This window comes from Anser cygnoides, chromosome 4 (assembly GCF_040182565.1).
Source record: "Anser cygnoides isolate HZ-2024a breed goose chromosome 4, Taihu_goose_T2T_genome, whole genome shotgun sequence".
In the NCBI taxonomy this organism is placed as follows: Eukaryota; Metazoa; Chordata; class Aves; order Anseriformes; family Anatidae; genus Anser; species Anser cygnoides.
In genome coordinates this window covers 68,280,997-68,350,948 of record NC_089876.1, presented here as the reverse complement: position 1 = coordinate 68,350,948, position 69,952 = coordinate 68,280,997, and the positions used below count along the sequence as shown (strand labels likewise).

At 44.1% G+C, this 69,952-nt stretch overlaps 4 protein-coding genes across 6 annotated transcripts in view; 2 read left to right on the top strand and 2 right to left on the bottom strand.

Annotated features, from left to right (window-relative positions):
* REST (RE1 silencing transcription factor) overlaps positions 1–6,592 on the top strand; it is a 15,387-nt gene extending 8,795 nt beyond the window's left edge. For both annotated transcript variants that reach the window (XM_066996334.1, XM_066996335.1), the window contains exon 4: positions 1,232–6,592. In XM_066996334.1, the coding sequence (XP_066852435.1) occupies positions 1,232–2,934 (1,703 nt within the window). In that variant the 3' untranslated portion in view covers positions 2,935–6,592. The remainder of the gene's footprint in view (positions 1–1,231) is intronic.
* Positions 6,593–10,789: 4,197 nt separating this feature from the next.
* Positions 10,790–19,208, bottom strand: NOA1 (nitric oxide associated 1). Its single transcript, XM_048067789.2, has 7 exons — positions 18,242–19,208; positions 17,197–17,361; positions 16,142–16,338; positions 13,982–14,113; positions 12,473–12,589; positions 12,135–12,252; positions 10,790–11,560 (listed from the first exon to the last, which is right to left on the bottom strand). Exons 1-7 carry the CDS (start codon positions 19,179–19,181, stop codon positions 11,355–11,357), a joined length of 1,875 nt encoding a protein of 624 aa, XP_047923746.2. The 5' UTR covers positions 19,182–19,208; the 3' UTR covers positions 10,790–11,354.
* A 35-nt stretch (positions 19,209–19,243) lies between these two features.
* Positions 19,244–38,149, top strand: POLR2B (RNA polymerase II subunit B). Its single transcript, XM_013196924.3, has 25 exons — positions 19,244–19,400; positions 19,585–19,657; positions 21,234–21,384; positions 23,997–24,109; positions 24,371–24,590; positions 25,486–25,644; positions 26,693–26,857; positions 27,395–27,591; positions 28,358–28,477; positions 28,848–29,034; positions 29,165–29,308; positions 29,573–29,712; positions 29,823–29,934; positions 30,282–30,436; positions 30,689–30,887; positions 30,984–31,152; positions 31,629–31,725; positions 32,949–33,043; positions 33,276–33,526; positions 33,613–33,702; positions 33,982–34,089; positions 34,561–34,674; positions 34,764–34,924; positions 35,239–35,434; positions 36,283–38,149. The coding sequence occupies exons 1-25, from the start codon at positions 19,382–19,384 to the stop codon at positions 36,370–36,372; spliced, it is 3,525 nt and encodes a 1,174-aa protein (XP_013052378.1). The 5' UTR covers positions 19,244–19,381; the 3' UTR covers positions 36,373–38,149.
* Positions 35,132–56,094, bottom strand: IGFBP7 (insulin like growth factor binding protein 7). 2 transcript variants are annotated; one of them, XM_048067790.2, is made up of 5 exons: positions 55,576–56,094; positions 40,846–40,955; positions 39,651–39,767; positions 38,405–38,531; positions 35,132–36,508 (listed from the first exon to the last, which is right to left on the bottom strand). In XM_048067790.2, the coding sequence occupies exons 1-5, from the start codon at positions 56,054–56,056 to the stop codon at positions 36,468–36,470; spliced, it is 876 nt and encodes a 291-aa protein (XP_047923747.2). In that variant the 5' UTR covers positions 56,057–56,094; the 3' UTR covers positions 35,132–36,467. The 2 variants fall into 2 exon arrangements, with proteins under 2 accessions (XP_047923747.2, XP_047923748.2); XM_048067791.2 differs by lacking the exon at positions 35,132–36,508 and adding an exon at positions 36,534–36,721 and having other exon boundaries at positions 55,576–56,091.
* Positions 56,095–69,952: the final 13,858 nt, after the last annotated feature.

The following is a 69,952-nucleotide window of genomic DNA, read 5'->3' as shown; positions in this document are numbered from 1 at the left end:
GCGGAATCAAACTAATCCTTCATTAAATAACAAAGAGATGCTGCAGGCAGAAATGAAATGTTCTAGACTCCTCAGCAAGTGTCACCAACCCTTCTTGCCAGGGAGGCAGCACAACCTGTTACAGTCTGTGTGGCTAACACACAAACGGACACCGCAGTCACAGCGACTTCACGTTAATTGCAGGCTGCTCTGGCCTCCTGAGTCATGGGGCTTCGGAGGAGCAACATGAGTAGGGGCAGTGTTGGGGCAGCGGGTTGGAGGGGTGGTAGAAGTACTGTTGTACCATGGGCATATGGGCCTGGAGCGGCTTTTCAGTGTACCTTCGAAGTGGCATGCATTAGTTCTGCAGGTCAGTTTTGAGATGCTAGTTTAGAGCTTGAGAGCATCCCGAGTTCCTCAGCTGAATTTGCATACGTACAAATATTCTCAAAGTATTTTTGTATTGATTTATTGTGCTGAAAGTGTTTTTCCTACGTGCTTTGATGTGTAAATGAAAAGCCAGTTCAGCTGCAAGAGCATGCACTAAACCTAGCATTTCAAAAACACTTATGCAAGAGTAATTTCAGAAATGTAAATGCAGATTTCAGTAGTAACACGATGGCTTTAGAATGCCTAGGATTGCCTTGCCAAGAATACATCACGTTTGAAACATAAACTCCAGCAAACTGAACTATCAGAGGCAAAGATCATCTAAGCAGGGTGTTTCTTTCACAGGTGTTAGTTTTTGCTAGCTTATTTTCCCTTACTTCTTTTTCAATGCAAGCATGAAGTATGCTAAATCTGTGTAAAGTTGGACTTTTTGAAACGTTTGTGTGAAACTGCTATTCATCAAATGTTACATTTCCGTTTTTCTACAATGCATTCAATGGACCAGTTGGGTATGGATTCCATTTGCTAATATTACTGTAGAGAGATCTCTGCCGGTATGTATGCATAGCCAGAACCCGTGACGTTGTTACCGCTTGTTTGGTTGTGGATCCCCTTCCTCCCAATCCTTGCCCCTCCTCTCTTTTTTTTTTTATTTTTTTGTATATCGTTTTTGGTGTCTTGTGGATGTGTTTGTGCCTTGTGGATTTCCTATGTTGATAGTATTTAATTTTAAAGGCGCATGGATAATTTTTCTTTCCTTTTTGAGTTTCGTATCTCTGTGCCTGTATTAGCACAATGCCATTTCCTTTCCACCCCCATGCTTAATAATCATCATCGTTCCCTTCCGCCCTTCCTTCCTTAGGTGAGAAGCCATTCAAATGTGATCAGTGCAGCTACGTGGCCTCAAACCAGCATGAAGTAACTCGACATGCACGGCAGGTTCACAATGGGCCGAAGCCTCTGACTTGCCCACACTGTGACTACAAAACAGCCGACCGCAGCAATTTCAAAAAGCATGTTGAGCTCCACGTCAACCCGCGCCAGTTTCTCTGTCCTGTTTGTGACTACGCGGCATCTAAAAAATGCAACCTGCAGTATCACATCAAATCCAGGCATCCCGATTGTTCAGACATCACCATGGATGTCTCCAAGGTGAAGCTACGGACTAAAAAGAGCGAAGCTGACTTTTCTGAGAGCGTTAATGACAAGGCGGAGAAGGAGCAAACAAAAGGGGAGTCAGCCGCAAAGAAAACGGAGAAAACTGTGAAAGTGGAGAAAAAAGAGAATTTAGCAAAGGAAAAGAAGCCAACAACCAGTGTTTCTGCAGGCCAGGTGACAACCAGAAGTCGGAAATCAGCTTCAGAAAACAAGGAGGTAGATATTAAAACTGAGAAAAATACTGAGAAACCATGTAAAACAAAGAAGATCAAAAGAAAGGCAGAGGCAGAAGTAAATTCCTCAAAGCAAGAGCCTGCAAATGACACCTCAGCAGTAACAAAAAAGAAAAAGAAAGTGGAAACTAAGCCCAAAGACTACCAGGAAGCTCAAAAAAATGATGCACCAGAGGAGGAGCCTAAAAAGCAAAATTCTTGCCTTAAGAAAAACAAAAAAAAGAAAGCTCTGAAAAACAAGCACAGTAGGAAAAGCGGTAGGCCTGATCAGGAGAAGATCGAGGAAGAGGAGATGCCAGACGAATGTCCTCTTAGAGAAGAAGATGGGTGTGTGAAGCCTGACAGTCTGAGCAGCGACCGGGTGAAGGAGCAAGACCCTGCTGGCACAGCATCATCATCAGATGATGCTGGTGGTCATGCTCGCGAGGGGGAGAGCGTCAGTGCTAAAGGAGGTTGCACACAAGACCCAGGACAGCTTTGTCTGCCGGAGCAGGATGCAAACGCAGAAGGTGAGGTGAAGGACCAAGACATGCCTGCTGCAGCCGAGGAGAGCAAAGACGCCGTTTGTGAAAAAGAGGAGAGGAAGGTGGATACAGAGGAAAACACTTGCTCTGAAGAATCTCCTCAGGAAGCGTCTTCTGAACACACGTTGGATGAGCCCATGGATGCATTACCAGATCTGGAGCCTGAGAAGGAGCCAGAGGGAGCCTCTGTGGCAGAAACTGTGAGTACCGCAGACCCGATGGACCTGACTAAGACACACCTGCCGGTGACAGAGCCAACGGGAGATGCCGTGCCAGCACCTGCACCCCCAGAAGGGTGCGTGCAGAGCCCTAAAGCAGCGCTGGCCTTACCATCTCCGGATAGCGCAGCGGGGAATGAATCTCAGGAAATGGATGAGGATGAGGGTATCCACAGCCACGAAGGCAGCGACATCAGTGACAACATATCAGAAGGAAGCGATGATTCGGGGTTAAATGGCGCTCACTCTGTGCAAGAGGAAGCGAGTCCAAAGGCATCGCAGGGAGCTGCAGACAGCACAGTGGTCAGGGAGAACTATGTGTGTATTTTTTGTGACCGCTCGTTTAGAAAGGAGGGCGAATACAGCAAGCACCTCAATCGCCACTTGGTCAATGTATATTATCTTGAGAAGGCAACAAAAGGGCAGGAGTAGAAATAAATAGCTGTGGTTTCGGGGTATGTGTATCTTTTGTAAGATCTTATATAGCTCATGTACAGATACTGTAGATTTATTTTTTTTTAAGCATGGTTTGCTTTAGAGTCTGCGTTGGGATTTATTTTTCAGTTGAAAATATTTTTGACAACTTTTTATGTAATGAACTCATTAACTGTTGGATCTCTTCGTTAGAGAAGGCAGGTAGGGTGTATGAGGCTGTGTCCTGTAAAGTCTGTCTGCTTCTAGTCTGTTAGCTTATGCAGTTATTTTATAAATAGAATTTTAGGAACAATGACTGTAGCAACTCATACACAAGTTGGATGTTTATAGAGCCACTGACAGTTGCTTTTTGTTCTAGCAGCCAACTCATCTCTTTCCCCTCTCCTCTGCCTTTGTTTTAGTTCTTCGTAATGTGTCTGGACGTTCGAAGTGGTAAAAACTACTCAGTGTTTTTTCTACCAGGGCGATAGCTTCTATTACATAAAAGAGCACTTTGTAAAAACAAATCAAAGTTGGCTAGCGATGAACATGACTGTTGAAGATAATTATAATTGTGAGTGTACATTTCAGATCCCCTAAGTGTGAACAGTGAGCCAAAATTTGGGGTTAGTCCTTCCAACTTTTGATTGGAGAACCTGTCTTGATTAATGTCTTATTAACTATGATACATACTTGGCTCCGCTGTGGGGAAGTAAATTTGTTATTTTTAATTTTCTGCTTTTTTTTTTTGTGCTTTAAAGGCTTAAAATATTGCACATTGTTTTTGTTTTTACCTATGCAGTTTAATCCTTTAGAAATAGCGCTTGTGCAGTACATGTACACTTTATATATGCATGTTTGGTTTTGTTTGTGTAGCCATTTTTATTTCAAAACATTCAGATTCGTTGCTTACCATGGGCCAGTTTTTTTTTTGTGATGCTCTTTACTGCATATTTTTCTTGTTTTCATGGGGTATTGCTAATTGTGCATGAAATTATGAACTGTTTGGCTATATATTTTTGACTAGCTTTAAAATTGTATAGCTGTTGAGCAAAAGGATACCAATGCAGTTTCAAAACACTATTTTACATTTCTTTTTTCATAGAAATGTCACTTCTGATATTTTTAATACATATACAGAAGAATAAATTCTAATTTATAATTTGGGATCACCAGACAGGGCAATACGTGCTCTCAGTGGAAATATCTGCAAGTTCTGCAAAGTCCAGTTGATCTTTTTTTCCTGTTTTAATTTCCACAATGGACAGCAGTCAAACTTCATGAACTTAAAAAAAAAAAAAAAAAAAAAAAAGGCAGCACTGATGTAAGTGTGGTTCATCAAAATCTAATGTCTCACCAAAAACAATCAAACAAACAAAAAAACACAAATAAAGATAACTGGTAAGCAACAAACCTGGTATTAAAAACTGTAGGAATTCCTGCTCCTTATTCATTCAAGTTGCGTTTAATAAAACCATCCTGCTTCCATGCAGAAACACGTAAGATTGTGATCTTAGGTGTGTATGCAAGAACTACCACTGCAGGAGTTTTTAATTCTAAGCAGATTTCTCTTCTGGCGCACACAAACATGCAAGAGATTGCATGCCTGCTGCTTATAGTAGTAAAATGTGAGCAAAATCCAAATAAGCAGGGGAAGAGCAAAACACTCTCGTCTCATCTGTGCTGCAGAACGCCACCTGTAGCTCCCTTTTCAGCCGGAGCAGTTGGGGGTAGCTTCTTGTCAGCTCTGAAGAAGCAAATTTGGAGGCAGGTGTTTGGAGAGAAGAGATCGATCAGTATTAGTGCGTTTTATGACCTGAAATATTCTGGAATATACCCCATTTTTCTCTGCCTGTCCCCATGTCAGCTTCCTCTCCAAACAAACCCTCTTGAATGAATAGAGAACAACAATACTACGTTGCTTCTCCTTTTGGGAGAGATTGGTATAATAGGAGGCCAAAGATTTGAGAGGGAGGACATCCCTCATGGCAGAAACAAGTTGTATAGTGAGATTTTGTTTGCTTAGATAGCATTCAATCCTTACCTTGGCTGTGACAATCAGTGTCAACTAAAGATCATGTTGCAACTATATTTATGTTAAACATTAAGAAAATAAACCTAGATGAATTGTTTTCCTAGACAACCAGCTGTGATAGTCTTAGATATTTTTTTTTTCCCCAGTGGTATATAATGTTGCCACCATTTGTGAGCAATGTGAACAGATGCTGGGAATTCCAGTACTGTGTAGAGATTTTATAGCTCCCCTTTGGCATTTGCCATCTTCTGAGAGACTTCAAGGACTTCAGCTATGTTCAGATAAACTTATGGACTGGCCTGATAGTTTTTTTTTTAATTTTTAAAGGAAAATATGGTGTAGACTGACTTGAAATCTCTCTCTATGAGATTAAAAAAAAAAAAGTGTGTTTTTTTGAGATACTCCTCGGCACATTTCTGGGAAGTGGTCAAGGTTTTAATGCTTGATCTACCAAGAACTCTTTGAAAACAACGGTGCTTCTGTTAAGCAGTGTTTTTACCACAAGATAATCTTAATATTGAAATATTAAGAAGAAAAGTCTATTTGAGACCCTTACCAGCAGTGTCCTGAAATACCTGCTGTTGGTACGTAGCTGTGTTGGAATTATCTGCTTGGTGAAGGCCAAGATTTGGGAGTATGTTACATTAAAGCAGCAAAGATTTTACTGTGTCACGCGTATCTAAAATGTTAGAAATGTCTAATATTGAATATTTGATGTGGAGTGTATGAATTAGGTAACCTACCACACGTGGTGGTTTTACATTGCTGTATCTCCTTTTTAAACAATGACTTTTGTCTTTTTCAATATTCTTAAATTATTCTGTGTCAGTTTGACCAATACTAGCAATTTCTTTTGTCTCGATAATAATAACCTACACGAGTGTTCCAATTCATGGTTGGAGGGATTAGCACAAGGATAGCTCTACACTGCCAGTCCTTGGCTGAGCAACGCAGTGTGGGGGGTTTTTGCCTGTGTGGGTCCATACACTCAAAGTAACTGCCCTAAGAAATGATCCAGAAGTGGATTGCATTCATAATCCAATGTTTCTGGATTTTGATGATCTAGGCTGAAACTTCATTAATTGAAAAAAAAGAAGGTTTGACAACTGACAGGCCAGTTAAGATGTGGTAGCGTCATTAATTTCAACAGACTTAGATTCAACAGATGTAGCTGAAAAGTATTAACCAAATTCAAGTTTTCTTGAATGGCAGTTCTGTAGATATGTGGCATACGTACAATATTAACAGAATCGAAATAGCTTATGGAATTATTTTATGTGTACATATATTTCCTCCCTCAAAAATTATACTAGCTAACAAACTTTTGTAAGCTGGCACGGAAATGTGTTTATGATGTTTGGTTGCACCATGTTTGATGCTTTTACAGTGCAATACTTGTATTCTCTGAATTAAACCAAAGGTAATTTTTTTTCATGCTCTTTCTACTGTAGTGCATGACAGCCTTTTCTACGTTTTTAATAGATGTAAAACAAGCCAGATCATACATCCTGTTTTTACTTAAGACATGTATAAGTCTTTTGTCCAAAATGTAGTGTAAAGTTAAACTAAATTGCATTATATTAACCCTTACAAGTGTATTTTCCTAAGCATAGTTATGATTAAATAAACTTTATTAAGGAACTTGCAGCTTCTATCTACTACTTATTAATAGCTACCAGAGATGTTCTTAACTGAAGGCAGCAGCAATGCAAGCATCATTGCATCTCTTCAAGACATCAGGACAGAATGATGTGGGGAGCCAGTATATAGCTGCCAAGTGCATGCATGTGCAGTCCTGACTGCAGAAAGGGACCGTGGCTCCAGAAATAATGTTCTTTTTCCATTTAATCATGTTGTATTCGTTTCTCTGCCCACTCCAATTAAAGCTAGGCACGAAGCGAGAGATACAGACTAGGTTCAAACTTAATGCTGGGCCTGTGTGAGAAGAAGTACAGCTTGATGGAAGTTGCAGATCTGAATTTCAGGTTTAATGCTGGTGGCAGTTCCTCTTGCGTTCCCAAAGGATGTGTGGTTCTGATGATTTGGGGAATTCATAGTAGATTTATAAAAATGAGGTCACCTGTCTTCCCCAGGGCTATGGTACTGGCTGTATAGGGATACTGAAAATGTCTTGAGAGCTGTGGAGCCCGATGTATCCTGCATCTCTGATGCTAACCTGTCTTCCAAGGCTTGGCCATGCTTACCTGGTACTAATGTAGGCCTCTTCTTCTTTGCCATGGGAATCAAGGCAAGCGATGCTTGATTAAATCGTGGGGATAGTTTTATATGCAGTTGCTGCAGGTTTGAACAATTTGGGGTGCTCCACAAAGCATAAGAAGTGAGTGTTTATGTTTACTGATTGATCGTTTTCTTATATGCAACTTCTGTCATTCCCCCAAGGGTGGTGGTCTTAGTCTGTCAATGAAAATTTGGGTTTCAGGTAATGCTGAAGCACCAAAGAGCAGGGGGCACTGCTACTACAGGACATGGCCTTGGAGGGTGCAGGATGGAGGGGCTGGGACCAGGTAAGGGGCACGTTTTTGGCTTGCTCTGCTTGAAGTCTTGTAGATAATGTGTGTAGTTTATCATAAAGGGGGTGTGTAAGGACAGGGAACAGGCGTGGTACCCAATCCTAATTATGAGCTGCAAGAGAGATGGCCTGAGAGTGTGGCATAGAGATGGAAGGGTACTTCTGTGCGTCTCCGCCTGTGCTGTGTGGGTTAATTATTTCAGACAGGCTCAGTAGGGGAGGCCCTGCCCTTTACACGGCCAGCTCATGCTTGTTCCCTCCAGAAAGAGACAAAATCAGGTGAAATCTCAGAAATAACACAAGTAGGTTGCCAATGTGAGAAACAATTTTCCCTTACACCTATAGTCTGGTCATCCTTCAACCAGCTTCTTGCACTGCTGCAGAAAACAGGGGAACACCTACTAGGCTGAAAACTTGCTGCTTTATGCTAAGTTGTGCACCACAAGTTCACAGCTGTGTGGTACCAAGGCAGCGCGTGAACTCGAGGAAATACAATGCTCATGATTTTGGCTTGGTATTTTTTTGTTTCTTTGTGTTGTTTTCGTATGTAAATAGTTAGCACTTGTAGCACGTATCTGCAGCATCGTACACATACTGGCAGCATAGCACATGCTCCTGTCTAACACACGTGCAGCACAGCACGTTTGCCTGCCCCCAATCCAGCCTTGCTCTTTGCATTGTTTTTTCAGCATGCCTGAGCCCTGCAGTCATGGAGCAAAACTGAAGAGAAGGCTGAGCTGGAGAACCTGTTTTTTATAAACAGCTTACACTTTTTCCTCCCCTTTATGCTCTATTCCTTCCAAAAAGCATTTCAAGCCCTGCTCAGAGCTGTCCAGAGTAACCCTGATGGTTTGAGGTTCCCGTCCCTCTTTCTTGATTTGGTGCTGCACGGTGGGGCTAGGTTGGGAATGTGAGGCACAGACTAATTAAAATTTCTGGCCACAGCCACACCAGGGCACCCAGTCTCTGTGAAATGTGACATTATCACCAACTCATTGTCATCCCTGAGCAGCTGGTCAAGAGCACTCTGGTGTTTTCAGGCTGCTGTGAGCCCACCTTCATAGGCACAACTCTGCTACCAGGGGGACGGAAAGGGCAAGTCAATGCCCACAAGGTACCTTGGTCTCCGTCCCGAGTGATGCTGGACAAGCACAGGCAGTTTGGCTACAAGGTCTGTAAAATCAGTCGCCGGTGAAGAGTTTACAGGTAATTACAAGTCGTGAATCACATGAAAATAAACCATCAGGAAGCAGATGCTTGAAACTTCTGGTCCATCAGGCTCCCAGTGCACCTCTTCCACATTACGGGCTATTTTGGGAGCATTAACAGTGAGCAAAAATCTCAAGGTGACATTTGCATGGCATTTTGTTCTTCTCTTGCCATGAAAAGCAGCAGCTTTTTTTTCCTGGGTTGGAAGTACCTGGCCATGGTACATGGCTGCTTTTTATTTATTTATTTATTTATTTATTTATTTATTTATTTATTTATTTATTTATTTATTTCAGTACTCCAGACAACTGAGCTGTCGTGCTGATAATGCACTTTGAAGATTTCCTCACCTTTCTGGAGTATTTATAAGTAATTGCACCCAGCACACTGATCCATGAAGATGAGACCCTCCCAGAAGGTTCAGCCTTCCCAGCCCTGTCCTTACACCTCATTTTTGCACAGAGACTCAAGCTCCATTTGCTTTTGGCTCCCGTGGTAAGATTAAATTAGCTGTTGTCCACAGACACGTTAAAAATTGTCTTGCCTTTCAGGCTGTCTGGCATAGGTGTAGAATAGACAAGAGCTATCCCTTTGAGAAGTGTTTCTGAGCAGGTCCTCAGTCTCAGTGTAATCCAGCCCTCAGAGCTCATTAAAGGTATTCCTATGCTTTCATCAAGGCACTAATTGCTTCCACATTAAACCTGCACGCTGAGGTTTAACATTTGCCAGGAGCACATATTTTTGTTCCTAGCTGGGGCTGTTGCTAGCTGTCTGCTGCTCTCGCAGTCCGTGGAGTCGATAGGTGCAGCACGGGCTCTGCCAAAGTACAGAACACCCCCACGACTTCCAGCCCTCGTGCTGCCCCACGTGCTCGTCTCAGGAAACACCAAATGACACAGTACAGAGTCGCGGTCTCCCCTGCACATCCTCATGTCGGCAGAAAGATTCTTTTCCTAGATGCAGTTCTAGCACCTGCTACACCAAACACAGCTCACCTGCAATTTTTCACGTCCAGCTTCAGCGCTGAGGACCAGTGCTGTAGCAGAGAAAGGTCTTCCAGTTTACTCTTTCTGCATTTGGTATTTGTCTTCTATATCGTGTCTTTCCCAGACTTACAGCAGCAGAGGAACGTTATAGGAGATGCCTGTTTTGTATTTGTCGAGCTAGTTTTAGCAGACCGCAGCCAGACCCTTCTCCTAACCTCCAGTTCAGCTGACAGAGCTGTGCCTTTCCCCATGCCCGCACAGCGGTCCTTATGGCCAAGGACCCTGGGTGATAACCCAACAAAATGAAGAGTTGCTGGCAGGTGAGGCATTTTCCTCTGTTTTTGCTCATGCCATTATCAGAAAAAGTGTGGCCAGCAGGACCAGGGAAGTGATTGTCCCCTCTGTACTTGGCGTGGGTGAGACCATACCTTGTGTTTGGTTCTGGACCCCTCACTACGAGGATACTGAGGTCAGAGAATGCATTCAGAGAAGAGCAACAAAGCTGGTGAAGGGGGTAGTGAAAAAGACATAGGGGGGTAGGGGGGCACAGAATCACATAAATAGTTGAAGAGAAGGTGCAAAGAGGACAGAGCCAGGCTCTTTTCAGTCATGCCCAGTGACTGGATGAGAGGCAACGGGCACGAACTGAAACACAAGTTCTCCCTGGAGAACTGGAGTCAGACCACAGGTCAGAGCATCTGTCTGTGGTGACAAATAGGGTGCAGGAAGGCGTGCAAGTTCATCATCACTAGTGAGGATCAAGCTGGACTAACAGGACAGGAGGTGACATGGCCTACTCAGCCAGAGGGGAGCAGGATGAGTCTGCTGGTGCTATGTTCACCTCAGCATTGTGTGTGTGTCTGCAAACTGTGTGGCCAGACACGTAACTATGTCAGCTCTGCGTGCATGTGTCTACTGTAAACACATCTTCAGCTGCTCCAGTGGTTGAACCTGGCAGGACTTCGCTGCAGCGGTCTCACCCCTCTCGGGCTGTCAGACGTGGCATGATACACTTTCCTCTAACACAAACCATCTTGCTTGTGCTTTTGTGTAGTTAGCAGGACACATGCCCATACAAGAGTGCTTTGCCAGCGATTTCAAAAGGAGACAAAGAAGTCTCTAAAAGGCTTTTATTATACACCCTCAGTTTCAGAAATCTTTATACAAGCTACAGAAACCAAATCCAAGCTGTGAGCTGTGAAAGTTTGTGTCAGGCACCTGCGCAGACCTGCTTTTTGTTAATTCATTTTTCCTGTGTCCAGAAGTAGGGCATCGCACTCCCCAGTCTGTCCCAGATGTTGAAGGACTGAGAGGGCCTGATTTCTGGTCAGTAATATTGAACTACTGCCAGCCCCTGAGAGCGTCATACCCACACCAGAGCACTCCCTGCTCCTCTCCACACCCTCCACCTCCCTCATCTTTGAAAGCAACATAAAGTCCATGAGAACTAGGTGATAGTTTCTGACCAGCAAGAGCATGTCTGCTAGAAAAGACCTACTCTTTGAGCAGCAAAGTCAGCCCAGGGCCGGCAGCTGAGTTCCATCCTGTATTTCAAGAGGGAACAAGGAAAGGAGCTGCTCCCTGATACTCACAGGTCAGTCAGCAGTTGAACATCAACAGGCAACAAGGTTCTCCAAAGGCTGTTCTGTCTTCTATCTTGCTCAGATGATGAAAAGTGCTAACTGTTCTCCATGGTTTTCAGATTTTCCACCAGGGAAGGCGGCTTTTTGGTCCTGTAGGCAGCAGAACCTGCAATCCGGGCCCCTCTGATGCTGCTGATATATGGTAGAAGTGGAGGCTCCCGCACCACCAGGTCAGTGCCCCTGGGAGTGTAGGCTCTGAGCAGCAGTTCCTCTTCCTTGTGAGCTGTCACTGTCACCCAGCCTGCAGAGCCGAGAAAAAAAAAAAATGCAGTCAGTGAGAAGAGTCACCCGTATCAGAACACGGGTTCTCACACCAACTCAGCACTCCTGTATTGGCTAAGAACTCATGCTATCCAGGTGTGATTTCTTTGAGAAACTAAGCTCAAAGGTAATACCAGAGCTTTTCCAGTAGAAGGCAGCACCTAAAGCCACATCCTACTCTTCCCAGGTACATCTCTTTCCTGCTCAACTTGGAGGGATGGTGGAGACTACCAAAAACATTAATAAAGCTTTCTGATCTGTGGCCCCTTCCCTCTCACCTGGACAGCGGGCAGGATCACATCCATTCCTGATGCTGTAGTACCTCTGTGGCAGCCAGAGCATCAATGCAGTCATCCTGTACAAGCATGGCTGTCAATCCCCATTCCTGTAGGCTGCTGAGCCTCAGCTGAAAGTCATGGCTGTCCTGGTTTTGTGTTAGTGACAGTCCTGCCCTTAGCAGAAACCAGGGCTTGAGCCCTTGCTAGGCTACCTCCCCATAATGTTTCTAGGATAGAGACCCCGTACAGCAAACTAATGAAGAAATGTTAAATTACCTGCAGAGGAAAGTTTGATATCTGCAACTGCCTCAGTGGTACCAACTCCTTTCAGTGTAACGTCCTGGGGGACAAGTGGGGGAAACTCTTTCATTCGCTCTTTTCCACCCATGGGAACCTAAAAACAAGAAAAGATTTAGCAGCTAAGAGACGCTTCAGTACTGCCACCTTGAACTGGCAAGCAACGCACAAGTGGGAATAAAGATATTAGACCTTTGTTGTCCAAGTAAGAGCTGACTTGAATATCCCTATACGAGCTACTTCACATTTGCAAAGAGCAGAGCTTCACCAGGCTTCACCTGCAACCGAAAGCCCAGGACAGCAGCTCCTTCTCTCACCTTCAGTAACTCTTGGCCAGCATGCTTCTCATAGACAGCATCTGCATTACTCAGGGTAGAAATGTGGACTGGCAAGAGGTTAGAAGCCACAACAGAAAACCAGGCAGGTTTTTCTCCCTGAAATAAAACAAAGAGGACGTTACTTATGATAACAGAAAAGCGTCTTCAAACTACTCTCTTGCTCCATTTCTTTTCTGCGTGTTGAAAACCTGTCTGATTGTTGTCCCCTCCCTGACCAATGGTTCTTGCCTGTGTCACTGCAGAGCAGCTATGGTTTATGCAAACAAAGGAGCACCAACAGCTTCACCTCAAAGCACCCCCAATACCACAGCCCCTGCCATCGCATCCCAATCAGCTCAAGCAAATCATCCAGGAGATGTCTTTGCTCAAGTTTAATTCCCCAAAACAAACTCGGATTGGTTATTTAGCAAGAGAAGTGAGTGACATCTCTTGTCTGGTGTTCCCTCTCCTACCACTTTGCACTTCTAACACCCCTCATGACAAAAACAACCCCTGTGGTAACCCTGCGTCTGAACTGCCAGCCCTATCCTCTCCTTCTGCGTCATGTGCGAGAACTGCTTTGGCTTCATCCATGCTCACAGGCTGTCCTGATCTCGCAGCATTTCATGTTCTGGATTCTCTGCCCATGCTGGAGCTCTCCTGCTACACTGGTACACTTCCACTTACAGCAAGCACCCTGTCACCTTCACCTTTCTGCTTTTCTTCCAGCAGGACAAGAGTTTCCTTAGCAAAGTAAGGATCCAACATTTCTATGTTGATCTTGGAAAGTTGACTGAAACAATGGAATAGCCACGTACACAACCCCCTTCTCCAAATGGGGCAAACCACTGCGAAGGGCATTATCTATCATTAGTGGCAGATCCACATCTGGAAGAAACTGCCCCTTCCACAGGTAAGGTGAGGGAAGGCCGGGTCCACACTGCTCAGTAAAGATGTATCACGTGGGATTTGTAATAAGTCAAAGAAGCTGGGAGGGGTGCGGGAGAGAGACAGCATGTTTAAAAAGTATTTTTTCAGAAACTAAAATCCATGTACATTTACTTGCTTCCTCAGACAAATTCTTCAGAGTTCTGTGTCAGGAAAGAAAAATGTTCATGCTTTTTTCTCTTTGCAAAGAGCTTTCACTAAACACAGAGATGAGGAGAAACACTTCTTTTCCCAGTTAATTCTGTCACTTTCTCTCCTCCCTCACTGCCTTGTGCCTTTGTATGTCATGGGAAGCCCTTCATTCTGAAGGTGTCTGTCAGCATTCAAAAACAACTACAGCTGCACAATATAAAATACTGCACACTGGTAACAAATATCACACCTTCCAACTGTAACACCCATCCCAAGGCATTTTTACTTTCTGCAGTGCTTTATTAACAGCTTTGTCATCTCAAAGGCAGCTCAGAAAGGGGCTGGGGAAGCTATCCAAGCAGCCTTTTATTGTTTGGTACTACAACATGAGATGAAGGAGCTGCTCTTAAAAACCCTTTTTTCCCCTACCTGCAAGTAGTCAACACGTCCCAAAGCTGCTAAAAACAAGACCATTCCTGGCTTGAGAATGAAGGTCCGTGGAATGATGGCTTTTGTTGGCATAACCAGCTTTACTTCTTTCTCTGTCAGGAGATTCAAAACCTGCAAAATAAATTCTATAGCTATGAGACGCTGAAGGTGTTTCAACAGTGACAACAGATTAATAATGGTGGAGGAAACAGATTAAGTAGAGCAGTGTGAAGAATGTCTAACACAGGAAACAGAGGAGAAACGCCGCTAGCTCTGTCCCAGACATGCCAGTCATGCAAATACAAGTCTTTAGCAGTCAGGTCACAAGGATTGATCTTATTTAGGCATTAAAAGACCAAACTAACAAGGGCTGTGGTGCAGCCAGAACACTTAATGTTCTTCCTGTGGTCACATGCAGACAATCGTTAGTTCGAAAGCCAAGGCAGCTTTTAACACCAATTGTGAAAAACAAAAACCTCTGTCCTACTAGCTGCAGGTTTTCTGATGTAATTGGCAATGCTTAAATGACAATTTACGTTATCAATAGCCTTTGCTATGCTTTCCAGAAATTTGACTTTGAAAGGAGGCATGAGGAAGCAGCTAAAAACAAACCTCCAAGGAACGTGGACAAAAACATAATTCCATCATATGGTAAGAGCCCCCTCCCCAGTTCCACCTCCTTCCAAAATACAAATCAAACAAACAAACCTGTCTGTAACTGGAAGCTTCCCCTGCCGAAATGTCACACAGACCATCTTGGTTGTCCTCCAGCCAGAGGACAGGAGCCCTGTCTTTACAGCAGACACTAACTAGCTACCCACAGAGTTAAATGCCACAGTAAAGTGGGTTATGATCTCACAGACATCTACTAGAAAACCAGTAGTAGTGTTCAAGACCTTAAAACGGTTTATTTGTAAATACTTACAGCCTACAGTAGCTTGGCTAATCTTATCTACCAACCAAATCAGAATCAGTATGTCCCTGGACTCCAATTATCTGGGCTGCAGAGTCTAATAGGATTAAGTGTTTGGTGCACTGTCCAACATTACAGCCCACAATCCTAGTCAGAGAAGTTAAAAGACCAGCTCACCACTGTAGCAGGCATGACCGCTTAGGGGTCTGAAAAGTCATCAAAGCTTGCCCTCTTAAATGTTGATTGTTCCCTAGTGATTTATTGATAGAACACAAAAAGTGCTCTATACTGCACTCTAATTGTACGTATGAGGCTAGGAAATGTCATGGGAAATTAAATCCAATTTACAGTTTGATGGTTTTATGATCTTGGGAGACATACCTTCTTAATAAGGTCTTATAGCTGGAGAAATTTATGAGGTTAAAATCTACGGGCCTGAGCTAAAACCTTACCTTCTCAAAGGGGGGGACTTTTGTTTTTTTTCTTTAAGTAAATATTTCCAATGGAAAATAAAGTACTCAAAAATTTAATAAGGGAATGTAGTGTGAAATATCAAGCAGTTTTTCTTGCACTTTGTTCTCTTCAGACCTTTCCTATCTCCCTGTACTTTTTAACATTCCCAAAAAGGTGACCTGCAGCTCTGTACAGACACCAAAGCAATGGAAAAACAAAATACAACTTTTTTGTACATATACATTATATCAGCACTGGCTTCAGTGCCATTGCTCTACTGAAAGATTGAGGAAGGTCTCACATATTGGAGCTATTAACAGGAACACTGCAGATCCTGCTGGCACCAGGAGAATGCTTCAGGTCTTTCTCAAAGATTTAGTTTGGTCACACAACATTGATAACCCTCCTAAGGTTTTTTCAATAGGCTTGCACTTTCAATAGGCATTATTGCCTTTCGATAGGCATTTTTCAATAGGCTTGCACAGCTAAAAAGTGCAAACTTCCCCGAGCAACACTGTTAGAAACTTGCTTTAACAGTGTCATTTACTTCCCTTCATTAGGAACGTTGCTGACACAGTCACGCAGTTCCTACAGATCACAGCACGCACCATTCAGAAACACAACAGCAGTAACATCACAGATACTCCCCAGGTAAAGAACAAACCACATTTTCACAGTTGTCCAAAACAAATGAACTCCAGGACTGCAGCAGAAACTCTCCCACGTGTGTAACAGAGGCAGAGCAGTCCTCCCAAACTGTGACCTCCTCAAACACAGAACCAGAGAGTACCTACACAATTTTCCTTTGCAATCCCTGGAGTGTCAAAACACCAGCGAGCATCCTTCACTTCATTGTACGTGAACTCTTCTCTTTCCTTAGACTTCCTGTGTGAATGGCTGGGATCTTCATCTATGCTGTATGAGAGCATGTCAGGGTCAAACTCAATCAGAGGGTTAGACTTCTGACGTTGAAATGTTCTTCCAACTCTTCCTGGATTGAAATGAAAGGGTTTCATTTTACTTACTGGCAATTAATTTATTAATTGCATTTCCTTCAGTTGGAAATCTGCCCCTTCTCTTGCTTATCAGCAGTAATATAAAAGTGATAAAGATGTTATGTGGCTAGAAATGTGCATGTTCAAAAGCCAAAAGGCTAATAAATCCCTTCTATAATTCTTTATTAGCACACCTCAAGCCACAAAACATTATCAGGGACCAGATCACAGACACTCCAAAATTTCCTTTACCAGTAAATCATGCTGCTTCCCCTTTTTTGCGTCTTTGATCCTCGCAGAATTATTCATGTCAGAGCTAGCTTCTGACAACTCTCCTTTTCAGGATATATACTAAATTGATACACAATCCCTATGGCCTGCAACCTAACACGATAATTAAAAATTGAATTTGTCATCTTCCTCTGGGAATGAAAGGCACAGGCTAGAATGCAATATTCTTGTAAAGTACCAAGCTACCCACACCAGGTCGACAAGTGCTCTGTTGATGGGAGATGCACTGCACAGAAGAAACCTCTGCCATAGCTACAATGGCTACTGCAATTTTGAAAGAAATATTACTGATGTTACCAAGGCAAGAGCCAGGGGCTTTGCATCTGTTACTCAGGAAACAGTATCTGCTCAAAATAACTTGAATACAATGTATTTATTTATTTGTATTTACTACAGATACAATGTTCCTCCCACAACTAAATGAAAACAAGTTCTTTCAGAGTGGGAAGAAACTACTTTCCAAAACCAGCTGCATTCTGCAGCAAATTAAGGGGTTAACAGTCCCTTGTGTGAGTATCTTCATCAGGACAGAAAGGTTACACCTTTACTTCGACTATACTCACCCACTACGTAACCTTGCTTTTTAAGGCGATTAAGGTACTGTTTTTCTTCACTGCTTAGCTGATCTTCTGTTTTCAATGCTTCTTCTTTCAGCCTCTCCTGCCTTCGGAATATCCTGTCACACGTAGGATTAATAATTGGAAATTTCAATAGGTTCAGTGTTGTTCCTAGAAAAAAAAAAAAGGCACATCTGGACCCACATCTAGCTGTCATATTTATGCTCTGAGGAACAAGAATAAAAAACTGCTTTTCCAACTTCTGGGTGAAACCCAGTTAACACAAAGTTGGAGGTAAAGCTAAGCATCAGCAGGTGCTCCCGTAAAGTACCAGCCTCCCCAGACAGGGTGGCTGAAATGAAGTATCCACCTGCTTGATAGTGCTATCCAGTGACAGGACCCGAGGGAATGGTGTCAGGCTGTGACAGGGGAGGTTCAGGCTGGATATCAGGAAGAGGTTCTTCACTGAGAGGGCTGTCGCGCACTGGAACAGGCTCCCCAGGGACGGAGTCATGGCACCAAGCCTGTCAGAGCTTTAGAAGCGTTTGGACTGTGCACTTAGTCACATGGTCTGAATTTTTGGGTTGACCTGTGCGGTGCCAGGAATTGGACTCAATGATCCTTGTGGGTCCCTTCCAACTCGGGATATTCTATGATTCTACTGAGATCGGTTTTCCTATTGAAAGGGGTCTCTCTGCAATCCACAATTACCCTCACGTGCACTTTCACAAATTAAAATAATGCTAACACTGGCACAGTCATGGGTCATCCGAGACACAACAGCTACCTGGCAGATTTTTGGATGGTCAGTTAGACACCTGAGAACCAAAGCACGGTCCTAGGGCCGATTTCTATGAAATTAAGGGATCGGAATTTGACCAGCAGCAAGATTTGGGTCAAGAAAACAATGCTGCTGGTTGACTTTTGTCAGGGCCATACACGGGGAGTCCCAGACCAGCTTGCAGGAACAGGGCCCGGCTGGCGGCAGGACTAAAACCAAACAGCCCAAACGCACCCCACCGCAACGGGGCACGGCGGCGGCACCCCTCACCTGGCCACGGCGAGACGGTGGCCCTGTCGACGACGTCGGGGGCGCGGGACTTGCAGTAGTCGGAGCGCAGCAGGGCGTTGAAGAGCGTCGACTTGCCCGAGTTGGTGGCTCCCAGCAGGTAGACGTCCCCGGCGCACTTCCAGGAGCGCTGCAGCCGGCTGACCAGCCCCTCGAGGCCGAAGCCCGTCCTGGCGCTCACCAGACGGACGTCCACCAGCAGACCTCTCCGCAGGCCGGCTTGGACGCAGGCCGCCTCCAGCCGCTGCCGCAGCCGCCCCAGGTGCCCGGGGGAGTCGGCGGGCAGCAGGTCCACCTTGTTGCCCACCACCAGCAGCCCGGCGGCGGGGACGTCGGGGCCCAGCAGCGCCGGTAGCTGCGGCAGCACCGGGTCTGGCAGCTCGAGCACGTCCAGGAGGTAGAGGAGCAGCGGTCCGCGGCCGTGCCTGGACGGGCGGCGCAGGGCAGCGCTCACGACCTGCCGGTGCTGCTCCGGGGGCAGCCGCAGCCGCAGCGCCCGGCCGTGGTGGGCCAGCAGCCAGCAGCGCTGGCAGACGGCGCCCCGCAGCCCCGCGACTCCTCCCGGGCCCTCCGTCAGGCTCCGGTACTTGTCCGCCGGCACGAAGCCGGGCTCCGCTCCGTCGCGGCACTGCAGCTCGGCCCCGCAGCCCGAGCAGCTCACCCCGCTCGGCGGCACCGCCGGGTCCGGACGCCCCGGGGGCACCGCGACCCCCGCCCGCCGCTCCCTGCCCGCCGCCGGCCCTCGCCGGTGCTCCGCTGCCACCGCCTCGCTCCTCGCTGCCTCCAGCTCCGGCTGCGGCTCGTACTCGAGGAAGACGAACCGCTCCTCCTCGTCCCTCGCCGCCGCCCCGCGCCGCTGCGCCACCGCCCAGGGCCGGGCTCGGGCCAGGCGGCCCAGCAGCGCCCAGCCCGGGCGGTGCATGGCGGCGCCGCGCTGCCGGGCGGGGGAAGGGGAAGGGCTGAGCGGCCGCGCCTGCGTCTCCCGGCCCAGGGGGCGGCCCTCTCGCCGTCACAGCGAGCGCAGGCGCCGCCCTTCCCCTCCGACCGCCGCTGCTCAGGCGCCCGCCGCGCTCCCCGTTCCCGCCTGGCCGCCGCCGCCCGCGGCTCCCCCCAGCCGCCACCATGTACGACGCGGACGAAGGTGAGGGCGCTGCGGGCCGCCCCCGTGGGCATTCCTCTCCCCTCGGGGCCTCCTCTGCCCTTGGGCTTAGCTCCCCTTCCCCCCTCATGGCGCCGCGGCCTCCGGGTGCCGCTGAGGGGAAGGGTCCTTGCGCCGCCGGGGACAGCGCGGTGGCTGGGGGCTCACCTGTGTGTGCTTCCCGCAGATATGCAGTACGATGAAGACGACGATGAAATCACCCCGGACCTGTGGCAAGAGGCGTGCTGGATTGTGATTAGGTGACTCGATGAAGTTCTCAGTTCTTAATGCTTCCGTGTGTGTGTGTGCTCTTGGTGCTAAAAGGTAAAATCTAGCCAGCAACGTGTAACAGCTGCAGGTCAGGTTGTGTTAAATTGTATGCGTTAGTGTTTTCAGACTAGAACAGCTCTCAAGAAAAACAGTGGGGTTGTTCTGGGGGACTGAGGAGCCCGGCCGACACCCGGTGGCTGGAAAGCTGCCTGGCAGATAGGGACCTGGGGTGTTGGTCAGTATCTGGCTGAGCATGGCCAGCAGTGTGCCCAGGTGGCCAAGAAGGCCAGGAGCATCCTGGCTTGTGTCAGGAATAGTGCAGCCAGCAGGAGCAGGGAGGTGATCGTCCCCCTGGGCTTGGCTTGGTTCATGACCTGCTGCATGCCCAGAGATGGGCAATGAAGTTGGCAAAGGGTCCAGAGAACAAGTCTTGTGAGGAACGTCTGAGGGAACTGGGCCTATTCAGCCTAGAGAAAAGGAGGCTCAGGGGAGACCTTATCGCTCTCTACAACTGCCTCAAAGGAGGTTGTTGCAGGGTGAGGGTTGGTCTCCTCTCCAGAGCCATGAGCAGTAGGAGAAGAAGAAATGGCCTCAAGTTGTGCCAGGGGAGGTTTAGGTTGGATGTTAGAAAACATTTCTTCAATGAAAGGGTTGTGAGGCATTGGAACAGGCAGCCCAGGGAAGTAGTTGAGACACCATCCCTGGAGATATTCAAAAAATGTGTAGCTGTGGTGCTTAGGGACACAGTTTAGTGGTAGACTTAGCAGTGCTAGGTTAACAGTTGGACCTGATGATCTTAGAGGTCTTTTCCTCCTTCCCTTTATGTGATAGCAGACTGTGCTGACAGGATTCACTGGCAACAGCACAATAGCCGTGGCTATTCCCCTTCTTGGGGGAAGCTTGAAGTTACTGGTACAAGGGTGTTTGTTACCAGTTTTCTTGAGAGATCCTGGCAGGTGTGGGTTGCTTGGATGGCTTCAGGAGTTTGAGGTATAGGAGCTAATGCAGCAGAATTGTTTAAGTCATCTCATTAAAAGGTAGGATGCAGGTCTTAGTATTTAGGCTTTGATTTTTACAGTTAGGATGTGTTGGATTGAATCTAGGTGACACAAAGGCTAGGGGAAATCCAGAGAGGAACGAAGCTGGGAATCTCAGTGTGGCTGGAATAGAGGGTATCAGAGCTAAGAAAAGTTCTGAGAATTGTCACCTTGATTAGGAACTTACATTTACATAGGTTGTTGAAAACTTTGGCTACAGCCACCTTTGTTGATGTTTGTCATCATGTTTCCTTTCCTAATTGAAGGTAGAGTGTGCATACACGGCTTAGCCAAGAGGTGGCAGCAAGTCAGTCACTTTGTAGTCTCTGTGTCTTAAAGCACTGGAAAAGAGTTTAAAGTTTCTGAGCATCTATGAATGAAACTCATGTCTCACGAAATAAGTGTTTTCTTACTGTATTTCATGGCATTTGAAGGTTTTGTTATAAATATGTCTTAAACTTGCTGACAAATAAGGTACGTGAATGAAATGAGATCTTAATTTAATTAGAGCACTTTTTTTTTTTTTTAGCTCTTATTTTGATGAAAAGGGTTTAGTCAGGCAACAGTTGGATTCTTTTGACGAGTTTATTCAGATGTCTGTGCAGAGAATTGTTGAAGATGCTCCACCAATTGATTTACAAGCTGAAGCCCAGCATGCTACAGGAGAAGTGGAAGAACCGGTAAGTGGAGGCCCCAGGTGGAGGTGATGGGTTTTTACAATGCAAAGTGATTTTTCCCTTGCTTAGGCGGGTTTTATTCAACCTTCATCTTGAGAGACTGAAATGTATCCAAGTTAGGATGTTGCTTATGCAGCCAAGAGTGGTATCAAAATTCCCTCTCCTATAGAATCACTGTCGCCTGCTAGGTAAATTGTTGGTTGAGTTGAAGAATAACCAAGAACAGTTGGCTGCTGCAGTTTAGCTTGTCAGTAACTGTATAAAGGTGCTCAGGATGGGAGCAAGCATCACTGACAAGGATTTAGTGGAGTGTATCTGAGAGTTTAGCAAAGCAACACAATTAATATAACAATCTGCTTAATCTATAGAGGAAACTAAATCACCTAGCTCAGGTGCTGAATGGGTCGTTCCTGTGGTTCTGTGTAGGACACGATGAATAGAATGTATAATTTGCACCTTTGTCTTTAATAGTTTTTCTGGAGAGAGGGCTGGGTATGAGGACTTTGAAAATATGTTGTGGGAAGGCTACAATTGCTTGCATTAAGAAGATGAGTTTTTTAATGATGTTTTTGCTCTGTACTGGAGCTTGCTCTGCTACAGCAAGTGTTGCTTTTGCAGTGTGCTGCAGCAGAGTCATTATAGCTGAGATACAGATAGATGCTTGCAGGGAATTCAAGTTTTGTTTTCATAGTAAGATGTTCTTAGCTAGCTTCTAGGCAGGTATACAAGTGGGGTGGCAGCACAGCTGTATTTTATTTGGGTTAGCTTCTGTTCTGCAACAGGGCACACTATGAAATAAGAACTCAAACTTTGAAGGCAATGCATCTTTCAGCCTGTATACGTGCAAGTGTAATGATTTGTTTGTTTCCATACCCATGGAGTTTACTCCGTGAAGGAATGCTTTGTGAATAGAGAAAGCTCATCTCTAGGTTCTCGTGCATGCAAGGAGGCCACTCAACAAATGCCCTTGGCATGCTTTTGCACCAGGACTGAGACCACACATGAAGTGCTTGAACTAAGTAACTGTTGCTTGCTTTCCTTAAGTTCATAGAATGGCTCAGGTTGGAAGGGACCTCAAAGGTCATCTAGGCAGGGATGCCTCCCACTAGAGCAGGTTGCCCAGGGCCTCATCCAGCCTGGCCTTGAACACCTCCAGGGATGGGGCATCCACAACCTCTCTGGGCAACCTGTTCCAGTGCCTCACCGCCCTCTGAGTGAAGAATTTTCTTTCAACCTCTAATCTAAATCTCCCCTCTCTTACTTTAAAACCATTCCTTCTTGTCCAGTCATTATCTGATTGAGCAAAGAGTCGCTCTCCATCTTTTTTATAAGCTCCCTTTACCAAAAAGCCACAATGAGGTCACCCACAGCCTTCTCTTCTTTAGGCTGAACATCCCCAGCTCTCTCAGGCTCTCTTCATAGGAGAGGTGCTCCAGCCCTCTGATCATCTTAGTGGTTCTCCTCTGGCCTCACTCTAACAGCCCCACGTCCTTCTTGTGCTGGGGTCCCCAGGCCTGCACGCAGCACTCCAGGTGGGGCCTCACGAGGGCAGAGCAGAGGGGGACAATCCCCTCCCTCCACCTGCTGCCCACCCCTCTGGTGATGCAGCCCAGGACACAGCTGGCCTTCTGGGCTGCAGGCACGCACTGCTGGCTCATGTTGAGCTTTTTGTCCACCAGAACCCCCAAGCCCTTCTCTGCAGGGCTGCTCTCAGTGAGTTCTTCTCCCAGTCTGTGCTCATGTCTGGGATTGCCCCGGCCCATGTGCAGCACCCTGCACTTGGACTTGTTGAACCTCATTAGGTTCACATGGGCCCACTTCTCCAGCCTGTCCAGGTCCCTCTGGATGGCATCCCTTCCTTCTGGTGTATCAGCTGCACCGCCCAGCTTGGTGTCATCTGCAAATTTGCTGAGGGTGCAAGTTCCAGCTACCCTTACTAATTACACAAAAGCACTTTGTTCAGAGCATTGTTTGAAAGCTTTTACACCTGTATTATAAATGCAGGCTTTTGATTTAAGTGAACTGAATGCTCTAAATCTCAGTGCAGTAGGATTCTGAGGGATGAGTGGCTCTCAGAGCAAAATGAAGATCCTGAGAATTGTTTTGTTGCTGGATGATGCCTGTCCTTTCATGACTTGTTTTAAAACATATTTTACTATAACGTGAAAGGATTTGTGTGGAAACAAATTTGATGTGAGCTATCTTACTGTATGTGTTGAAGCAGATTCACCGTTTGCATTGTAAAATTGGCAGTTTTATCTAAAGCTACATACACAATAAATATGTAAATATGTATAAGGCATATTCTACTAATATATTCACTGACTTGTCAGATTTTGAATTTGTTAGCTATTTCACATGAAGAAGACGTACTTTGATACTTTATTCTTCTCTTACCTCTTCAGTTACCTCTGTGTTTTTTTATTAACAAGGTGTTTAGAAATTATTGAATCTTTTTGAGTGTTTTGTTCACCTAGCCATCGAAACAGGGATCATTTCTGTACCTTGAGCTGAGGATATGCAGCAACATTGGGAATTAAGCTATAGGGCTGCTCTTGAATAACCAAAATGGATGGTTTTTTTCCATTACAGATAAATGTCTTCTTGTTTTCCAGCCCCGCTATCTCCTGAAGTTTGAACAAATCTATCTTTCCAAACCTACTCATTGGGAAAGAGATGGAGCACCATCACCTATGATGCCCAATGAGGCCAGACTGAGAAACCTTACGTAAGAAAGACCTCTGCGTTGATTAAAACACAAGGAAGGACTGACAATTGTTAATTGATAATCTTTTTCAATTTAGTAATTCTGAAGATATATTCTTTATTGCTCTTATTAAATTACAGTGCCTAGTTGTTAAATACAGGTAATGATTTGGTAATAATGCTTAGTATTACAAGTGAGGGCTTGAATAACTGCATTCATTAGCCTTCTGTACAGGCCGGAGTAATAACTGACTGATAATGCAATGGTATTTTTATTCTGTAGGTATTCAGCCCCCTTGTATGTGGATATAACTAAAACAGTTATTAAAGAAGGGGAAGATCAGTTACAGACGCAACATCAGAAAACTTTTATAGGGAAAATTCCTATTATGTTACGATCAACATACTGTTTGTTAAATGGCTTAACTGACCGTGATCTTTGTGAACTGAATGAATGCCCTCTTGATCCTGGTGGCTACTTTATCATTAATGGATCAGAAAAGGTAAGGGATGATGCCATGCACAGTTGTCTTTATAAGCACTGGAAGTTCTGTTACTTACTTCTACCTCTTTTGCCAGGGACATAAACGCTTTCATTCCAGTTTCTGCAGGTACTTGTGCACTTAGTATGAACTTGTGATGAACTTAGTCCTTTTCTGGGACTTTTTGAGCCACCTTCTCTTTTTCTTTGAGACGTGTTTCTTTCTACAGATTCATTTTCAACATTGGAGAGCAGCGTGCACTCTTAAATGTCTCATCATCAGTGTGAGGGAGGTACTTCCTCACTTGCATTCTCCTCCAGGTTGTTCACAGCTGTATAGATGCATCTTAAGAATAGGATAAACCTATTCCTTTCATTTCTTCCCTCTATTGCTGTGGATTCAGCTTTAACAAAGCATATCCCCCCATGCTTTTGCCTCACCAAACTGGTATATTTTTTTTTTGTAACTGATGCCTGGGCAACACACCAAAATAAATCTATTTTTGTTCTTGGAGGAAAAAAAAAAATCTGGCTTTTACTATCAGAGCTGGCATTGGAATTTATTTGCATGGGTAGTTCATTGACCTTGGAAACAGATAGTGAAAAGCTTTCTTTTATCAGTATTTTGACTAAAGCTAACACAAATGTCTCAGCACAGCTAGCAGATATGGTGACTCCATCACAGAAAAGTGTTCTCCAAGTCTTTTATTTTGGTTATTCTATCTGAACGAGGTATATGTTTTGCTTAATGTGCTTTTAAAATGGAGAATATAGTCCAACTGAGTTTGGCAAATTGAAATCATGCTGTGGAGTGCTTTAAAAAGTAAGGCACATGAGGCAATGGTAGAAACCCTGTGGTTGTTATTTTCACGTTCCCTTTTGTGAGTTATTTACTGTTGTTTTTGTTTCTAACACAGGTTCTGATCGCTCAAGAAAAAATGGCTACAAACACAGTATATGTGTTTGCAAAGAAAGATTCAAAATATGCCTACACAGGAGAGTGTAGATCTTGTCTGGAAAATTCCTCTCGACCAACAAGTACTATATGGGTTAGCATGCTAGCCAGAGGTGGGCAGGTAAGCCTAAGCAGTAATAATCCCTTTCCCCAGGGCTTACACAGAAGATTGTTCTAGGGGTTTTGTTACTGTCCTGTCTCTTAATATCACTTTCTTGTGCGATTTTAAGAAGACATTTCTTCTGATGTTAAGTTGTGAGAAGATAAAACAACTCATTTTCATATAACGTTGTCAGATTATGCCTGTCTCTGGGATAAATAATTTGAGGATTGAAATGAAGACTCTCTTTGTGGCAGAGTAGAATGGGGTTAAAAAATAATCTTACAATTAATTACTGTAAATGAGTTTTTAGAAAATCCAAACGAACTACTTCCTGCTTTTTGACAAAGGAAAAGAATATGAACCCTGTCTATGCTGAGGGCCAAACTAGTGTTTCAGATGAGTTTTGCAGACTGCATGTTAACTAATATTTAATATCTAATTGTGCCACTTGTCAAAGTCCAGGCACTCTGCAGTGGCTATAAGTGACATGATTTCAAAGGCAGAAAGTGTTGGTACTTGCTTGCCATTGCACTGAACATTTAGAAATTTCTAAGCATTCTAAGAGCAACTTTAATAGAAGCCTTACACCACTCTAGTGCTTCATAACTGGGACACTCTTCAGCGATTGTCCCTCAGTATCACTCAATGTTTGATCCTTTCTGGGGAGGAGGGAACACCTACTTCAGTAATCAAGAGAATGGAGATTTGTGCGGCTTTGATAAGCTGGACTTAAGCTGACAGAAAGAAAACTGAAGATAGATATGGTTCCTCTTTGCAAATACTCAGGAGGGAGGAAATGATGCAGATGGGTGAATGAATGGTGTTATTCAAATTCCTTTGTATGAGGAAAAACATTCAAGTTTTTGCAGACTTCTGAGGTTAGAAAAAGCTTAAAAGAAGTCAGTTCTGCAGTAAGGTTTCCGAACAGATCTTCACTTAGTCTGCTGAGGAGTCATGGTTTCCTGTAGTAAATACATTTATAATACATCATCTAAGTTCAGAGAGAGTTTTTTATTTAAAGGCAAGATCATTTTAGACTAATGTATGTTTTCCCCTATCTTTTTAGGGTGCAAAGAAGAGTGCTATTGGTCAGCGCATTGTAGCAACTTTGCCATATATCAAACAAGAAGTGCCCATCATAATCGTCTTCCGTGCACTAGGGTTTGTGTCTGACAGGGATATTTTAGAGCACATAATTTATGATTTTGAAGATCCAGAAATGATGGAAATGGTAATATGTTAAATAACTTATTTTTTGCTTAATGATGCTTAATTAATCTTGCTTAATGATGATGTCCAGGTGTGGTTAGTTTTTATTATTGAGTATTTTTTTTTCTTATTGTAATTTACTTACTTTATTTCTGTGGGTGGTCTGTTAGAAGTGCAAAGAGCTGTCTATTTAAACCATTCTAATGAGTATTTTAAGTGAATGAATTGCAATGGAAATGAAAAGAGCTAATATATTTTTGGAGGTAGGTTCTTAGCCTGCTGCCACTGACTTTAATTATAAAATCTCCATTTATATGCGCATCAGCAGCAGGCCTAGAATGTAATTGAATGAGAGCTATTTTCTGAAGTTTAAACTGTTTTTTGTTTGCTTTCTGTGTGCTCCATTGCTTTCTGCTGCTCTTGAAAGAACTACTATAGTAAAGTCAGAAAGCAGTAATTAGTAGTTCCTGAGAAGAATCATCAGCAGGCTACTGCTTAGTTTCTGTCAACCCGAATAGGTACTGTATGATTCAGGATTTTACTGTATTTTGTGTGTTAGGTCAAACCTTCTCTGGATGAAGCATTTGTCATTCAGGAGCAAAACGTTGCTCTGAACTTCATTGGATCGAGAGGTGCAAAGCCAGGCGTCACCAAAGAAAAAAGAATCAAGTATGCTAAAGAAGTCTTGCAGAAAGAAATGCTTCCGCATGTTGGTGTCAGTGACTTCTGTGAAACCAAGAAGGCCTATTTCCTAGGGTATGTTAGTATATTCTCAAGCTGCAGCTGGTCACTGGATACAGATACTATGTGCATGATTGGGAAAGCACTCTGAATAGGAGTTTGGTTTTTAATCTCAGTGTTCTGGGTACTCAGTGGTAAATTTTAGAGCACTTACAGGTTTTCCTAGCTGAGAAAATGCAAATGATGATGATAAAATAACGAAAAAAAAATAAAAAGAGAGAGAACAAAACAAGCCTCCAACACACCCTGGATTTAAAGTTAGATGTGATGATACTGACCAAGTGCTTTTAACATCTCATTGCATGGACAACATACAGAGGTTGATAAGTAAGTTGTAGAGTTTGACAACTATTTATAAGCTGTATGTAATGTAAATGAATCGTTTAAAACTATTGGTACGTCCTCCTGATCGCCACTTACTGGTATACAGATAAATGATAGCATCAGGAGACCTGTTGTTTTACTTCAAATAACATGTCCCGTTCACAGTCTCACTAGCTTAAACGTAGACTGTATTATGATATGGGGTAGACGTGTAACAGAAGATATATCGCTATCATCGTGTAAATATTAACTTTTTTTTGGTTATCTAAACTTAGTGTGCCATTCAGCTCTAAGGACATAACATACTTCAAGAGACCTCTCTTAGGTCCAGCAGTATTTTAACTTCATCTAGAACGAGCAGCCTTTAGGAAACAGTTCACTGATGTATCTAATAAAAGTATGTGTTCTTCGTTGTGAATGTCTGTTGTTGGCTTAAGATATAAACTTATTTTCTTAGGTATATGGTTCATCGATTGTTGCTGGCAGCACTGGGAAGGAGGGAGCTTGATGACAGAGATCATTATGGCAACAAAAGACTGGATCTTGCTGGGCCACTGTTAGCTTTCTTGTTCAGAGGGTAAATATCTAATGTTCTTTGGAGATAATGGAGTCATTGCCAGTTCCACGTTTCTAAATAAATCAGACTATTCAGTTGAGTCTGATAGCCAGTCTTGGGCAGCACAGCCTGTATCTGATTATGGCATTGTTTGTGGACTGGGGTAAGTTTCCTCTAATAGTGGGTGGCTAGTATTGGTTGTTTTAAAGTATGTATTATGCATGGTCACAGGCAGATTAGTTTGATGGGTTTTGTTGTTGTTTTTTCCTCTCCTCCCCTAGTTACAAATCACTTGCTTCTGTCAAGGAGGCCAGTGACTTTTTCCAGACAGTTCTGGGTAGGTTGAATTGCTGTATTACTGTTTAATTGTGTTTCTTGACATCTTCTACAGAATGTTTAAGAACTTGCTGAAGGAAGTGAGAATATATGCACAGAAGTTTATTGACAGAGGGAAAGATTTCAACTTGGAACTGGCCATTAAAACGAGAATTATTTCAGATGGTTTGAAATATTCATTAGCAACTGGAAACTGGGGTGATCAGAAGAAAGCTCATCAGGCCAGAGCAGGAGTATCTCAGGTACAATTTTGGTTCTTGTCAAATGCATCATTTCTAGATGCTGTTGATCCTTTGTTCTAACATATTATGATGCCTGTCAGAACAACACACTTGGGAAGCTTTCACTAACTGAGTTCCATGCTACATCCAGGTGTTAAACCGCCTGACCTTTGCATCTACGCTATCCCATCTGAGACGCCTGAACTCTCCAATTGGTAGAGACGGTAAACTGGCAAAGCCCAGACAGTTGCACAATACGCTGTGGGGAATGGTTTGTCCTGCTGAGACTCCAGAGGTAATTAAATCAGTACTTACTCATGCCTAACTGCTTTTATCTGACAGTCATTTTATGGCCATAGCGCTCACAGTGATCACTTGTATTTTATTTGAAGCAGTGACATGAATATTTAACTTTATAGCTAGCTCTGTAGTTGAATGGTAGAAATTAAGAGTATGTTTTGTGTATAGTTCCTTGAGGACTTGAAACTTCAAGTTCTCTGATCTGCTTAGGGGAGTCTGTTGGTTTGGAAATGCAAAATAATTTTTGTGTTTTCACTAGGGTCATGCAGTAGGACTTGTCAAGAACTTAGCCCTTATGGCTTACATTTCTGTGGGGTCTCAGCCATCTCCGATTTTGGAATTCTTGGAAGAGTGGAGTATGGAAAACCTGGAAGAAATATCTCCAGCAGCAATAGCCGAGTATGTGCAAATGAAATTGTTTAAACAGATATAAAGTTTTTATTACCTGTACAGAGCTTCAGAGAATTGTGGGTTGTTTTTTTTTTTCTTTTTTTCTCCATTCTTTCTAGTGCTACTAAGATCTTCGTTAATGGCTGCTGGGTAGGAATACACAAAGATCCAGAGCAGCTTATGAATACGCTAAGGAAGCTCCGTCGTCAGATGGATATCATTGTATCAGAGGTATAACCTTTTCTTTTAGACTTTGGGTTACCTTTTTAGATACGGGAGGATAGTACTTTGAGACTACTTTGCAAGCTCCACATAGCATAATTTGCAACTGTTTCTGCACACATTACTTTTTTCTTGTTGTTAAGAGGAACCAGTTGAAAAATACTCTTATTGTAAATAGTTAAAAATAGTCTCTTGAAATGCTTTTGTTTGTATGAGTGTTAAAAGTTTGTTTGCTGTGCTGCTGATGACACCTGTAGGGCCTTTGCTTCTGGGAACTTTGCTATCCTATTTTGTGTGCTGTAGCTCTGATTCTAGACTAAGACTTTGTACTCTCAGTGTGCTGCTTTCTTGTGCAGGTCTCAATGATTAGGGATATTCGTGAGCGAGAAATCCGCATTTATACTGATGCAGGCAGAATTTGCCGACCACTTTTAATTGTGGAAAAACAGAAGTTGCTGTTGAAGAAAAGGCATATTGACCAACTGAAGGAACGAGAGTACAACAATTACAGGTGAGATGTTTTTCTGAAATAAACTGAATGTCTAATTTTCCATCCTGGTAGCTGCAAGCTCCCTCAGATTGAAGGGAGAGAAATGTTTAAAGCAGCACAAAGACACTTTCTCGGCCTGGCAACTTAATTCATTTTTTATGAGACTTTTTGTTTAATGGTAGTAGTAATAAGGCAGAGAAGTCCTTGTTCTTGTTAGTGCTGAAGAGATCCATTTTGTGTGTTAGCTGAGTATTTCAAACATTGATTATTCAGTTGGCAGGATCTCGTGGCCAGTGGTGTAGTAGAGTACATTGATACACTGGAAGAAGAGACTGTGATGCTGGCAATGACTCCAGATGATTTGCAAGAAAAAGGCGTTGCATATTGTTCAACATACACGCACTGTGAGATTCACCCATCAATGATCCTGGGAGTATGTGCATCTATCATTCCTTTCCCTGATCACAACCAGGTCAGTGCATCTATTCTGACATTCCGCTTTTAAGGTTAACAGAAAACCCAAATGCATACGTGCATAACATATATGGGTATTTCCTTGTCTGTTTAGTCTCCTAGGAACACATACCAGTCTGCTATGGGTAAACAGGCTATGGGAGTTTACATTACAAACTTCCATGTTCGTATGGATACGCTGGCACATGTTCTGTATTATCCTCAGAAGCCCCTTGTAACAACACGCTCCATGGAGTACTTGCGTTTTAGAGAGTTACCAGCAGGTATGTTGTCAGTTAATGTTTAATAAACAAAATTACTATTTTTTTTTTGTCTAAACTGTCACAAACATGTGGAAAATATCTAAATAATTAGCATATTTATGTAATTTAAAAACGTATGGTAGGTTAAATGTTAACTTAGACACCTAGACTGAAAAAAAACCACACAAAACAGCATTCCTAGTGTTGCAGCTGGAACTCCTTTTCTATATAGTCTGTTTAAAATCTAACTGGAGATGGTGCATTTTCTACATAGGTTCTCCGCATGGGGTCACTCTTTAGTTGATAAAAAAATTTAATCTCTACCCAAAACTGCATTTACTGACACGGTATGGTTTTTGCACATGGGATGTGGATATTTTGATATCAGAAGAGGCTAGGAGAGCTTTAATTTAGAGAAATCAGCTCATTTTTAGTTGTAAGTAATGCCTGTCTGTTACGTGTTCATCTTTTCAAAGTATTCACTCAATGTATTACAGGTATCAATTCGATTGTAGCCATTGCGTCGTACACAGGATATAACCAGGAAGACTCTGTCATCATGAACCGTTCTGCTGTTGATAGAGGCTTTTTCAGGTGTGATTTTTTTTTTTTTTTTAAGTTTTGGAACTGTTTGAAAATAAGTAGTGTACTGAGTTGTCCAGAGGCTCAAGAAAAGTTCATCTTAAACTGGAAGGTATCCTTAAAAGGCAGCAGAACAAAAATGGTGAACGTGTATCTTAGCAAACCTCAGTGAGTTCATTCTTTGTGTAACTTGCTAGGAAGGCAGAGTGGTCTTATTTATTATGTTAATTGCTCTTTTTATGCTGGTTAAATTAAATGATATTCTGAGTCTTTGCATGACTTGCCAATCACATGAACTCCTTAATGTCAATATTGCAGCACTGTAATAAAATATTTAGTAGCATGACAGTTACTAACTGGTGAGGATTGGCATGTTCTTCTCCTTAGTAGGAACTGCTGTTGAGACAACATGCAACTGATATGTCTGTGCGTTATTGCTATTGCTAGTTCTTAGGTGGCTGTATAACCTTGACTGGTCAATTGGTTTCTGGCTTTGTTCATTTTCTTTTGTCTGAGTTGCACCTAAGAAGTGTGTGTCTGCTGTCTTGCATCTGCTACCTTCTAATGTAGAATATGTATGGGACTATTACATTTTTAAGGCTTATATGGAACTTTTATAGAACCTTCTGTGTTCATGGGAGCTTTTAAATGTGAACAATATTTATCTTAAAGGTTGTGGTTTTGGTATGCTAGCAAATAAGGTAGCAAACAGAAACCCTCAAAGGCCCAGAAAGAAGCTCATATAAATTGAAACATTCGCACTGAAACTCTGAGTATTGAGTGTGGCATTGCAAGGTATCAGAAGTGAAAGTGCTTGCAAAATGGCAGATTTAAGGAAAAAAGTCATATGAGATTGATACAATGAAGATATGAATTGTCCTCAAGAATAGTAACTGCTTTTGAGATGTCAGGCAGATTGGAAGGTCTCCATAGTTCATCAAAAATAAGCATTTTATCAATAGGTATTTTGGAAATGTCCAAAAAGTGACCACTAAGATGTTAATCTGAAACTTTTTTTTTCTTTTCTTTTCTTCTTTTTTTTTTCCCCACTCCTTAGTGACAGTTAGATTAACGGGACTTTAAAGTTGTTTGGCTTGTGAATGTTACTTGTTTTGGTTGTCATTAGTAACAGTAGCCACAATATGTGTTAAAATGATGGTTTTAATGAAATTGAGATGTACATATGAAGAAAAATTATACTGTTTCACAGAGAAGGCTTTATAACTTTGTTTCAGATCTGTGTTTTATCGGTCCTACAAAGAGCAAGAGTCCAAAAAAGGATATGACCAAGAGGAAGTTTTTGAGAAGCCTACACGTGAAACTTGCCAAGGTAAGATACAAAAATATATTGAGACAGAGTTTGTTAAGCATTTGTGGGGAAGGTTGTTGTTGAACTGATTCAGTCTGTATTTTGGGACGTGTAAAGTAGCTGAAATGTCTGTGTTAATAGCAAAATGCATCAGCTTTAGACATTTTTTAGCAGCAGGCTGGTTGAATTTCTATAAAACATCAAAGTCAATATGTTACAACACGTGGAGATGTTTTTTTTTCCTTCCCCCAAGGTATGAGACATGCAATCTATGACAAACTCGATGATGATGGCTTAATAGCACCTGGGGTGCGTGTGTCTGGGGATGATGTCATCATTGGCAAAACAGTAACGCTACCAGAAAACGAAGATGAACTGGAAAGCACTAACAGACGCTTCACAAAGAGAGACTGTAGCACTTTTCTGCGAACTAGTGAGACTGGTATTGTAGATCAGGTCATGGTAACACTTAACCAGGAAGGATACAAGTTCTGCAAGATTAGGGTGAGCACCAACATGTATGTGTTTTCTACTTTATCGTTTTTGTTCTGTACCTAATTTACCAGTTAATGTTTTCTTGTGGCTTTAAGGTACGTTCTGTAAGAATCCCACAAATAGGAGATAAATTTGCCAGCAGGCATGGTCAGAAAGGAACCTGTGGTATCCAGTACCGGCAAGAGGTAGTGATTTCATTTTTCTTTTTTTCTTTTTTTCCTCCTTAATATTTCAGCTTTCATCTTTTTAGTATTGTAACTGCTGTGAGTCATCTGTGGAATATCTACTAGGGTGCAATATATAGACTTAAGTTTAGCTAGACTGTATTTAGAACGGGACACAACTTTTCCTTACATAGTACTTCAGGGCCCTTGAAATGCCTTAAAAGGATTAATTTGAGTCTATGGACTGCTTTTCTTAAAGCTGGTATTTTGGGAAGTACTGACTGTGTTTCTCTGCTGTAGGATATGCCCTTCACTTGTGAAGGCATCACACCTGATATAATTATCAACCCCCATGCCATCCCTTCCCGGATGACCATTGGTCACTTGATTGAATGTCTTCAGGGGAAGGTAAGAAGAATGTTTTATGCTGTGTGCCTAAGGAATATAAATTTTTATATATCTATATATCTATATATAATAAGTTTGTTTTAAAGATACTACTGCCTGGTAATTATTAATGCAGTTTTTAATTTTTTTAAAAATAAAAAGTTCTTCATTTATGTAATAGCACATGCGAGTTTGTTGGAGGACCTACAATCCTGTAAATTTTGTCCAGCAAGTCAGATGAGTATACGAATCTGTTGCTTTTATTCCAAATGTTTCCTGTAACCTAGAAAAAGGAGTAATGATATTATTGATACTGTATATTTTTGAAAATCTCAGCTATAGAATTTTGCAGCTGATAAACAAAGCAGGATGCAGTGCTATCATGGGTGTTGAATCTCAGGTTCTGGCATTAAGAGCTAAAATTGCTTCAAATGTGTTGTTTGATCAGTTTTTGAGAAATCTTACAAGTTTTTGCAAATCTCTTCTCTGTAGGTGTCGGCAAACAAGGGAGAAATTGGTGATGCTACACCATTTAATGATGCTGTCAACGTGCAGAAGATTTCCAATCTTTTATCAGATTATGGTTATCATCTAAGAGGAAATGAGGTATAATCAAAATATGATTTCATAGTAACTTTGTAATATATGTTTGGACAGTAAGGCTTATGTTTCAGTGATTGCATTGACTACTTTAGGTCCTCTACAATGGCTTCACTGGTCGAAAAATCACATCACAGATCTTTATTGGTCCTACATATTATCAGCGGTTGAAGCACATGGTAGATGACAAAATCCATTCTCGTGCAAGAGGGCCAATCCAAATACTTAACAGACAGCCCATGGAAGGCAGATCTCGGTAAGGATGTTTATTTTCTGTATAGTGTTTTGTTTTGGTTTCCCCCCCCCAGGTCTTTAGCCCTAAAAATTAGCTGCCTAATTAACTGATTTTTCTGTGTAGAGAAGCCCACACTAGAGGAGTTCATCCAGCAGGAACCTGTGGCCAGTTCACGTTTGAACAAAGAGAACTTCTCTGAGATAGAAGAAAATTAATGCACAGACTTACTTGTACCTTGGAATATTACTGTTTATTTCTGTCAAGTTACATTTTCTAGCAACTGATGTATTTTGCCAGTGAACTCAAGTTCTTTTATCTTTTTTTCTTGTCTCCAGTGATGGTGGCCTTCGTTTTGGAGAAATGGAACGAGATTGCCAAATTGCTCATGGAGCAGCCCAGTTCTTGAGAGAGAGATTGTTTGAAGCTTCAGACCCATATCAAGTCCATGTATGTAACCTCTGTGGGATTATGGCAATCGCAAACACCAGGACTCACACCTATGAATGCCGGGGATGCCGCAATAAAACACAGGTAGGTGTGGGCTTAATCAGGACGTTTTAAGAAACACCAGAACAATTGCTATTTTAGTTTCCTGAATACTTAAGTGTTCATAGTGTCCTAGTTGGTTTGGATGTTTCCTTACTCATGTTATAGTGTTGGCTTGTCCCTTGGCAGGAAATGCTGTTCAAATATTTTGCAGTGCAGAGATCTTAAGAGTAAACAGTTGGAGAGCTTATTTTTAGAATAAGCAGTAAATCTCAGAATGGCAGGAATTTACGGTTGTCGCTCTTGCGATTGTTCCCATGAAGCTATTTTACGCCTGCCAGCAGGGTTCCCATGGGAGGTCTTCTGTGTCACGCTTTTTAAAAAGTATTATTTATAGAGTGTGTTTTTTAATTATTATTTACAGTGATAGTGTGTGCTTGGTTACAGAGTTATGTCAAGGCAGAGTGACATCAGAGATTAAAAATAGTTGACAACTAGGCTCGGTGGTGTGCTGGGAATTGACTGCTGCACCTCTAACCATGACATTAGGGTTACTGAAGAGATGCGTGCTGGAAATCTTAACAGTAGTTACTGCACAACATGCATGCTTTGCTATGCATGTTGCCTTGTTAAATGGCTTTCGTTTTTTTAGAACCCATCCCTTGACTGCAATTTTTATATCTAAAAAATGAATTCTGCATAATTGTTTTGTAGCCTCTGCAGATTGTCTTAGCTTCCCTCTTGCTTTGTTACTGTCTTTAAGCAATTCTTGTTAAATGCTTTCAGATTCACCTTTGAGCTAAAAAGTTGACAAGTTATTTGTGTACTTTTTGTGTGAGGGAAGCTGATGATTTAGAAGTGCTCATCACAAGTCTTTTGAAATCTTTTCCCAGATATCTTTGGTTCGAATGCCCTACGCCTGCAAACTCCTCTTCCAAGAACTGATGTCTATGAGTATTGCACCTCGTATGATGAGTGTTTAGCCTTTAAAAGTTGTTTTTGTCATTTTTTCAAAAAATGTGAGACTGAAATGTTTAGGTTTTGTTTCAGTTGGTTTTAGGTCGCATTTAAAATAGTTTTACTCATCTCCCATGTGCTGTTCAAAAGCATGTTTATTTCCTGTAAATAGAATTAAAGTTTGTAATCAAACTTGTGAGTCTCTTTATTTGTATATCTGCAAAAGAAGTGTGCAAGCAAATTGGTAATCAAAGAATAAAGGAAGTAAGAGAATGATTAGTGAGCTAGAAAAAGTCAGAAGTTGGGGCTTTCCAAAATACTGACTTAAAACTGTGCATAAGTGAAAGTCCTCACATCACAGCTCTGCACCATCATCTGTGGAGAAACAAAAACATGTTATGCTGCACCCTGTATCAAGGTGTAATGCCACAGCTTTGGCAGTAGCACAGGAAGTGAGTTTTCTGATGTCTTAGCTGAGCACGAGACCTTATAAATCTGTTCTGACCTTCTTTCCTTCCCTCCCTACTGTAGGCCTCCAGCTGGAAGGGGGGTGGTAATAGATAGCGTTTCTCTGTGCTGACATCACCTGGAAACTCCCTAGGCATGTAGAGTGAAGCTAGGCAGAAGCCTGTTACATCTGACAGCGTGCTCTGTTACTATTCCCAACTTCCTCTTAAGTTATTATCGATTGCCAGCTTATGGCTTAGCTACAGCATGCATACTTGAGATCTTTGCCATAGCTGAAAAGAAACAGCTGTAGGATGTATGCATAGAATAAGAACTCCTGGCTCTACACAGGACCACACAAAGATTAAATCATATGTTTGAGAGCGTTGTCCAAATGCTTCTTGAAATCCGTCAGGCTTGGTGCTGTGACTGCTTCCTTGGGAAGCCTGTTCCAGTGCCCAGCTCTCTAATGTGTCAAGGTCTCTCTGCAAGGCCTCTTTAGCCTTGACTGAGTCAGCAGCTCCTCCCAATTTAGTGATGTCTGCAAACGTATTCCGTATACCTTCAAGTCCTACATTTAAGTCATTTATGAAACATTAAAGAAAACTGACCCTAAAATGGAGCCCTGGGGAACCTTACTAGTGACTAGCTGCCAGCCTGATGTAACCCAATTTACTATAACCCTTTGAGCCTGCCTCATGAGCCAGCTGTTCACCCATTGTACTAGGTACTTGGGGTAGCTGGATGGTGGACATTTTGTCCAGAAGGCTACTGTGAGAAACAGTATTAAAGCTTTACTGAAATCCAAAAGGATTACATGAACTATTTTCCCTTCTTCTACTAGATGAGTGACCTTGTCATAAAAAGAAAATATGTTTGTTAAGCAGGAGCCTCATGTTGGCTATGACTGTTGTACAAGTGTTGCTGCTCATGGTATAACTCAGTAAAACTCAATTTCATTCTCATTCGTAAGAATGATGTTTGAAAAGAGAGGCTTTTAGCTAGTCTCTATGCTAAAGGTTTCTACGCTGAGAGTGATTCTGGCATTCGTTTTATGCTGTTATCTCAGTGCCAGATGCTGTTAATATTCTCCTGAAGTCTTTCAGCTATTCAGAGATACAAGGATCCAGTTTTGTCATCCTGATAAAGCCACTAGAATTTAAACTAAGAATTATGTCCAAAAGAGGACGTGGGGGTGCTTGAAGTCTCTCCCTTGTGTCTTGGTGATGGTTATGCCAATCCTGCTCCCAGGTGAGATGGGCAGGTTTAGAAGCATTCCGAGAACACTGTAAGGATACAAAGTAAGGTCTGGAAAGCCAATGAAAGCTGCTTTGTAAAAAAAAAAAAAAAAAACAACCCAAAGCCGTTTTTCATATGGCATCTTGACCTCCAGTACCTTAGAGCTCTTGGGGTTATTTGACAATCCCTTGAGAACTCTAGCAGCTGAGATTTCCTGAGTGTGTTTTGCCTAACATAGTGCATGTTAATCTGATATTTCTAGTGTGTTATTTTTTTTTTCCAGAAAGCATTAAACAGAGGTGGTCCTTCTGTATCAAATAACTAAGTAAACTGTTAGGGGAAAGCTGTTGAATATTCAGCCACGCTACCTACCTTTGTTCAGGGCTATGTCATTCAGAGTTTCCACAACGTGGATTTTTGCAGAAGCTGTTGCCTCTCCTTTGGCATTTGATGCATGACACTCATATTCTCCTTCATCTTCTTTGCTCAGAGGAGATATCTAGGGAAAGAAACATCCCTCAGTATGTAAGTATGAAAAGGCAGAGGTACTTCTGTCTTAAGGTATCTATTATAACTCGCTAATTTCTTGAGATATAGTGAGATGAACAGAATGGATGAAGTATCAGTTAACCCTTACAGACCACACTGCATGATTTCTTCTGTCTGCTCTAAATAGTTTGGTTCAGATTGTGGTGTTTTTTTCCAGTCAGGTTTGGGACAAGCCACTCCTGGGATTCAGCCTAGCTTTCTTCTGCTTTGCTAGGCCAGACTGAGTGTGTTCTAACACTCGCTCCTTTTCTTTTAGTGCTTACTTAGTCCAGAGATGTGTCAGAGCACTGCACGCTTGACAAGGAAATGGAGGCAGGAAGACAAATCCTTCCTGGAACATGCCGCATCCAGTCTGTTAGTTCTGCAAGATTGCAGGCTCAGACTGTTCCCTCTCCCTGTTTTCACCCCTGCTTTGGCAAGTGATGCAGGAGCCACTCCCCTGACCTGTGCTCCCCAGCTGCTAGCTTCCCTGCAGCTGGGAGCCATCAGACTTGCAAATGGATGCAACTCCATTACAGGGAGGCACAGCAGCTCCCTCTGGCTTCCCTACTGCTTCCCTCTGAAGCCCGGCACTTGCTCAATAGACTGCAGGAACTCCTCTGCCTTAGTAGGCCTCTCCAATGACAGCTGCTGGCTTCTGCACTGTGCTCTTCTGAGGCAGATGATGCGCTTCATGGGGGCAAGGAGAGTTGCTAAGTCTGTAAGATCTCCTCAGATGTGAGTTTTCGTAGGGGTGCCCTGCCCTCTGTACTGATTACTTCCTAGTCATGGAGAGGGCTTCTTTCCCACTACTGGCAGCGGTAAAGTAATGGCATACAGAAAGGAGATCTTTTATCTAAGTCTTACTTTCTCTGATCATAGAATGCATGCTCCTACTCCATGCTAGATAGAGACGAGATGGGAGGCAGCAACTACCCTTACCCTTCAGGTCTAACTCACGCAGGTTTGTTTTCTTCTAAATGCCCTGTCCATTGCCACATGCCTTCTGCATTGCTCTTTGTTCACGGGTTGTTTGCAAACTGTGCTATACTAGTGCTTGTGCACCTCTCTGCCTACATGAGATACTTACCAGTACCCAGCCAGTCACTTCGTGTTTCTCAGGGCCACCTCGGGTCTGAATAGCCAGATTTTCCCGGTCACCAGGCAGAAGCTCCATTCTCTGGACACCATATTGTCCCCGAATGATCTAAACAGAAAGGTAGAAAGGTTTGAGGGTTTGGGGACTTATGTTAGAATTTGTTATGACCATACCTGCACCCAAACAAGATCAACACTAGTTTTGTATGAATATATTTTGTGCAGTAGCAGTGTTTTTCTAGTGCTGGCATTTCACCTTATCCTCTGTATTGCAGCTCCAGCGTCTGCTCTAGGGCTGTATTCCCCTTGCCTCGGTGGGAATGGGTAGAGCAGCACAGCTTTCTGGTGTGCCTAGTGCTGGGTAGTGGGGCATGCAAACATGCGCTGCGCTGACTTTGTCTCACAGAACGCGTGTGTGCTCCCACAGGAGGAGTTCAACCCCTGAAATGATACCTCTGCTGAACAAGGCCATAAAGCAAAGCAGCACTGGCAGTGTAAATACAACATCTGTTTGTAAAGGAGCAGAAAATGCTGCTGGACTGTATGCTAACTCAAGAGTTTCCTCTGGGACCCTACAAACAGGGCGTGCTGTCTCAGAATAGTGACCTTTGGGCCAATCTATTTTTTCCTCTACAGCATTTTTAGTGTAGTATTGTTTCAGCTTAATTTTAAGACCTCTCCGAAGTGTCCACAAACTTTTGGCATTTGAAGAGGCTACAGAGGCTGTGCAGTGGCTCGCAGTCCTGTGGCTAAGACCCTCTGTGCTCAAGATCGGCTCCTGCCCTAAGCCAGGTGTTACCAGCGAGCTGCCAGCTATCGGAAATAAGTGCCCCATGTCACAGCAGTGCTTGATGCTGGGGGAGCTGTGTCCAGCTGCCTCAGCGTCACTGCAATCAGCGGGTGAAAACAGGTCAAGGGACATTCCCCACATACTCTGAATACCAGGCGCTACCACGAAAAACAAAAGTCCTGTTCCTACTGGGGTCAATAAAAGTTTAAAAAAGTGATGACTAAAGATTAAGCATAGCCAGATGGCTGGGGCTGGACAGAACTGCACAGATGGGAGAACTCCACGAAGACGTGTGTTTCTAGGGAAGGATTTCTTATGACTTGGTCCTGTTACTTACCAGGCAGTTCCAGTTACCTCAGCTTTGCTAGACCCAAAAAGGCCCTGGCAAGGCTCTTACCTTGTTCCAGATGAGGACAGGAGTTGGAATGCCCATGACTTCGCAGCTCAGGTAGATCTGTGCTCCTGTCACGTTCCATATGTCCTTAGGAGGGGTCACGATGGAGGGTCCTGCAAAGAGGGAGAAACACTTCTAAGCATGGGGTGACTGCAAGACCTTTTAAGTGGGGCCAGTCATTTCTGATGGGTGGTGAGGTGAGGTGAGGGGGCCACCTGCTATGAGCAAAGCATGCAGGACTCACGTCACAGCACTTCTCTCACCAAAGCTGCATCCAGTCTTAACCGTTCAATTCTGAGCAGTTCAGGCCATCAGTCCAGTTACTTGCAAGACTGAGAATCACATAATCACAGAATGGTTTGGGTTGGAAGGTACCTTAAAGAGCATCTTATTCCAACCTCCCCACCCTGCCATGGGCAGAGACACCTTCCAGTAGACCAGCTTGCTCAAAGCCCCATGAAGCCTGGCCTTAAACACTTGCAGGGATAAGATATCCACAACTTCTCTGGGCAGCCTGTTCCAGTGACTTGCCAATCTGAGTAAAAAATTTCTTCCTTATATCTAGATCTACCCTCTTTTAGTTTACAGCCATTATTCCCTGTTCTGTCACTACACTCCCTGACAAAGAGTCCATCCCAAGACCTTGCACTTGGTCTTGAACTTCATGAGATTCACAGAGGCCCACCTCTCAAGCCTGTCAAGTTTCTTCTGGATGGCATCCCTTCCCTCCAGCGTGTTGACCGCACCACACAGCTTGTACCACCTCAGCAAACTTGCTGAGGGTGCACTCAATTTCACTGTCCATGTCACCAACAAAGATGTTAAATAGTGCCAGTCCCAATACTGACCCCTGAGGAACACCACTTGTCAATGATCACAACTTAGACATCAAGCCATTGACCACAATTCTTTGAGTGTGACCATCCAGCCAATTCCTTACCCACTGGGTGGTCCACTCATCAAATCCATGTCTCAAATTCAGAGACAAGGATATCACGGGGGACAACACCAAGTGCTTTGCACAAGTCCAGGTAGATGACATCAGTTACTCTTCCCCCATCCACCAGTGCTGTAACCCTGGAGTGAAAGGCCAACAGATTTGTCAGGCAAATCCGAGGTTAGAGGTAAGGCAGCATTCATATTCTACTGTCTTGGGAACCATGCAGGACTTCATGAACTGCTGCTGCCTTTGCTCACCATGTGGCCACCAAGTGCAACTTTGACACAACTGGCATGGAGGAGAGGACCCCCACATGCTCCCCAGGAGACAGAGGGGTCCCAATCACTCTCCCTCGCTGCAGAGAGCTTGGCCAGCTTTGCAACAGCCTTTTCCCAAGCATGATTTTAGTATGCAAAAGTTTGTAGCAGTTGGCTAGCAGAATTCAATGCTATCTGTGTGCAACAGTCAACCAGAGAAGGCTGGCTGTGGAGGGTGCCAGAGCCCTCGTGGGGAATCTGGGAGGGGATCAGATGAATGCAGATCTCTGGTTTCCCCAGGGAGTCAATCCCTGGTTAAACAGGGAGCTGTTTCCAAAGCCAGATGTGAGCAGAGCTGTTTTGCAGATCTGGCTGGAGATGTTTATCCTTCAGGCACGAAAATGTCAAAGACACAAGCCATATTCCATTTAGGGAAGAATGGCATTTCTGATTAGTCCCTCTTTAGTAGGGGAACCACGGCTGCTTTGCAAAATGTGGCTATTCATATCCTACCATAGGAAGTGCAGAACAAAGGAAGACATAGTGTTTATTTCCACTTATTGATAGCTTGAAGAATGTGGATGATTTTCCCCTTTTGCCCTAAAGAGGTAGGTAGTAATGGGAAACAGGCTCCCATTAGGCTTCACCAGGACAAGTCATTTCCAGTGCAAACAAGAGACCCTGACGCAGCCTGTTGCTGCTGGCTATGCTTGCTCACAGACCATGGCTCCTTCTGGGGTCCTGAACATACACTGATCTCAGCTGTACCCTACTCTGCAACCCTCCTGCAGATGTTGGGGGAACAGGTTTCTGGCGCATCCCAGCGCACCGACATCTTCTAGCAGACAGCTGAGGTCTTTTTTTTGCCGCTGGGGATCAAGGGGCAGATCCACACCAGCCAGAAGACATCAGCCATCCCTGTGTCTCAGCACAAGGGATGCCAAGGTGGCTCCCCATTGCTGAGCAGCTGCTGTGACCCCAGAGAAGCGTTTGCTCTTCTCTTCCAAGACCTCCCTGATCAGAGGTAACTGTACACAACCTGTTTGTGGGAAGCCACGAAGAGCCTGGGGTGGCTGCAGCCCATGCCCTCCCTTACAGACATATCCCATTCCTCCTGATTTTATCAGGAGGGAGCAGCACAGAAGCACGGGAGCTATTTGTGCAGCCCTGGGGGGTAGTTAAAACCACACCTCATGATGAGTAAGGGCCAAGTACCAGGTCTCCTCACAAATATTATAACCCATTTGTACAGAACTGATGCCATCAGCTGAGAAATTAAATTAAGCAGTGTTTCATTGCATGTATTAACCTGTTGCTGCCTGTGCTGCTGCAGACATTGACTCTTGTGGCCAGGTGCGGCGTTCCGGAGTCGCAGTACCCTTTCCAATACGCAAGGGACATTTTTGCTGGAGTTATCATTGCTCCAAGCAGTCAAAAGCAGGGCTGCACCTCCAGGCAGCAGCACACACAAGCCTGCACTCTCAAAACCATCCTGCTGTATAAACATAGCACAGTGCAGAGGAATTTTCCCTGGAGCACATCGCTGCGTGAAGCACTGCCAGGCCCCTGCACAGCAACAAGGACTGGTCTAGCTCACGCTATAGGTTCTCATAACCAGGCCACTTCAGGTCAGACACTGCTTTCCGGCCCCTGCATGGCCATTTCCTGAGGAGCTCTGCCATTGTTTTCCTTAAACAATAAGCTGTGTCCCTTAAACAATAAGGTGCTTGGCAGTTCCGGTGGTACCTGGATGTCTCTAGGCTCTTTAGCTCACCCCCACACCCTGCAAGCACCGCCCAGGGATATGTGTGATTATAGCCTGTTGCTGTAAGCTTCTGCTCCTCAAACTGCAAGATGCCCTTCTGGGGAAAGGGCAGGAAGGGATACGCTCATCCCCTTATGACACCCTCCTCTTTATCACCAATTGCTTGGGGTCTCCACGAGGCAGGAAAAACACAGCTGCCCAAAAATGGCCACAATCTCCCACTGCAGAAAAGGAGAGGTCCTGAGCTGTATATTAAAAGCCTGGCAGACTTTAAAGCACTGTTATGCTCTTACCGGATCTGTCTCAATTCTCCCCTGACTGGGAACTGGCAATATTCACCACACCACTAAATCCAGCTGACACTGAGTCCGGCCCTGTATCACTGCCATACTTATTATGGACACGGAGTGGAAAGGAGCCAGCAAGGCAAACTGATGCACCAAGTACTGGCTCACCCTGTGAATCCAGGTCATACCAGTATTCTTCTGTAGCAGCAGCTGGCAGGGAAAAAGAAAGGAGTCATTTCAGCTCCTATTTAGGGTGAGGAAAAATTGTTTATCTCCCCTGGAAGACGGCATCACCAGCACAGCTTCACAGCTAAGCTCTGGCTGGCTTGGGGCTGCAGCCAAAGCATGGTGAGCATTTGGCCATTACGAGGCAGCCCCACGCTCGGGATGTACTTTTTGATCTAATAACGAGGAATGTAAGAATCTGGCTGCAAAATGAACTGGAAACGTTCACAGGCCTCTGTCTCTATCTGACGCAGCCCTGAGACCACGACAGAACACACATCCTGAAAGATGCGAGTGTCATGGGAAGAGTCAGTTCGGTCCCCTGGGATCTTTTACTTTAATCCAGACTTCCAAAACTCTAGAGCTGGGCTTTTTCCTCCACTAAAAATAAATGAGAAAGGCCAACAAGTCAACAAATTTTAAGTAAAATCACAACAGACCACAGCAATACAGCAGTAGCTAGACCCCCACAACATTGTGATCTCTCCCACAAACCCCCCCAAGTAGCTTCTACCCTGGAGATGGGCAGGGAACGTGGGAACCTGCAACAACAGGAGATGCCTGAGCCTTCCCGGGAATTCAGATGATGTGTGCACATTCCGCCTTGCAAGCGACCCCTCCTGTTCAGGGGACCTTGTGTAGGGAGCAAGGCCACCACGCGTTGTTCAATAGAACTGGAAACAAGCCTACCCCTTAGAGAGCAAAAGAGTTGATTTCAGACAGCAAGAATCCTCTCTGGCCCTCATCTTACATCCTGCATCCTAAAGGTCTTGCTGCTCTAGTTGCAGCACTGCCCACAAAGGGGAACCTTTCTCTGTCTGCTTCCTTTGGGCTGGTTACTTGCAGGTTGTACCTGCTTATGAAAATGGTCACCAAGAGCAGAATCCAGCCCCAGATGACAGAGACATCAACCTGGCTGAGCAGTCTCTGCCCCCTGCCAGAGACTGACCCAGGGGCCCTACGATGTTTGGGGTTTCCCTCGTGGTACTTGCCCTGAATGTGCAGAAGCTTTGACAGGACACCGCAGACTGTTGACAGAGATCAGCTGCTCTCCACAGGCACTTCCCAGCTGCTCTGCCCACTGTTTGCAAGACAAATAGCTCTCCCTGGCCAGGAAAGGGGCTTATTTACAGAGACTGTGTGCTCATTCACCTGGGAGAGGAGCCTGAATATGGCAGGCTTGTTTTTTCCTGCAGATCACAAGGAGCCGACGGTCTGTATTGTGTCAGCAGTCAGAGGAGTTACTGTTTAGTTGCTTTTCTGCACAAGCAGCATGTGGCAGAGCCCATGACTTCCTCAGCGAGGCTACCAGTTAGCATACTCGTCCCAGGTACCTCTTTTCTGCTCACCACGCTGAGATGCCAGATCTCTGCCTGTCAGCTCCCAGCCCACCCATATGCCCCCTGCTCACACCGCAAGGATGGTCCATCACAGCTCGGGGTTAGCTGCTCCTAGCTGATCTCTCTGTGGTGTCCAGGCCCACAGCCCTTCCCCTTGGGAACACAGACGTGTCTACAACCATGGAGGGTGAAGCATCTGGTCACAGCGGAGGCAAAACCACCCTGCCCCACATTGCGAGAAGCTGCTCCGAGCTCAGGCAGAACAGACTGTGAGGCCGCCACGCCTTCACAGAAGCCTCAAAAATGGTTCTCCCAGGAATGACAACATCACAGGAACACCTTAAAAATCACATGCTTTTCAACACAGAGCAATTCAGCCTTTTCAATTCTTGGTCTTCCACGGCAAGTGCCAACAATCTTGTCAGAAAGCAGAGATCACATGTGCGGGCAGGCTGGGCCTCAGCAGGGAATCCAGTCAGAGACACTCCCTCTTCCTGCATGCTTCTGCCTTTGAACAAAACATCCAAATTCTTTAAGACTAAAGGACCCAGGCTTCATTATAGCACACACACACAAATCATATACCAGCAAGCAACAACTCCTTTGATAAAATCAGAGGTTGCAGGTAGGTAACTACAGACAAAACCAGGCCCAGCACTAAGCACCGCTGGGTAGGCTGTGGCACTCAGGGGTGTGTATGAAGTCCTGACCAGAAAAATATCAAGAAGTGTACTACATGCTGAAGCTTGCGTGGGTGTCAGCCTGGTTCCCAGCCAGCCTTCCCAAGGGCTGCATTGCCTTGTTGCAGTCCCAGATAAAACACAGACTGGAAAAACTCAGACAACAAATCAAAGCAAAAGCTAGACAGTTTTCACCTACTCAGGCTATGGCAAGCCTGGCTATAGACCCACTACAGTCTCTTAAATCGCTGGGAAAATATTTTCCCTTCAAAATTGCTTTATATGGAGAAGGGGAAACCTTCTGTAAGCAGCGCCTGCTAATTCTACCTTAGAGGCCCTTAGCTGCTCCTTCCCAAGGCAAAGCTCTGAGAGCCAACAGCGGGTGGGAAGCGTGAGCACTGTCTGCCCTTCCCCATGTTCCCTCTCAGTTGCTCTCAGCCTAGTGATTCTCAGCCACTGCGACTGACTGAGATGTCCCAGGGGCTGGGACAACACCTGCCACGGATCTCCTGCTTTCCATCCTACCAGACTCAGTATGGAGCACAGACTGATACAGCCAGTAGTGGCCAAGAAGGCCAATGGCATCCTGGTTTATATCAGGAGTAGTGTGGCCAGCAGGACCAGGGAGGTGATCGTCCCCCTGTACTCTGCTCTGGTGAGGCTGCACCTCAAATACTGTGTTCAGTTTTGGGCCCCTCACTACAAAAAGGGAACAGAAGTGCTGGAGTGTGTCCAAAGAAGGGCAATGAAGCTTGCAAAGGGTCTAGAGAACAAGTCTTGTGAGGAGCAGCTGAGGGAACTGGACTTACTTAGCATAAAGAAAAGGAAGCTCAGGGGAGATACCTTACTGCTCTGTACAACTACCTCAAAGGAGGCTGTAGAGAGGTGGAGGTCGGTCTCTTCTCCAACAAACAATATTATTGCAACAAGCAACGGCACATGAGGAAATGGCCTCGAGTGGCACCAGGGGAGGTTTAGGTTGGGTATTAGGAAACACTTCTTCACTGAAAGGGTTGTGAGGCATTATAACAGGCTGCCCAGGGAAGTGGTTGAGTCACCATCCCTGGAGGCATTCAGAAGATGTGCAGCTGTGGTGCTTAGGGATATGGTTTAGTGGTAGACTTGGCAGTGCTAGGTTAATGGTTGGACTTGATTATCTCAGAGGTCTTTTCCAACCTAAAGGAGTCTATGATTCAATGATTCTAATATAGAGACCCTGGGCATGACCTTTATGTGGCTCCATATCAGTCCTGCTTAGTAGTTCACACCTGGGGTGGAATTACTGCCAAGAAGAAAACCTTAATCCATTTTTCACCTAACGAACAGGATGATAGGGCTGCACTGGCTCCAGTGTTACACTCAGAGAAATGGCTTCAATTCTGCATGCCTCATGCCACATACAGTACCTTGCTGCATTCAGCATCCTAAATGCAATGCAAATTTTGAAGCTGAAGTAATGGGTAGGCCAGTGTGGCTGAGGTCACTCTGAAGCTCAGTTGCAAGCTTATAACCAAACTGGGCTCTGGAAACATCAAAAGGTGTCTGTGCTCCCTGTTGCATGAAGGGGAAAGGCCAAGACCTCTGAAGAGACAAGAAACAGGCCTTGCTAACAGAGTGCCATAAGCCAATGTCTAACAACTGCCTTACCCTTTCCCCCTCTCTTGTCAGTCTCTCATGTGTGCTGTCCCCAGTGTCAAACATACATCAGCATTCTGCAAACACCTTTGCTGCTTCACAGCCATGGCCTGATGTGTATTTGTTTTTTATCCTAGACCCGCTTGGACAAGCTCTATCAAGAAACTTCTTTATTCCCTCTCCTCCTGGCCTTGGCTTCCCCTCTTCTCTCTGTGTGACCTTGGCTATTTTATTGAGAAAGCTGTCATTATGGCAGGAGGACTGCAAGCTAACGCAAGGCAAGATAAGGGCTAAACAGTAGCTCAGTGTCTGTCTGCTAAGGACAGGAGAACGTGCTCAGCCCAGTATTTCATTCGTCCCAGCTTCATCACAGCACACCACCCTGTGCTGCTCCCTTTAGCGTGCCAATAGCAAAGAGTTGCAAAAAGCACTAGGGTATGTTTGCGGCAGTGCACTGCAACAAGACAGGGAGAACTAGGAGACAGCTCCATTAACCATCTGTTGAGGATGCCCCTGTCAGTAATCAGGGCTTGCAAGCCACAGGCTAAGCTGTTTTGGTGCCATACAGCATGCTAAGATGATGCAGAACATGCTGTAGAGCAGAAAGGACATGGCTTTTGCATAAGCAAAATACAGGCTTGCCTCCTTCCAAAAGCTTTTTTGTTAGGGAGATGTGAAACAGGAAAGAGTATGAAAAGCTTGCACTGTGAGAGCTGGGAGACATGGAAACTAGGCATGGCAGCATTTATTCATGCTAAAGCAAGCAGGGCTTTCAGAAGTCGAACCTGATTAGACTTATTACTTGATAATCTCCTATTTAGTATGAACCTCAATGAACCTCAGCCCAACAATGGATTAAATTCCTTTTAAATTTTTTTTTAAACACGGCATGCCTTTCCAACAGCAGAAAAAACAAACATGGAGAGGAATTTGCTGATCCAAAGTCATTCCTTCCTAGTGAATTCTAATTTTCTACAATGACTGTGAATGAAGACAAGTAAAAAATACAGGATCTCCTTGGATAGTGGAAGTGTTGCAGAGTCCCAGGTATACTGGTGCTTTCCTAGAAGTGTGCCAGTGAACATGCTCTGAGCTGTTGAGTAATATATTAAACAGCTTCCCTGATAAGATTTTAGCACAGTAACCATAAAAACTCAAACTGTATTAAGCTCCAGTGAACCAGAAGACTTTTCACATAACTAAATGAATTTTAAAGGGAAATTAAGGACCTATGCTGGAACAGTGGAAAAACCCAAGGTTGTAGATGGTTTTTAAAAACACAAGCATAAAACTTCAGCCATGAAAACTCAAAATCGCATGTGCCGGAAAAGCAAGGGGCATACTGAACCCTATTGCATCCCTGCAATATGTTCCATGTATTTGCCCCTGGTGCTGTCAGTCTCCACAAGAACCTGACAGCCATGATCCTACACCTGTCAGCTCATTTTTAAGTCCTGTAGACAGCAGAGAAAGCTTGCATCCACCTTCTCCTGAGCCCCAGAGCTGGCAGTAGGCACCCTAAAAAACAAAACAAAACAAACAAAAACTTTCTAGGATGGATGCTCCCTGGGCTTCTGGCAAGCCAAAAACTCACCCCTCTGGGGGACAGCTCAGCTCCACCAACTGGGATATCCCCAAACCATATATTCTTTAGTGCTGGTTACAGTCAGGTTTAAAAGAATTTCTCTCCTGGTCCTGCTTGGCCTAATTTTTCCTATACAAAGGCCTGCTGGCTCACCCAAGATATCTTCCCTCTAGGTAGAATCACAGAATCATCACGGTTGGAAAAGACCTCCAAGATCTTCTGGTCCAACCATCCCCCTACCACCTATGTCACCCACTAAACCATGTCCCCAAGCACCATGTCCAACCTTTCCTTGAATACCCCCAGGGACGGTGACTCCACTACCTCCCTGGGCAACCCATCCCAATGCCTGACTGCTCTTTCTGAGAAGAAATGTCTCCTCATTTCCAACCTGAACCTCCCCTGGCACAACTTGAGGCCATTCCCTCTAGTCCTATCACTAGTTACCTGTGAGCAGAGGCTGACCCCCAGCTCCCCACACCTTCCTTTCAGGTAGTTGCAGAGAGCAATGAGGTCTCCCCTGAGCCTCCTCTTCTCCAGACCAAACACCCCCAGCTCCCTCAGCCGCTCCTCACAGGACTTGTGCTCCAGGCCCTTCACCAGCTTCGTAGCCCTTCTCTGGATACGCTCCAGGGCCTCGATGTCCTTCTTGTAGTGAGGGGCCCAAAGCTGAACACAGTGCTCGAGGTGCGGCCTCACCAGAGCAGCGTACAGGGGGACGATCACCTCCCTGCTCCTGCTGGCTGCACTATTCCTGACACAAGCCAGGATGCCGTTGGCCTTCTTGGCCACCTGGGCACACTGCCGGCTCATGTTCAGGTGAGCATCGACCAACACCCCCAGATCCTTTTCTCTGCACAGCTTTCCAGCTGTGTTCAAACACATGTAAACAAAACCACTGTGGAGGCTGAAGGAGGGGGCAGGCACTTCCTTGGAAGCACTGCAGCCTGTGGAATGGGCCAAACCTCTGCACATTCCCAATGCTGGGAAAGAACTTTCACGGGACAACCGAGATGCAAGCCATGTTCAGATCAACATTAATAAAGCAAGCTCCTTGGGATGCTGGCATACCTACCCATCACCCAGAGAGGCCCTGAGTTTCTACCTCCATGAAGTATTTGTAGCTAGGTACAAACCAGCACCAATTTCCTGACAGTAAAACACTGTTCTCTGATGTCCACCATGAGCTGCTTTGTGTTACACTGTGTCTGTGCAAGAATGGGAAATTGGCTTCCAGTTGGGATGGAGACGGGATTGTAAAATAAAGACAAAGCCTTGACAGTCATGGCAAAGCAACCTGGACGTTCAAACCCTGTTGGAACAAGCATCAGGGATTTTAAACCACAAGGCCCTTGGGCTGTAATAAGGCAACTTCATCAGTATTTCCAGCATTCACAACATGCTCCTTGAAGCAGGTATCTGCTGGTAGCTAATGATAAGGGTAACTCAGGGAGATCTGTCCCTGCTTGCATTGCTTGAGCAAGAAGCATGTGCCTGGTATTTATCAGCTCAGAAAGATCATCAAGCAAAAAAAAACTTGTAGCTTTTTGATGGAAGTTGGTAGTTTAAGGGTTTGTTCTGCCTGTCTTGAGCCAAGTCATGCGACTAATTCCTTGTGGCAGGGGGCTTTGCATGACACTAGGTACCACGGTCATTCTGCCTTGGGCCCTGGCTACCTGTAAACAGGTATGCATGAATAGCGCATGCACTAAAAAATTAAATTCAGTCAAAATTAAAAGAAGCCACCAATTCTGTAAAAGTCTCTTCTTAGCATCCATGCACACCCGGGTGACGCCATCTGAGTGGCCACAGAGGTCAGCTCCCTGGCTGGCACCAATGCCTATCCTCACACCATGGGGACCACTGGAGTTAGCACACCTGATTTCCTGTGCCTGTCCTGCTGGCAGGCTTCTGGTTTGTCTGTGGGCCTATCCTCACTGCCAGAGCTGGCAGCAGACCCCAGCATAGCTATTAATATGAACGTGCAGAGAGCAAAGAGCAAATAGATCCAATCCATTTAAAGGCAATGCTGGAAAACTTCACCACATCCATCTCCTGCATGGCCTCAGTACTGGGATTAGTTACAAAGGGGCACGGGTAAGGAAGAAGTGTGGTAGCAGCTCCCTGACAGAGTGGGACAAAATCAGAGACATCTGAGAGTGCTCATGAGGGCACAGCACGAGGAGCACCATGGTGTCACTGGCTGCTCATCCCCAGCAAATGCACGCCCTGACTACACAGCAATGGGAGCAGCCATGTGGCATTAAAGAGTTGGGAATCTCTCCGTGGGCTCCCCAGCCATCAAGAATGTCTCTTCTTCAGCCCTTCTCAGTGGTCCTGCCCTTGTGCAACCTACCCCAGCAAAAGCTGGCTGGATCCTCGCACCTGCCAAGCACCGGTATGAAGCGTGTTATTTCCGTCCTTTCAAACTCTTCTCAAGCAACTTTCTTTGCCCTCCAGCTGGAATTTTTGGCTGCTCTGGAAATACCAATATGGGTTCCCTTTGTTTTTGTACAAAGGACATAGGCAACAGATTAGAGAGGTCTGGAAAACAAGCAGAAGAAAGAGAATCCCGAGGAAAGGTCTAAGCAAATTAGGTAGAGCCAAGGAATGGCTCCTTGCTTATGCTATTTAACAACAAAGAAACATCCAGGTTGTTCCCAGTTGTTGGGCAGTACCTCTTAGCAAGCAAAAACTGCAGAGCATTGCACAGGAAACCATGTGATAGGCACTATAAACAATATAGAAAGCTCAGCTGGACTTGTATTTTGTCGACTTTATCAAACTGCATTTTAATGAACTTTTTTTTATCCCCCTGGAAATTAATCTATTAAAAAATGTGTGTGTCTTAAGTAGTATTTTGCATGTTAAGCCTTATGTAATTTCCTCTAAAATTAGTTCTTTTCTTCTAGGTTGCTTTGTAATCTCTCCAATAATCTCTCTGAAATCCACTGTAAGTATACAAGTGGTACTTCCTGTGCATTTTAACGTCTGGGACATTTTGTTGGACACTACTGTGCAAATTGACCTTTATCACGCAAAAAAATTGGCCACATGACAGAGACAAAAGTTTGCTCTGTAATACTTCTCTCAGTTAAAGTAGGAATAGGATCCCCAGCCATTTAAGTGCCTGTGGCTGATCACCGTGTCTCAGAGCATGTGTTTTAAGGCAGAAGAAGAGGCTGTGGTAAGATTCACTCCCACCCTCCTTGGGAGGTGAAATTTGGGCTAACAGTTGCACGAATGAAGAAAAGGCGGCGTTAGACCTACTTGCACCTATCTGTGTCCTGTCTCCTGCCTTTCCGCCCCCTCTTAGCATGCTGCAGAGCTAGGGTGGGTGAAGAGGAGCATCTAATCATTCCCAGCTGCATTCCTTTCTTCTGCTGTCTGCCCCATCTCCAGCTGCCTCCCTTCCTGCTGATGACAATGAAGGCCAACAGCAGTCACAGCTCTCCATTTCCTCCTGCCCAGGACGAGCTTTCAAATAGGATGGACAAACAAGCAAAGCTAAACCAAAACAAGCCCTCCCTGTTACACCTAAACAAAACAAAACAAAAACTCTGAACAGTCAGGACCTGCTGCTCTAAACATGCTTTTCTGGACCTCTTCTCAGACTTGCATGGCTGCTCTCTGTTGTCCCCAAAGGACACAAGCCTGATAGACCACAGACTGCATGCTAGAAATGCAGCTTTTCTTTTTTTTTTTGTCCCTTTAAGAAATTCAGAAAAGTGGATCTCCCATCTGGAAAGATTTGTTCTGCTGCAGAAATGGGCAGTGAGACCTTTGTTCCATGTACCCGTGCTAATGCTCTACTGAGTATGCAGTAGAGCAGTCTTCTCCCATGCTAACTTGCTTTGGTTCTCGGTATATTGTTCCCTCTAGGGGGTTAATACTCTAACACAATATTTCCAGCTAACATCTAAATCTGATGTTTTGCACAAGGTTTGTCAAAAGCGACACAGGGCATTTAAGCAGCAACCCAATCCTTAACTAACCTTACTGCTTTCCTTGCGAGTTTCAGAAACATTGCTTTTCAAGATATACTTGGCTCGAGTTGTGGGAAAAAAAGAGAATGAGGAGGGGGAGGTTGTCACCCTCCACATACTGTGCTTCTAAAATTACTCCTCTACCAAAACGGTACTGGTGCTGAAATATTGCCCTTGAGACGTTCAGTAAATGGTTGGTATGTCATGCTGCCTCCCCTGGCTTCCTGGCAAAATCCCCTCCCCTAACTGCCTGGCTCAAGCTCCACAGTAGAACCATTTCCTTCTAGAGCACTGTCCCTAAGCAAAAGCTTGGGAAGAACTGAGCTCCTGCTAGGATGCAACCCTTATCAAAAATGTTGCGAGCACAAACTGCTACGTGTGATTCAGAGGAATGCCACCACCTGCTTTAATTGCAAACCAAAGTAAGCCAGTGACAATAACATTGGCTCTGAATTCCTGTGACTTTTCATATCCGTTTAATCAGAACATTTCTTTCTCACTGCTTGCAAACTTCCTCTGCCAAATCCTGCTCTGGATGGCTCATCCCCTTTGTCACAACATCCTAACTCGTAAGCCACAGGCAAAGTATCTGCGACTGTGAAAAGCAGGGCTTTGTAGTTCCACCCCAGCTGGAAACCAAGGAAGACTGACTACATTTCTTTGTATTTCTGGGGCTTGTCTGAAGTCTTACACCAAATTTAGGCAGCTTCACATGACTAGGCCTCCTTCTCAAATCCATTTAAGGTGGTTTTATAACTATTATATTTTCTCTTCCTTTTCTGTCCTATTAAGCTGTCTTTATCTCAAGCCACGAGCTTCTACATTTTTTTTTTGTTTTTCTGCTTCAATTCTCTCCCCCAGTCTAACAAACCAGCGTTACACAGCACAGCAACATGGTAACATTAAACCAGCCCCCAGAGGTGAACAGCACAACGCGGAAAACATGCACTAAGTAATGTGCTATATAACGCAATTCTGAGACCAAACACAACAAACCCAAAAGCAAAAAGAAACCAACCCACAACATTGTGATCAGCAACTATTAAACTGATCTAATGCTTTTAACAGTCTTGTTTTAAGATGACCTGGTCAGATGTGTCATCTCAACCCTTTGGGCCCCACACCGGGTACAAAAAAGATGGTTGTGGCTTAACCCAGTAGGCACTAAGCACCACACAGCTGTTCTTCTCCCCCATTCCCCAGTGGGATGAGGGAGAGCACCGAAGCAAAAAAAAAAAAAATAAATAAAAAAAAATTAAAAGGTCATGGGTTGAGATAAAGACAGCCTAGTAGGACAGAAAATGAAGGGAAAATAATAATAATAAAAAGAATATACAAAGCAAGTGACGCACAATGCAATTGCTCACCACCTGCTGACCGATGCCCAGCTTGATCCCAAGCAGTGGCACACCCACCCAGGCCAACCACCCCATACAATTGTTCAGCATGATGCCATATGATATGGAATATCCCTTTGGCCAGTTGGGGTCAGCTTCTGGTGCACCCCCAGTCTCCTTGCTGGCAGGGCAGAAAAGTCCTTGGTGCTATGCAAACGCTGCTCTGCAACAGCTAAAAACATCAGTGTATTATCGCCACTATTCTCATCAAAAATCCAAAACGTAGCCCCTGCGAAGGAAATAAGCTCTGCCCAGCCAAAACCACGCCACATTCCTAAAGCTCCATCTACAAACACATGAACTACCCAGCACGAGATGCCCTCGGGAAGCAGATGCGGCTGTCTGATCTCGAGCAGCAGGTAGCTACAGGAGGAGGACAATCCCTTGGGCATCCTTACGCATACCGAGGTGCTTGATGTTAATTTCAATTTACTGCGCACCAGTGGTGTGGCTAGGCACAGCTGCGAAGCAACTCCTTAGTTAGTTAGTTTCTCCTAATGGATTCAGGCAAGGGATTCAGGGTCCCGGGCCGCGCCCTGAGCCGTCACGGAGCTGCTGGAAGAAGCCGGATGATAAAACAAGCCGCCTCCTCCCGAGAGGCGCTGCCCGCACCGCCCCGTTACCGCGACCCCGCACCTTGCTCGCAGGCTCCCTTGCTGCGCTGGGTGATGGCCGGCTCCCCGCGGCTCTGTGCCCGCAGGCTGGCGGCTCGGAGCTGGCAGCCGCTGCCGTAGGTCAGCCCGTCGCTGCCGCACACCGGGTAGCGGCTCTTGCACAGGCACACGCCCACCGGGGCGGCGGCGGCGGCGAGGGCAGCGGGGCCAGCGCCCGGCTCCGGGCCGCCCTTGGCCTTGCGGCGCTTGCGGCTCTTCACGCACTCGAGCCCGGCGGCGCAGCGCCCCCCGCCAAAGCCGCCGCACGCCTCGCCCTCGCCGCGCCCGCACTGCCAGCAGCAGCCGCAGGCGTCCCGCACCCGCCCCAGCGGGCAGCCCCGCGGCGGCAGCGCCGGGCACTTCTCCGCCTCGCACGGCCCGCAGCCCCCCGATGCCGCCGGCGCCGCGGAGAGGGCGGGCGCCAGCAGCGCCGCCACCAGCAGCAGCAGCACCGCGGACGGCATCGCGGCACGGCGCCGCCTTCCCCCGGCACCGGCTTAAGCCGCGGCCGGGGAAACTCCTCCCTCGGCGGCGGCCGGCCCCTCAGCGCCGCCGGCCCCCCGGCCGGCCCCGGCCCCGGCCCCCTGGTGCTGGCCCGGCGGCTCCTCGGTGCCGCCGCCATTTTGGGGGCCGCCCTGACAGGGGCTGCGGGAGGGGCCGCGGTGGGCTGGTTTCCTGCAGGAACGGGGGAAAGAGAGAAAAGCGGAGCTGCCGCGTGTCTCGTCATGCTTGGGACAACGTTCTCTGCCTCTGTCTGCTGCCGCTTCGCTGGCACATCCTCCGCGGGATGCAAAAATGCCTTGGGGTCAGAGTGGTACAAGCCCTGGTGCCTCCTGGGCAGCAAAGCACAGGAAAGGCAGTGGCAAACCTTTCTGACCTGCAGTCAGTGGTGTGCTTGGCAGGAGGAAAATGTAGTGGGAAGGGGAAGGGGAAGGGGAAGGGGAAGGGGAAGGGGAAGGGGAAGGGGAAGGGGAAGGGGAAGGGGAAGGGGAAGGGGAAGGGGAAGGGGGGAAGGGAAGGGAAGGGAAGGGAAGGGAAGGGAAGGAAAAAGGAAAGGAAAGGAAAGGAAAGGAAAGGAAAGGAAAGGAAAGGAAAGGAAAGGAAAGGAAAGGAAAGGAAAGGAAAGGAAAGGAAAGGAAAAAGGAAAGGAAAGGAAAGGAAAGGAAAGGAGGAAAGGAAAGGAAAGGAAAGGAAAGGAAAGGAAAGAAAGGAAAGGAAAGGAAAGGAAAGGAAAGGAAAAAAGGAAAGGAAAAGGAAAGGAAAAGGAAATGTCGATCCCTTTCTTTTCCCCTTCATTCACTTACCTCAGCATGGAGCCCCTTTCCTCTCTTGTGAGGACACATTAGCTCATACTTGTGTGCAGAGGGACCTCTAGTGTACCTTTGCAGCTCGTGCTCTCATGCATTCATTGAACTTTGCAGCATGAGCAACACACGGATAAATGGCAGAACGTGGGAGAGCAGCTGTTGAAGTGCACGTTTCGCACCCATCACTGTGAACAAGGGAAGAGACATTTGTGCCTTTCTGTGAAACACTAGGACATCCAGTGAGAGATGCAACAGATGGATGGGCTTCTCCTAGGATGAGAGGCTGAGGACACTTGGTTTGTCTAGTCTGGAGAAAAGAAGGCTAACAGGCAACTTCATTGCTCTCTACAGCTTTCTGAGGAGGGGAAGTGCAAAGTGCCGCTCACAGGATGTGTGGGATTGGCCCAAAGCTGTGTCAGTGGAGGTTCAGACTGAACATCTGGAAAAATTTCTTTACTGTAAGGCTGGAATTTGCTGGGACAGGCTTTCTAGAGAGGTGATTGATGCCCTGTGCCTGTCACTGTTGAAGACATAATACCCTCATTAATAGGCTTTGACTTTTGGTTAGCTCTCAAGAGGTCAGGCACTTGGACTCAATGATCTTTGAAGGTCCCTTCCACCCAAACTATTCTATTCTATCTGGAGCTCTTTCCACTTTAATGACTGCAAGATATTTAAGCAAGGAAACATGAAATGTGAATCTTTATCAGCCATTAATACAAGTGTCCTAGTCATTTTGTAGGAACAGTGGAATTGGATTAATTATGGTTTGAAGGATCAAACCAAGCAGGAGGATCCACTTCTGACATAGAGCAGCACACCCATAGTCACCAGTTGAAGATCAAACCTAAACCAGCTCTACTGGGGCAGACTGCAGGTCTGTCTAGTCAGGGCCCAGTACAGACCGCTGAAGATGAGACTGTACAGGTCTCATTCCCACTGCTAGTACTCATTATATGAATTTCCCAGCACACAGCAACATCCAGTCTCCCTATGAAATGATGGCAGTTGTTTGCATCACAACACACTGAACAGCAAACCAACTTTAGTAACACTGTTTTACATTATTTAAGCTACTTTGAAAGATTGCTTTCTTACATTATAGCAATAATTTTATTAATTGCAAAAATGATGAGGAAAAAAATTGAGATAGTTTTCCAATTATGCTCTCTTAATGTGGGCTAGACTTCATATGGAATATTTAATTTTCACTGTCCTTAATCTGACAGCCATTTATATGTACTCTAAAAAACAGTAAATGGGTACTTTATACTACAGTCTTATTATTTAAGGGAAACTACCCAAAAGTGATGATTTAGAAGCAATCTACCTTCAAAACGCACATGCCACTCTCTTCTTTGTAAAAGTCTGTAATGTGAATAAGTGTTACAGTATAAGAATAAGAAAATAAGAAATAAGTAAAGCATAGTAAGTGTTAAAGTAAGTAAGTTTGATCGTAGTAAGTGTTCTATCTGAATTTTGCATATCAGCTTTTAATCATGGTGTTGAAACTAAAGCCTGAGGCAGGTCCAACATCAGTCCACAAGTCAGGGTCCAAGTCAAGGGTCCGGGGACCAGTCCTCCTCAAACACAATTCAGGGCAGGAGGGAGGGACCAGGATAAAACTCAATTACAGGAGCCCCTGTAACTGTGGGCAGGGTGTAGACAAAGGCCCTAGGTGAGGCTGGTCATAAACATTCAGGGCCATCAGTGCAGTCTGGGCCAAGACACTTGTGACTGTACTCCCCAAAGAACACTTCAGAAGAGAATTAATTCATATTCAAGGACAGGAATAGAAGTTAGTGAAACTCAAACCGATAAGCAAAATCCATTAGTGTTACAGAGTCAGCTGTAACCAGCCCGTAGCACATAAACAACACGCTATTCTAATATGCTATGTCAGGATGTAAGTGTTGCTGCGTATTAGTTCTATTTTCAGTAAGTGCTTTTATCAAGGCTGTGTTTACAATGAGGCACGTTAAATTCTCAAACGCTATGCAAGACAGTGTTTTCTGCACTCCACCACCATCAGTCCCATTAATGATCCTTCCTGAAATAAACATGCCACTGCATCAGTAGTTTTCGCTATGGGTGAAGCAATTCATGGCAATTAATGTTTAATTTACTGCGGGTTTTCAGTTTTCATTAAGCCTTCTTTGTGCTAGTTGTGTTTCTATGAGGGTGTGGGTTTAGATTTTTTTTCATTTTTGTTGTTGTTCTTCCTTATATAAAACATGGAGTGGAGACAACTCCTGCTGCAGTATTTAATGGAAAAGTTTAGCAGTGGAAAAATGGCTTGAAGAGCTTGAAGGCTGTTTCAGTGGCTGAAGGAAAATAAGTAGGATTCTTTACATCCTGGCTAATAGAGTCTGACAGATGGTAAAATTATGTCAACATCATGTTTTCTCTTCAGGTGACCAAAGTCACTAAAAACATTGATTAATGTCTTCTGACTGCCCAAGTGAGCTAGCAATGGTAACAGCCAGGTAGGTAACAGAGATGATTAGAGGCCAAAATAACAGCCCCAAATAATTGCTGTTAGTTTAAATCCTGACATGTTTTATGAGACACAGAAAGCGGTCTCCCAATCTCCATCTCCCTCCCCACTGGGCCAAGCAGAAAGGCAAAATGGAAGATTGGCGTAAGTCCACTCCATCAATTCATGTTATTATTCACCTGTTGTCTCAGGACCCTATCTTACACTAACCCTCCCATTTTCTTCATTAGTCTTTTCCAGGATTAATATCCTTTCTTCTGGGTGGAGGATGGCATTCAACAGGACTTGCATATCTTTCCAGTCTATTTGAAATTCTCTGTATACCTTTTCAGGATTTTCACAATAAGAACCTGTTGACTCTTTCCAGTTTATGAAGTCAGAGGATAAAAAAGGGTTTTTTACCAAGACTGGCAAGCCCTGTGGGCTCACTGCCTCCTGGAGTGGGGCCTGCATGACTGGATTCCTAGTTCTTGTCCTCCCTGTGATAAGACTGAATCCTGATGCTGCTCTAAATTCTTCATATCCTCCTTGTCTCTCATCACCACTTCCCCTGTCACAATCTCTCTCATTTGGATTTGCACCCCCAGGTCCTTTTCTGCCAGGCACCTTTCCTCTCCAAGCATGGGATTGTTATGGCCCAAGTGCAGGACCCACGTTGTTAAGCTGCAGTCAGATCTAGACTGCAGCTACTAAGGAACAGGTAGCTCTCAGTCCAGTGCTTCAAGAGAGGAGAGGAGAACATAAGTTTTTGAATGCACGGTATTTTTCCCCAAAAATATTTTTTCTCTCCTCTCTTCCCTTCCTTCATTTCCATGCATGATGCAGCTCACCATGGCTTTCAGTCTTGCAGCTTGAAACAAAGGGAAGAAAAACAATTCACTTTTCTGCTTCTTCTATATGCTTTTTATAAGCAAAGAAGTGTGAGAGAGTGAATGTTCTTCTTCCCACCCAAATTACTCTTTTTTTTGTTTGTTTGTTTCTTAAACTAGCACTTTTTTCCAATAAATCCAAAACGATCTATTCACTTTAATTTCCTTCACAAACTTTCCTTATTCTAACCCCACATTGCCCTTCCACAATGAAAAGGCATAAATGGCCTCATGCTGAAATGTCCAAAGAACACAAAACTTGATCAGTCCATCTCCAGCTATTAACAATGCAAGATTAATTATCTTAAAACCCATTGATGAAATGAGTTCAAAAACATTTACTGTGTCATTCAGACATTTACTCTTTCTTTGTCAATCTCTTATTGCTACTTGAGTTACAATTGCTGTCTGGCTAATAAGATGAAGAAGCTGAAACTTTCAGGTTATTCCTATTAATGAATTAACTTTTCAGGTATTTATTACAGTGACAAATGAAGGGGTTGGAAGATAATAAATCTACTTGAAATGTTGAAGAAGGTAAAGATTGGATTCCAGCTATTCCTTTAATCTACGTTTACCTTTACAGAAAGCAAGCACAGTAGATCAGTCAGGAGAGCAGTCTGTGCAAGAGGAGGTGTTCAGAATATTTTCAGATTGCATTGACTAGAGAGAGCAGAAGTGATGGCAAAAGTAGGTGCATGCTAAGTGGATTTTTGGGAGACAAAAGATGTATTGTTCTGGCTGCTCTAAGTTCACCTAGCACCCTCCAGGGGCATACAAAAACCACTGTAATTAGAAAACAATACTGCACCTATAGTCAATTTTTCTCAAGAAGCCCTTGGACAAGGCCTGAATGCTAAGACCATTTAGTTGGACTGTGGTGTTTTTTTTTTTTTCTCTAGCACCTCAATGTTTATCTGTTTTTTAATCACCGCTATTTGTACTTCAAAAGCATTGATGGCCCTAGGTGAGTGCTGAGATGAGATGCTTGCCTGGTAATTCCCTTTTGAAAAGCCCTGTGAACTCTATGTAACCCAGGCAAGGAAGAGAAATTTTATTATTCTCTGTATTGCAGAGGGGAAAAGAGCTATGCTCGTATTAACTTAACAGAACCAATGTTTCACCTGGAAGCTTGAAATGACTCAGCCAAGACCATTCCAAAAGTCAGAGGAGTCAAGATCTTCTTTATTCCCTTAAGTACATGCCTTCTTTTTTGGTCCCATGGTTTACCAGTTACCATTAGTGTCAATGGGTTATTTCCCTTGGACAGCAGTGTGAAAAGGCTCCTCAACATCCAGTAACGGTGGATTCCATGGGAGAATACAGTGGTCCTTTTGCTATTTCTCTGTGTTCCACTTCCATAGGGTTTCACATAGTGGACGAGAGCAGCAACAAGCACAGGTGACAAGGTCACTGATCCTTCAGGCAACATGCAAATTGTAATGCCACATTAATTGACAACTTAACTGAAAATAGGAGAACAATGAAATGTTTATTATGTGTTTTAAGTTCAAGAATTGATTGTTTCTTTATATTTAGTTAAAGAAACTAGAATTAGTTCTAAGTACCAGAGCGTACCATGAAGTAGCAGCGATTATAGGTAGTCAAGAAAAAAGAAAAAGAAACCGAAATGTATTTTATAGAATGCAGCCAATATACAATGTTAGTCATTACTGTATAAAGATTTCCATTTCAATGACATTACCATATTGTACACTTAATCAGTAGCTTCTTGTATAAGTAATGGGATAGTTCATTGATAAAATATGCTACTTCTAATGCTTATTAGACTGTCAGAGTCAGGCTTAATAACGTGTTGAGGGCGAATTAAGTATTCTATGTACTGTAAAATTCTCAGAGGTTTAGATTATATGAATTATCAGCAGGAATATAGTATTAGCAAAGTGATGTCTTACAGGGAAATGAAAGACAGAACAGGGGGGAGTTTAACTTTCTCAGCTGAGCAGCTGCATCCAGCACAGAGATGATACTCACCCAGGTCACAGTGAGACATTTGAGTCTTGGATGGATTCATTCTCCTCTGGAAAATGAGTGAAAGGATAAAGACCTGGGGATGTTGTAATGGTTGTGATCTCTTAACAAATCTATGGTTATTATGATTGTTTGTATTTAATTTTCTCATTGTTATTTTAATAGTGGTTGGAAATGAACAACTCTTCTGCATGGCAAGAACATATTTATTCCTTAGAGCAAAAGTGTCAGGCATGAAAGCGTAACTGATATTTGCATGAATTTGATCTTCATGCTGAATTTTGAAAATCTATTTACTTTGAAACACTTCTGCTTCCCTATCTTCCTTCCTTCTTTCCCTGCTCTATATTTTCTAGGCTTCTTGCATAAAAGTACTATCTATATTTCGTAAGGGTTCATCTGCTTCAGCTACTCATGCCTATAACTGAAGTCACAATACTGTATTTTTCACATCATAATTATTTCCAATGTAACCAACTGTAATTTTGTAAATTGACTTCAAGTAGTGAAATAAGCAGCAGGTACAGATGAGCCCTTATGAAACAATGATTCTGCCCTTGAAAACAAGGAATGAGGATGAACTGTGGAACAGTATAGCAACTTGTAAGCAGAATTATTGGGGATAAAAGTTTTCCTTTTCTTTTCTACCCTAATATACATTTAGACTGCATCCCTACAAGCCAGAAATTGATTCCTAGTTCTTTCCTAGTATAGTTGATCAGGGTGTAGACCCCATATTCTGCTCCTCTGCAAACCCATGATAACAACTGTGAATGAATTGTGAAAGCTTTTCTCTCTGTCACATTTGACAGTCTGAGAAGTTCTTTGGCTGTGCCTATCCTTAAGTCACAGAAAAGCTTCCAACAGCCAGTCATTAATGATTCTGCCAAATGCCTAAGAGGGACACTTCAGCATTTTACTGGAGTACACAGTGATAATATGCCTTGGATTGTGGTATAAAAATGCAAGGTTGAGTGACTTTAATAACTTTGGAAATATAATACACATTTAGAGATATTCTGTCTAGGGTGTGGAATTGCTGTTAGGAGACACAATTTATAAATAAAAACAGGGAAAAGAATTACAGTTTACTCAGCATTCCAAAATCTAGACTAGTTAAAAAAGCAATCTCCTTCAGTTTATGCTACAGGAAAACTGGGCTAAATGGTAGGAAAGCCAGTAATAATGTTTATGGTGTTTTTTTCTTAGTGAGAATCTGGCCCCAATTAAGACAGGGACAGAAACCAGCCTAAACACTATTCTTTTGTGCAGCATGAACTGCTTAGTTCAACAATATCATACTCAAAATACAGCTGGAAAAATATGCATTTGAAGTGTTTCAAGCTATTTAGCAGTGGACAAATGAACAATAGCTAGATATAAAAACCTGTTCATCAGTAAGACTGATTACAAAGAACTAATGCTCTGAGTATCAGACTGAGGGTATTTTCATTCTGTAACCTGTGAAACAATTTCTAGCAGCAGTTGCCTATACTGAAGGTTTCATCCTCAGATTCCTTCAAACATGAAAACTTGGCAGAAACCACTTCTGAGCCAAATCGAGAAAGCAGGAAGAGTCAAACTTGGTCAATTTGGACTGCTGCAGAGATCATAGAATCAGAATGGCTTGGGTTGGAAGGGACCTTGAAAGATCATCTAGTCCAATCCCCCTGCCTGAGCAGGAACACCCAGATCAGGTCACACAGGAATGCATCCAGGCGGGTTTTGAACGTCGCCAGAGAAGGAGACTCCACAACCCCCCTGGGCAGCCTGTCCCAGTGTTCTGTCACCCTCACCATAAAGAAGTTTCATCTGATATTTAAGCAGAACCTCCTGTGTTCCAGCTTGCACCCATTGCCCCCATCATTGGATGTCACCGAGAAGAGCCTGGCTCCATCCTCCTGACACTCGCCTTTACATATTTATAAATGTTAATAAGGTCACCCTTCAGTCTCCTCTTCTCCAAGCTAAAGAGACCCATCTCCCTCAACCTTTCCTCGTAAGGGAGATGCTCCACCCCCTTAACCATCCTTGTGGCTCTGCCCTGGACTCTCTCAAGCAGTTCCCTGTCCTTCTTGAACTGAGGGGCACAGAACTGGATGCAATTTTCTAGATGTGGTCACACTAGAGCAGAGTAGAGGGGGAAGAGAACCTCTCTTGACCTCACCCTTCTTTCTTTCCTTTTGGAGGCAGTCCTGAGAAGTGGTGTCAGCTGCCTTTTCTGATGTGACCTCAGGCAGGCCTTCCACCACATCCTCACCTACCTCTCCTTCAAGATCCAGGGCCTTCCAGAGGCCCATATCTTTGAAGAGAGCCAACCTGGACTTTGTAACTGGTAAGAAGGGGGAAATGACAAAATTGAGGGTTTAGGATATTTCAGAGGTTATCATATTAATGCCTTCTGTGTCTGCGTATGTCTCTTGGATATGTGATTAGCTTTGCTACTGTTTGAACTTGTAAATGCAAAAACAGAAGCTACACTCATCAGCCTGGAATGGAAAGGTTCCTGGGTCTCCAGGAACACTGGGCTGGGATCCAGCTGCTGAGCAGAAGAAATTCTTAGGTCCCAGATGAGGTGACCTTGTAATATCCCTTAACATCGAGTAGGACTGGGTCACTCCCTTGCAATATATTCTATCCAGCCATCCTTCCTCTAGTGGGATTAGAAAAAAATGTATCTCACTTCCAGATACTATGCTCATATATTTCCACGGAAACCATTTCTTCACTCCTGACATATCTAGTAAGAACTACAAAAGGGAAGCAAAAAATCACTGGCAAAAAGCGCGCTCACTGCCTGGTCCAAGGAGTCTGTGGAAAAGGATTGAGTTTTTCAAGTTTTCTGCGAATGGATCTTGACAGGGGAAAGGATCACTTCAGCATTGCAGTCTGAAGAATCTCTGCGTTCTAACTGACTTTTATACTAAGTTTTCACAATACCTGCTGCAATACAGTCTCTGTCTTGGTTCTTAGGTTGGATGGAACAAATGTAGTGGATGACAATGATGAGCGAGCAAAAAAAGAATGAACAAAATTATTATCTGCTCCAGTTCTTCATCTGTTCCTGAGGACACACAGCAAGCCCAAGGCAGGAATTTCCTCAGTGCCAGAATCAGTATTTTTCCAGCTAAGTCCTTTCTTTTCTCTTTTCCTCTCAATTCCAGTTCCCCAACAAGTCAAATGTGTTTTCTCACAAGATGCAACTCCTAGCATTCTTCTCCAAAGCACATGGGGCCAAATACATCTGGTACATGCTGGGAGGACTCAGCTGACTGAAGATGTGCCTGCTTCTGGCTATTGCAATCATAGAACCATGGAATATCCCGAGCTGGAAGGGACCCACAAGGATCATCGAGTCCAACCACTGACACCACACAGATCTACCCAAAAATTCAGACCTATGACTAAGAGCACAGTCCAAACGCTTCTTAAACTCCGACAGGCTTGGTGCCGTGACTGTGTCCCTGGGGAGCCTGTTGCAGTGCGCGACAGCCCTCTCAGTGAAGAACCTCTTCCTGATATCCAGCCTGAACCTCCCCTGTCACAGCTTGACACCATTCCCTCGGGTCCTGTCACTGGTCACTACAGAGAACAGATCGGCGCCTGCCCCTCCCCTCCCCCTTGTGAGGAAGCTGTAGGCCGCCATGAGGTCTCCCCTCAGCCTCCTCTTTCCAGGCTGAACAGGCCAAGTGCCCTCAGCCGCTCCTCGTACGTCTTCCCCTCTAGGCCCTTCAACATCTGTTTAGACCTTAACCTGATTGCTGAGCCCGATATTTCTTCTCAATATATAGCACTATTCACCCGTATACTAGGGAAAGGTTTGCCTCTGGAATAGCTACAACTACATATTCCCTGGAAGAGGATGCCAGCCTAAAGGGGATGCTGATTTTGTTTCATCTTCATTCCCATTGGATTTCGTACAGGGAACATGGATGAGACATATTCAATGAATATAATCTGTCATGACCTCTCTGCAGGAGTAAGCTGCATATATATGCATATATATGCATATAAAATACCTTCCAGTGTTCTGGAAGACAGAAGACCCAGGCTTCTCAAATGATCCCAGCACCTGTCAGACCTTTGAGACCTTTGGCATCTGTTCTTGAGGTATTTTTGGTCTCCATCATATGGAAGCAACTCCTTGTTAACCGCTCCACCAAAAAAAAAAAAAAGTAAAAAGGTGTTTTAACATAATTGGTAGCAAAGAGTAGCTTTTTTTTTTTTTAATCTAGAAATGTATTTTTTGCTGTTGACATTTCAGTCTGAAGAGTGGTTTTGCTCTGAAAAAATGCTGCAAAGATTCCTTAAAACAACCTAAAATGTTCATTCTATTTTTGAGATCTATCATCAGTGACTGTGAGAGTTGTCTTTGCAGGTCCTATTAGGAAATTTATTTATTTATTTATTTAAAGTTGATGTGTATAACTGTGAGTTCTTCTCAGGCTTCCTGCTAGTATTTCAATTTCCTTTCATATATTGACCCTATGGAAATGTTTTAGCATTGCAGAAATACAAGAGGGGAGAACGGAAGCTTGGGAGGCTTGCTGGAGATAAATGAGTTACCTTGTATTCAAGTTGATGCAGAAGCTATCCTATTACAGGAAAAGATCTAATGTCCTTCTTAACAGTTAAAAAAAGAAATATAGTATTTATTCTATTTTATTTACTTTTATTTATTTATTTATTTATTTTGGCAGGGGTGGGTATCAGTGAGTGGAAGCTTAAGCTTTCATAGTAATGTAAGATGATAATTAGCATTGACATAGACCCCCCATTAAGCTTCATTAAGTGTCACCGTTTAATGTATTTATTAACAAAAAAAAATACCAATAAAGATGTGTAAAGGTCAGCAGATAAAATAAAAGGCTTGTAATAAAAACATTTAAAAGGATGTTTCTTGATCATGCCAGGATGTATTAAGAAAAAGAGAGTCCTTGGATTTTTACAAGGGAGAATGATAAATCTTGATTTCTGTAAAATTAGCAAAACTAATAGTTCTAGCTTCATATACATGGTAGTTTAGGTGTCTTGTAACCTGTATTTTCTCTTGAAGGGCCCCTGTGCTGAAAAAGGTGAAAAGTTTTAATATATAAAATAGAAAATATAGAGAAGAATCCCATGTATCTAATGTTCCCTACAATCCTTGCCACATCTCATTGTGAGAAAATAAGTGCCAAAGTACTGAAAGTTCACCAGAAGGAAAAAAAAAAAAGAAAAAGCCTATTTGATTTAGATTAAAATCAAATCCTTCTAGTCTCAGCAGTGGCTTTGCAGCCAGATCTTCTCAGTCCAACTGAGACGCAAATGAGGAACCTAAATAACAGGCAGATGTCGTGATGGGTTCAGATACCAGCAGCTCCTCTGTCCGATAAGTAAGGCCATATTTACAGTAAGAGACCCAGTGGGCTACAATCTGCTGCCTCAACCCAGTGCAGCTCGATATGCCCTCAAGCATCTGAACCTGCCACACAAGGTGGTAGAGCTTGTCAAGCTGTTTCTCCTGAATAAAGAGGCCTGGATGATATGTCACCTGCTAAGGTCACCAACAATGCTCTACTGGGCAGCATGCTACAGTTTATTTTCACATCCTTCTAAGCTCTTCATACACGGGGTATATCTCACTGCAGTAAAGAGAACCTCCTGAGGAAGTAAGACTCAAATCTGAACTCCTAAAGGACCAGGCAAGATATTTACTCTCATCTTCAGTATGTTGTTTGCAAGAACATACAGTAATCCAGTCAAGGGCGGATAGCAGGTTTTATGCAACGTATCAAGCTGTTTAACACCATGTGGCTGACATCATGGCCTTTTTATCCATGTGCCGATCTCACTGCTCTTGCACTCTTTTGCATCTTTGCCCAATAAGCATCCCTCCCATGTGCTAATGCATTATGTAAACCACAGAGCCATCTGCTGGAGCAATTTATACTTTAGAGAGTTCATCTTTGATGTAATCTATTTTATATGCTGCTCAACAAAAAGTAAGTTCTCATTATCCCTTTGATATTCTTCTCTGCAGTGAAGGGCTTATGTCACCCTTTTAATTAATTTTCAGGAAGATTCCCCACTGATTTCTTTTATAAGCACAATGCTTTCTGTTCCTTAAGAAATAGCAGAAAAAAAATAAAAAAAAAATCCCAGTTCTCTTTCCTTATAGACTAAGCAAGAAACAACATACTATTATGAAAAGTAACAAAGGGAGTAGCCCATGTTCATGTTTCCCATGCAGTGGAGAGTATGTCTTAAGCAATATGACCAAAAAAGGTTGTTTTACCAAAATACAAAATCACAGATCTTCAGTGAATTAAATGAGAAACAGTTACAAAGATATATCAAGTGATCTCTTCCTTAGGCTCTAGGAAAGCTCATTTCTTTGATTCAAGTTAAGAGAGGAAAGTCTATGCATAAGATGAGAAATAGCCTATAGTCCATTCATGTTACTTTACAGAGACCAAGTGAAGAATCAGTGGCAGTGTATCAAAAGCCAGATAATAATTTTTGATTCATCAGATATGATAAATTGTTGCTAGAGGAAGTTTTTTCAGCTTGACAAAAAATCATTGGAAGGTCTAGGCCTTTAGAATAAAGATTTTGCCTCATCGTAGAGGTATACCCTGAATATTCTGAATGGGTATTGACTCAGCATGATGGAGACCCCGAATCAAATCTGGCACCAAAAAGAGGAATTATGGACTTTTACCTAGGATGCCACCTTCTAGGTAAGTTAGTTAGGAATCTGCCCTTCCCTTGCTGGTTGCTCAAGGGAGAAGAATATACATACTCCTGAATCTCTCTCAACCACTGTCTAATGTATAATAATTGCAAAATCTCTCCACATTTGCAAATCAAAATTCTTGCCTCCCAGGCTGTCCTAGTGTTGCAAAGACAAAAATATATATATATATATATTTATATTTCATTTGGATCAGCAATTGAAGAAAAAAAATGTGAAAGCAGTTGTGTGTGTACATGTGTGCACATAGGTGTCTTACACATTCATAATGGTCTAGGAACACAGCATCAGAGCTCCACTTAAAACAAAAAAGACCACTGCCACAGAAACTGGATTTAGGGCAAAATTAATTCTTGTTTGTTTGTTTTGTCTTTTATTTTCCCCTTGAAAAAATTAAAAGGAGAGACTTAGGTTAGGAATCACAATTCATTTGCATGATCTGCATTCGTACCATTATTCCTAGAAGAGTTTCAAATCATTCCTGCATGGTATTTCAGAACAACAAATGTGTCCTGAATTTCCCATCAGTCTTCACTCATCAGTCAGAGCTGAATGTAGACATTTCCATCACTGCAAAATTGAATACATCATCTCCAAGACAGAAATATTTAACACTATGCAAAGCCAATCCTGAAAAAATATAAATGTGCATAAAACTGAGTGTTTCATAATTACAGACTCTCTTAATTAAATGCTAAGCACTGTTCCTTTCTGGGGTGCAGACAATAGGCAGAAATAAGGTACCTTCACAACAAAGGGATGACCACAAAATCTAATAAAGCTGCTGTATCAGATATGTGCTTGAAGAACATACGGGAATCATAAGAGTACTTGTTCTCCATGATCCAAAGCGGTGCCACACTTTGCTTTTTTCTTACCAAACTTTGAAACTTACACTTGAAGTACGGCAGCCATCAGGAACTGTCCAGATTTTAGATAATCTGAATTATTTTTCACCT

Bases quoted from the DNA above. Each gene is read 5' to 3' on its own strand.
- POLR2B (XM_013196924.3), top strand. The intron at 24,110-24,370 runs GTAAGAAAGACC...TTTATTCTGTAG, and splicing joins GCCAGACTGAGAAACCTTAC to GTATTCAGCCCCCTTGTATG. The intron at 27,592-28,357 runs GTATGTTAGTAT...TTATTTTCTTAG, and splicing joins AAGAAGGCCTATTTCCTAGG to GTATATGGTTCATCGATTGT.
- NOA1 (XM_048067789.2), bottom strand. From the start codon at position 19,181: ATGCACCGCCCGGGCTGGGCGCTGCTGGGCCGCCTGGCCCGAGCCCGG. The intron at 17,362-18,241 runs GTGAGGGGTGCC...TTTTTTTTCTAG, and splicing joins CACCGTCTCGCCGTGGCCAG to GAACAACACTGAACCTATTG. The intron at 16,339-17,196 runs GTGAGTATAGTC...ATTTCAATCCAG, and splicing joins AAAGCAAGGTTACGTAGTGG to GAAGAGTTGGAAGAACATTT.
- IGFBP7 (XM_048067790.2), bottom strand. From the start codon at position 56,056: ATGCCGTCCGCGGTGCTGCTGCTGCTGGTGGCGGCGCTGCTGGCGCCC. The intron at 40,956-55,575 runs GTGCGGGGTCGC...CCCTCTTTGCAG, and splicing joins CAAGGGAGCCTGCGAGCAAG to GACCCTCCATCGTGACCCCT. The intron at 39,768-40,845 runs GTAAGAGCCTTG...CTTTCTGTTTAG, and splicing joins CTGTCCTCATCTGGAACAAG to ATCATTCGGGGACAATATGG.